General features: G+C 48.9%; 3 protein-coding genes across 3 annotated transcripts in view; all 3 read right to left on the bottom strand.

Moving 5' to 3' along the window:
• Window positions 1-16816: 16816 nt before the first annotated feature.
• Window positions 16817-23410, bottom strand: LOC134935870 (beta-1,3-galactosyltransferase 5-like). The gene is made up of 3 exons (XM_063930704.1): window positions 23167-23410; window positions 22378-23044; window positions 16817-18435 (listed from the first exon to the last, which is right to left on the bottom strand). Exons 2-3 carry the CDS (start codon window positions 22997-22999, stop codon window positions 17999-18001), a joined length of 1059 nt encoding a protein of 352 aa, XP_063786774.1. The 5' UTR covers window positions 23000-23044; window positions 23167-23410; the 3' UTR covers window positions 16817-17998.
• Window positions 23411-42791: 19381 nt separating this feature from the next.
• LOC134935869 (beta-1,3-galactosyltransferase 5-like) lies at window positions 42792-50013 on the bottom strand. Its single transcript, XM_063930703.1, has 3 exons — window positions 49785-50013; window positions 48996-49662; window positions 42792-44863 (listed from the first exon to the last, which is right to left on the bottom strand). The coding sequence occupies exons 2-3, from the start codon at window positions 49615-49617 to the stop codon at window positions 44427-44429; spliced, it is 1059 nt and encodes a 352-aa protein (XP_063786773.1). The 5' UTR covers window positions 49618-49662; window positions 49785-50013; the 3' UTR covers window positions 42792-44426.
• A 19423-nt stretch (window positions 50014-69436) lies between these two features.
• Window positions 69437-72089, bottom strand: part of LOC134935868 (beta-1,3-galactosyltransferase 5-like) — a 6721-nt gene continuing 4068 nt past the window's right edge. The window contains exon 3 of the mRNA XM_063930702.1: window positions 69437-71508. Within this exon, the coding sequence (XP_063786772.1) occupies window positions 71072-71508 (437 nt within the window). The 3' untranslated portion in view covers window positions 69437-71071. The remainder of the gene's footprint in view (window positions 71509-72089) is intronic.

The raw sequence follows: 72089 nt of genomic DNA, 5'->3' as shown, positions 1-72089 counted from the left end.
GCAGGAACCTGTGGGTGAGCATTATTGTGTTACCTGTGTTTTCGTGTGTACATTGCCCCTTTCCCCCACCTCCCCTTGGGCGTTTTCATTCAGGGTCACGCTCGGTGCTTCGCACTATCACGGCGCACCCAGTCTGAGGCCACGAGAGCCAATGATGACCCTCCACTGAGCCCTACGGAGGTCACCCCTGCGTAGTGTCCCACATTCTTGCCAAGTCACCCCAGGATGTCCGTTCCCGTGTCTGGGCGTGTTCCAGTACCGTCGGAGTTGCCTCGATGGACTGAAGGTGGAGGACGGGAGGCATGAGGTGCGTAGCTCGGTAAGTGTGAGACTTATTTCCGCAGGGCCCCACCCCCGAGTCTCTTACACAAGTTTCTTTTAAAGCAGTGTCATTGACTCTAAAGCATCCACTACTGCACGGATGGGGAACCTTCGGCCCTCCAGCTGTTGTTGAACTGCACACACCAGCATGCCTTGCTACAGTTTTGCTGTTTAGCCATTCAAAAACTGTTGCAAGGCATACTGGGATGTGTAGTTCAACAACAGCTGGAGGGACGACGGTTCCCCATCCCTGCACTGCTGGATGTTACAAAGGAATGTACTTACAAATAGAGTTCTGCTACAAGTAACAGCTGATTGAACAGTGTAATTCCACAGGAGACTCTCTAATACTTAGCTAGGAGATACTGGGGGTCATTCCGAGTTGATCGCACGTAGCAACTTTTTGCTGCTCGTGCGATCAACTAGACGCCGCCTATGGGGGAGTGTATTTTAGCATAGCAGGGCTGCGATCGCTTGTGCAGCCCTGCTATGCTAAAAAGGTTTCCAGCAGAACAAGACTAGGCCTGGACATACTTACCCTGTGCGTCGGATCCAGCGATGAAGGTCCCGACTGTGACGTCAGACATCCGCCCTCCAAACGCCTGCGTTTTTCTTACCACGCCCGGGAAACGGTGAATAGAATCCCTGATCCTCCTTCCCGCTGTCAATCTTCTTGGTTCCTGGCGTCAGCTGTCGCTGGGCAGCAACGCGCGTGCGCAATGCCGGCGCGGCGCAGCCGCAGTTCTGACCCGTTCGCACCGCAGCGAAGAACCACTGCGTGCAAACGGGTCAGAATGACCCCCACAGTCAACTGTCCTAAACAGAATATATATATATATATATTCATGATTTAGGAAATATCTATGCTATGCCCCGCACCCCTGGTGGCGGTGGGTGTGGGGTTCATGGCATGCTAATATTATTATTTACAGGCGGCCTACAGGTCCCAGCAAGCCTGCCCAAGCATGCCAGCACTTGGAGAACCACAAGTGCCAGCATGCCCGGACATTAAGGGCCCGCTGGCACCTGTAGTCCGCCTGTAAAGAAAATAATAAAATAAACACACAACACATTTTTAAAAAAATGTTTTATTCAACAGCGTCTTCACCTGGGAGGCGGTGGCCCTTGGGCAGCTCTTTTCCATGGCCGCCGCCTCCCAGAACTTCTGAAGTCTTCACCGGCGTCTTCTCTCTTCACCTGGGTGGGCGGCGACCTTTGGGCGGCTGTTTTCCATAGCCGCTGCCTCCCAGGACTTCCCGGCGTCTTCTCTCTTCAGGAGCTCTTGCACGCTCCCTCCCCGCCGGCGGACTGACAGCCACTTCCTTGCGCTGGCTTATATAAGCCAGCGCTGAGGGGCGGGGCAATGATGCGGTGAGCTGTGATTGGCTCGCGGCGGCCATCTTAGATATAAAAAATGACGCTAACGACGCCATTTTTTAAATTGGAGCCGCTCCGCTCCGCTGCCGGCCTCTGCAAAAATGACAGGCAGGAACTGGATCCTCTTGGTACCAGGCCTGCCATCATGCCAGCCATCCCCGCCGGGTCCCGCCGCCAAAAACACCCGCACCTCCGCCACATCCCCGCCGCCCACCCAGTGATGACAGCAGATCCATCACCGGACAGCTGTATCCAGTGACAGATCCGCTGTCCAATCACATCGGGGTGATAGACAGGGGCGTGCTTTCACGTGCAGCGAAAGGACGCCCCTGTCACCGAGGCACTCAAACTAGTGCCGCTTCTCATCTGATTTCCTATGGGTTGGCTCCGCCCCCGCCCACCCCCTGCTCATGGCTTGGCTCCGCCCCCGCCCACCCCATGCTCCAGCAGCTTTCCTATTGGGTTCGGAGGCCAAACCTATTTTTACACTAAAAATGGTTATTATAATTCAAAGCAGATACATAGGACACAGAATCTGTGTCATATGTATCTTCTTTGTATTATTCTAATCATTAATGACAGGGGAGGCACTGCCTCCTACCTCCCCTGCCTCCCCTGACTGCACGTCCCTGCCCTATACCTTATATGCAGGGCCGTAACTACGTGTGTGCCAAGTGGGCTTGGCACACAGCGCAGTTGCCCTGAGCGCGCACGGCCAGCGGCATGTAATGAGTCAAATTGACTCATTACATGCTGCCTCTGAAGTCTGCACCGTGCGCCGCCGCCGCGCTGTGGAGGAGAGCTACAGCGCCGGGCAGCGGAGAAGGAGGAGGAGGGAGGGGGACTGGAGCCGCAGCAGCGCTATTTCATTGGTAGTAAGCGCCGCTGCAGCAGCCCCTCTCCTTCCGTATTGGCTGCCCGGCGCTGCTGTGGATGCTGGGATGCGGTTCCTCCATCCCAGCATCCACAGCAGCGCCAGGCAGCCAATACGGAAGGAGAGGGGGATGCTGCAGCGGCGCTTACTACCAATGAAATAGCGCTGCTGCGGCTCCAGTCCCCCTCCCTCCTCCTCCTTCTCCACTGCCTGCACCGAGGGAGCTGCACGAGGAGCCTGTCAGCGGGGAGATGGTAAGTATCTCTCTCTCTCTCTCTCTCTCTCTCTCTCTCTCTCAGGGGGACACCGTCTGCCATAATGTGTAAAAAGGGGGCCTGGCTGCCGTAATGTGTAAAAAGGGGGACTGGCTGCCGTAATGTGTAAAAAGGGGGACTGGCTGCCGCAATGTGTAAAAAGGGGTCCTGGCTGCTGCAATGTGTATAAAGGAGTCCTGGCTGCCGTAATGTGTAAAAAGGGGTCCTGGCTGCCGTAATGTGTAAAAAGGGGTCCTGGCTGCCGTAATGTGTAAAAAGGGGGACTGGCTGCCGTAATGTGTAAAAAGGGGTCCTGGCTGCCGTAATGTGTAAAAAGGGGGACTGGCTGCCGTAATGTGTAAAAAGGGGGACTGGCTGCCGCAATGTGTAAAAAGGGGTCCTGGCTGCTGCAATGTGTATAAAGGAGTCCTGGCTGCCGTAATGTGTAAAAAGGGGTCCTGGCTGCCGTAATGTGTAAAAAGGGGTCCTGGCTGCCGTAATGTGTAAAAAGGGGGACTGGCTGCCGTAATGTGTAAAAAGGGGTCCTGGCTGCCGTAATGTGTAAAAAGGGGGACTGGCTGCCGCAATGTGTAAAAAGGGGTCCTGGCTGCCGCAATGTGTAAAAAGGGGTCCTGGCTGCCGCAATGTGTAAAAAGGGGTCCTGGCTGACGCAATGTGTAAAAAGGGGGACTGGCTGCCGCAATGTGTAAAAAGGGGGACTGGCTGCCGTAATGTGTAAAAAAAGGAACTGGCTGCCGTAATGTGTAAAAAGGGGGCCTGGCTGCCGCAATGTGTAAAAAGGGGGCCTGGCTGCCGCAATGTGTAAAAAGGGGGACTGGGTGCCGCAATGTGTAAAAAGGGGGACGCTGTCTGCTGTAATGTATAAAAGGGGCTCTACCTGGTGTAGTGGCGCTACTGTGCAGCGTAATATGAATAATGGAGACTACTGTGCACCGTAGTATGAATTGCTATTATTTTGTGGCCATGCCCCTTCCCCATGAAGCCACGCCCCTATATATTTTCCATGCGCCCACGGCGCGCACTACCCCTATCTTACATGGGGGGGGGGCGCCAATGTCATTTCTTGCACACAGCGCTAAAATGCCTAGTTCTGGCACTGCTTATATGCATTCCAGAAAGTCTAAAGCTACCAGCATTATATATTTAAATGTATGTCATATTGTTTGAGGATTACATTTATGCATATGAATAAAGTTGCATTATTTAAGGGAAGGTGTATGTATTGTTCATCACTTACCGGCTTGATAGAAGGAGGTCATCTACTGTATGTAAGAAAAAGGTTAGAGGAATTTTCCCACTCACCCCTGCAACACAAAAGACCAACATTATAGGGTCTCCCAAGCTCACCCTATCTTATAGTACATACTTTAGGATAAAAGCATGGGGGGAGGCACTAAAAGTATACTGTGGTAACCTCATATTATTAAAAGACAGAGGGTTACAAAATTACAACGATGTAACATGTGCAGAGAGAGTTAGATTTGGGTGGCTTATCTTGTTTCTGTGCAGGGTAAATACTGGCTGCTTTATTTTTACACTGCAATTTAGATTTCAGTTTTTTTTAAACACCCTACCTAAATCTAACTCTCTCTGCCCTAACTCTGTCTGCACATGTTACATTTGCCCCACCTGCAGTGCACATGGTTTTGTCCATTAGAGGAAAATGTTTTGCAATCAACCTTGAATTAGGCACAAAAGCCTTTGTTGGTAATTGCAGCATCAAGACGCCTCCTGTATGGAGAAACTGGTCACACGCATTGCTCAGGTGTGATCTTGGCGGGTGTGGTATGGTATGCCGGCGGCCGGGCTCCCAGCGACCAGCATACCAGCGCCGGAAGCCCAAAAGCCGGCATACCGACAGCATGGCGAGCGCAAATGAGCCCCTTGCGGGCCTGCAGCCTAACCCTAATCCCCCACCCTGCAGCCTAACCCCCCTGCCTGCAGCCTAACCCTAATCCCCCTGCCTGCAGCCTAACCATATCTGCCCTCCCGCAGCCTAGCCCTAATCCCCCTGCCTGCAGCCTAGCCCCAACCCCCCTGCCTACAGCCTAGCCCCAACCCCCCTGTCTGCACCCCAACCCTAACCCCCCTGCCTGCAGCCTAGCCTATCCCTATCCTCCCTCTTGCAGCCTAACCCCCTGCCTGCAGCCTAACCCTATCCTCCCTCCTGCAGCCTAGCCCTAACCCCCTTGACTGCAGCCTAGCCCTAACTCCCCTGCCTGCAGACTAACCCTATCCTCCTTCCCGCAGCCTAACCCTATCCTCCCTCCCGCAGCCTAGCCCTAACCCCCCTGCCTGCAGCCTAACCCTAACACACTGCCTGCAGCCTAACCCTAACCCACCCTGCCTGCAGCCTAGCCCCAACCCCCCTGTCTGCAGCCTAGCCCCAACCCCCCTGTCTGCAGCCTAGCCCCAACCCCCCTGTCTGCAGCCTAGCCCTAACCCCCCTGCCTGCAGCCTATCCCTATCCTCCCTGCCTGCAGCCTAACCCTAACCCCCATGCCTGCAGCCTAGCCCTAACCTCCCTGCCTGCAGCCTAACCCTATCCTCCCTGCCTGCAGCCTAACCCTAACCCCCCTGCCTGCAGCCTACCCTTAACCCCCCTGCCTGCAGCTTAACCCTAACTCCCCTGCCTGCAGCCTAACCCTATCCCCCCTGCCTGCAGCCTAACCGTTAACCCCCCTGCCTGCAGCCTAACCCTAACCCCCGGCCTGCAGCACAACACTATCCTCCCTCCCACAGCCTAACCCTATCCTCCCTCCCGCAGCCTAACCCTAACCTCCCTACCTGCAGCCTAAACTAACCCCCCTGCCTGCAACTTAACCCTAAACCCCCTGCCTGCCACCTACCCCTAACCCCCTGCCTGCAGCTTAACCCTAAACCCCCTGCCTGCAGCCTACCTCTAACCCCCCTGCCTGCATCTTAACCCCTAACTCCCCTGCCTGCAGCCTAACCCTATCCCCTCTGCCTGCAGCCTAACCCTATCCTCCTTGCCTGCAGCCTAACCGTAATCCCCCTGCCTGCAGCCTAACCATATCCGCCCTCCCGCAGCCTAGCCCTAATCCCCCTGCCTGCAGCCTAGCCCCAACCCCTCTGCCTGCAGCATAGCCCCACCCCCCTGTCTAAAGCCTAACCCTAACCTCTCTCCCACAGCCTAACCCGAACCTCCTGCCTGCAGCCTAACCCTATCCTTCCTGCCTGCGGCCTAACCCCCCTGCCTGCAGACTAAACGTAACCCCCCACCTGCAGCCTAACTCTATCCTCCCTCCCGCAGCCTATCCCTATCCTCCCTGCAGCCTAACACTAACCCCCGTGCCTGCAGCCTTACCCTATCTTCCCTCCTGCAGCCTAACCCTATCCTCCCTGCCTGCAGCCTAACCCTAACCTCCCTGACTGCAGCCTAGCCCTAACTCCCCTGCCTGCATCCTAACCCTAATCTCCCTCCCGCAGCCTAGCCCTAACCCCCCTGCCTGCAGCCTAACCCTAACCCCCGGCCTGCAGCCTAACACTATCCTCCCTCCCACAGCCTAACCCTATCCTCCCTCCCGCGGCCTAACCCTAACCTCCCTACCTGCAGCCTAACCCTAACCCCCCTGCCTGCAGCTTAACCCTAACTCCCCTGATTGCAGCCTAACCCTATCCCCCCTGCCTGCAGCCTAACCCTATCCTCCCTGCCTGCAGCCTGACCCTAACCCCCCTGCCTGCAGCCTAACCCTATCCTTCCTCCTGCAGCCTAACCCTATCATCCCTCCCGCAGCCTAGCCCTAAACCCCCTGCCTGCAGCCTAACCCTAACCCCCTGCCTGCAGTTTAATCCTAACCTCCCTGCCTGCAGCCTAACCCTATCCTCCCTGCCTGCAGCCTAACCCTAATCCCCTGCCTGCAGCCTAACCCTATCCTCCCTCCCACAGCCTAGCCCTAAACCCCCTGCCTGCAGCCTAACCCTATCCTCCCTCCTGCAGCCTAACCCTAACCTACCTCCTGCAGCCTAGCCCTAACCCCACTGCCTGCAGGCTAACCCTATCCTCCCTCACACAGCCTAACCCTAATCGCCCTCCCGCAGCCTAGCCCTAACCCCCCTGCCTGCAGCCTAACCCTAACCCCGGCCTGCAGCATAACACTATCTTCCCTCCCACAGCCTAACCCTAACCTCCCTCCCGCAGCCTAACCCTAACCTCCCTACCTGCAGCCTAACCCTAACCCCCCTGCCTGCAATTTAACCCTAAACCCCCTGCCTGCAGCCTACCCCTAACCCCCCCTGCCTGCAGCTTAACCCTAACTCCCCTGCCTGCAGCCTAACCCTATCCCCCCTGCCTGCAGCCTAACCCTAATCCCCCTGCCTCCAGCCTAACCGTAATCCCCCTGCCTGCAGCCTAACCATATCCACCTTCCCGCAGCCTAGCCCTAATCCCCCTGCCGGCAGCCTAGCCCCAACCCCTCTGCCTGCAGCATAGCCCCACCCCCCCTGTCTGAAGCCTAACCCTAACCTCTCTCCCACAGTCCTACCCTATCCTCCCTCCCGCAGCCTAACCCGAACCTCCTGCCTGCAGCCTAACCCTATCCTTCCTGCCTGCGGCCTAACCCCCCTGCCTGCAGACTAAACATAACCCCCCACCTGCAGCCTAACTCTATCCTCCCTCCCGCAGCCTATCCCTATCCTCCCTGCCTGCAGCCTAACACTAACCCCCGTGCCTGCAGCCTTACCTTATATTCCCTCCTGCAGCCTAGCCCTAACCCCCCTACCTGCAGCCTAACCCTATCCTCCCTGCCTGCAGCCTAACCCTAACCCCCCTGCCTGCAGCCTAGCCCTAACTCCCCTGCCTGCAGCCTAACCCTATCCTCCTTCCCGCAGCCTAACCCTATCCTCCCTCCTGCAGCCTAACCCTAACCTACCTCCTGCAGCCTAGCCCTAACCCCCCTGCCTGCAGCCTAACCCTAACCCCCGACCTGCAGCCTAACACTATCCTCTCTCCCACAGCCTAACCCTATCCTCCCTCCCGCAGCCTTACCCTAACCTCCCTACCTGCAGCCTAACCCTAACCCCCCTGCCTGCAACTTAACCCTAAACCCCCTGCCTGCAGCCTACCCCTAACCCCCCTGCCTGCAGCTTAACCCTAACTCCCCTGATTGCAGCCTAACCCTATCCCCCCTGCCTGCAGCCTAACCCTATCCTCCCTGCCTGCAGCCTAACCCTAACCCCCCTGCCTGCAGCCTAACCCTATCCTCCCTCCTGCAGCCTAACCCTATCCACCCTCCCGCAGCCTAGCCCTAAACCCCCTGCCTGCAGCCTAACCCTAACCCCCCTGCCTGCAGTTTAATTCTAACTTCCCTGCCTGCAGCCTAACCCTATCCTCCCTGCCTGCAGCCTAACCCTAATCCCCTGCCTGCAGCCTAACCTCCCTCCCGCAGCCTAGCCCAAAAACCCCTGCCTGCAGCCTAACCCTATCCTCCCCCCTGCAGCCTAACCCTAACCCCCCTGCCTGCAGCCTAACCCTAACCTCCCTCCCGCATCCTAGCCCTTATCCCCTTGCCTGCAGCCTAAACCTAACCTCCCTCCCGCAGCCTAGCCCTTATCCCCTTGCCTGCAGCCTAACCCTATCCTCCCTCCCGCAGCCTTACCCTAACACCCCTGCCTGCATCCTAAGCCTTACCCTCCTGCAGCCTAACCCTATCCTCCCTCCTGCAGCCTAGCCCTAACCCCCCTGCCTGCAGCCTAACCCTATCCTCCCTCCCACAGCCTAACCCTAATCTCCCTCCCGCAGCCTAGCCCTAACCCCCCTACCTGCAGCCTAACCCCCCTGCCGGCAACTTAACCCTAAACCCCCTGCTTGCAGCCTACCCCTAACCCCCCTGCGTGCAGCTTAACCCTAACTCCCCTGCCTGCAGCCTAACCCTATCCCCCCTGCCTGCAGCCTAACCCTATCCTCCCTGCCTGCAGCCTAACCCTAACCCCCCTGCCTGCAGCCTAACCCTAACCTCCCTCCCGCAGCCTAGCCCTAAACCCCCTGCCTGCAGTCTAACCCTAACCCCCCTGCCTGCAGTTTAATCCTAACCTCCCTGCCTGCAGCCTAACCCTATCCTCCCTGCCTGCAGCCTAATCCTAACCCCCTGCCTGCAGCCTAACCCTAACCTCCCTCCCGCAGCCTAGCCCTAAACCCCCTGCCTGCAGCCTAACCCTATCCTCCCTCCCACAGCCTAACCCTAACCTCCCTCCCGCAGCCTAGCCCTAAACCCCCTGCCTGCAGCCTAACCCTATCCTCCCTCCTGCAGCCTAACCCTAACCCCCCTGCCTGCAGCTTAACCCTAACCTCCCTCCCGCAGCCTAGCCCTTATCCCCTTGCCTGCAGCCTTACCCTAACCTCCCTCCCGCAGCCTAGCCCTTATCCCCTTGCCTGCAGCCTAACCCTATCCTCCCTCCCGCAGCCTTACCCTAACACCCCTGCCTGCAGCCTAAGCCTTACCCTCCTGCAGCCTAACCCTAACCCCCTGCCTGCAGCCTAACCCTATCCTACCTCCCACAGCCTAACGCTAACCCCCCTGCCTGCAGCCTAACCCTATCCTCCCTCCTGCAGCCTAACCCTATCCTCCCTCCCGCAGCCTAGCCCTAAACCCCCTGCCTGCAGCCTAACCCTAACCCCCCTGCCTGCAGTTTAATCCTAACCTCCCTGCCTGCAGCCTAACCCTAATCTCCCTCCCGCAGCCTAGCCCTAAACCCCCTATCTGCAGCCTAACCCTATTCTCCCTCCTGCAGCCTAGCCCTAAACCCCCTGCCTGCAGCCTAACCCTAACCCCCCTGTCTGCAGTTTAATCCTAACCTCCCTGCCTGCAGCCTAACCCTATCCTCCCTGCCTGCAGCCTAACACTAACCCCCTGCCTGCAGCCTAACCCCCCTCCCGCAGCCTAGCCCTAAACTCCCTGCCTGCAGCCTAACCCTATCCTCCCTCCTGCAGCCTAACCCTCCTGCCTGCAGCTTAACCCTAACCTCCCTCCCGCAGCCTAGCCCTTATCCCCTTGCCTGCAGCCTTACCCTAACCTCCCTCCCGCAGCCTAGCCCTTATCCCCTTGCCTGCAGCCTAACCCTATCCTCCCACCCGCAGCCTTACCCTAACACCCCTGCCTGCAGCCTAAGCCTTACCCTCCTGCAGCCTAACCCTAACCCCCTGCCTGCAGCCTAACCCTATCCTACCTCCCACAGCCTAACTCTAACCCCCCTGCCTGCAGCCTAACCCTATCCTCCCTGCCTGCAGCCTAACCCTATCCTCTCTCCCACAGTCTAACCCTATCCTTCCTCCTGCAGCCTAACCCTAACCCCCCTGCCTGCAGCCTAACCCTATTCTCCCTGCCTGCAGCCTAACCCCCCCCCCCCCGCCTGCAGCCTAACTCTATCCTCCCTCCCGCAGCCTAACCCTATCCTCCCTGCCTGTAGCCTAACCCTAACCCCCCTGCCTGCAGCCTAACCCTAACCCCCTGCCTGCAGCCTAACCCTAACCCCCTGCCTGCAGCCTAACCCAAACCTCCCTCCCGTCTGTTTATTTCTTCTTCTTCTTCTTCTTCTTCTTCTTCTTCTATGGTTTAATGTTGTCTAATTTTGTATTTTTCATGCAGTTTCCAGTTGGTTTTGATTTTAGTAAATCTCTGATTTGCAAAATCGATGGGATATCACATAAAAACACAAAATCACCCTTAAGTAAATATACTGCCATCACCCCAAACCTTTTCTTCCCCAACACTCCTGCAAACCTTTTAACCTCATCCACATCTCTTCTTTTCCATGTCTCCCCTACTCATGAAACCTCTGCAATGCCAGATCACCCAGGACATTTTCATCTATAACTCCCTCAACCTCCTTGCTATCTTGGAAACCTGGCTATCTCCTACTGACACTACCTCTTCAGCTGCTCTATTCTATGGAGGCCTATCCTTCTCCCACACACCCATGCATGACAACCATCATGGTGGCAGCGTTGTGTCTCACCTACTCCTTAATTGTACCTTCCGCATCTCTCTAATGTTCCTTCTTTATGATATACTTAACCCGCTCTTCCATCCTCATCACCTTTGCATTATTATTATCATTATTACTACTACTTATTGTCACTTAGGTCCTGCCACCCACAAATGGATCCTCTGGCTTCTCCTCTTTCTCTCATTTGACCTCTGCTACTACATCTTGGAGGACATTAACATCCTGATCTAATATCTCTCCAACCCAGCTACCATCAATCATCTCTCCCACTCCTTCTCATTTTGCATTTACAAATGGACCTCCTCCCCCTCACAACAATGGTCACTCCCCTGTCCTGATTTTCTCTTTTCTCTGTACTGCTTCTACTCCCCCTCCCTCTTTTAAACCACCAACTACTATCCTTCAACATTACCTTTCTCCTCACTCCACCTTCCTACCCCAAGGCTACTCTTAATAGGCTGAATCTAATGCCCTTGACACCACCAGTTTCTCTGACTCTCTAAACTTCCTTTTCTCTCCCATTACTGCTGTCATTTTTCCTGAACAAACTACAGTATATCCTTCTATTACCATGTCCACACTATTGCAATTGACTCTGCTACCCAAGCTGTTACCATAAATCTTCTACAGTCTCCTCTCCGACCCTGGCACTCGTCTTTGATCCATTATCTCAAAATACTCTTCTTCTTTAACCTGACAATAATTCTCATTCTATAGATCTGCTCTTTCATTTGCTAAACAATCCTTCTTCAAATCCCTCATCTCCTCCCATGCCTAAACTGTTCAGCACCTGTTTGCTATTTCAGCTCTCTCTTCTCCCTTCCCCCTACCATCCTCTCTCAATGGGATTTCTTTTTCCACCCACTTCACCTCCAAAATACAATCCATCCCTCATAACATCTCATCATTTCAGGCTCCACCTTCCCCTCTTATCTGGGCTATTAACAGTGGTCTCGATCACCTTATCCCCAGGGCTAAAGTCTTTTCATTCCTCTACTCTCCAATTACCCCATGACCCCACTAAATCCAAGATCTTTTTATCCCTCCCCACTTTAGCTTGCTCCCACATCAGCCACCTGGTAAACTTTTTTCTCTCCTCTGGCACCTTCCCTTCCTCCTCCAAGCCTCCAAGCCCTAAACTCCATTGAGCTTCATGACTCAGTTTCCTCCTGGTACATCTCTTATTTGTCTATCTGTTACATTTCTGTCTACACCCACCTCATCTAATCCTCTACAACCAACTCCTCCTCTACTCCACTTTATCTTACTGTCAGTTCCCCAATGGTTCTATCCTTAGCACACATCTCTTATTACTCTACTCATTTTCTGTCTGCAAGCTTAACAGTTATGTTGGACTTTGCTACCACCGCTATTCTGACAAAACCCAAGTTTTGGTCTCTTCCCTGGATAATTCTTTCTCTGCAATAAACTACAGGGGGCTAAATGACTGGGGGCATTACTACAGGCAACATTACTACTGGGGGCAATACTACACAGGGCCATTACCATTAAGGGCATTACTAATGGGGGCACTACTAATGAGGGCATTGTAAAGGGGGCACTTCATAAGGGGCATCACTCCTGGAGACATAAGGGGCACTACTACTGGGGGCATTGCATAAGGGGCACCACTACTATGGGGTCTATATAAGGGACACTACCAGTACAGTGACATTGCATAAGGAGCACTACTACTGTGGGCATTATGTGTATTAGGGGCGCTACTGTTGTGGGCATTGTGCATTACGGGGTGCTACTACTGTGGGCATTATGTGTATTAGGGGTGCCACTACTGTGGGCATTATGTGTATTAGGGGTGCTACTGATGTGGGCATTGTGTATTACGGGGTGCTACTACTGTGGGCATTATGTGTATTAGGGGTGCTACTACTGTGGGCATTATTACTATTGTGTGACCACGCCCCTTTCGATTTGAGACCATGCCCCTTTGCCACGCACAATACTTTTATTGCATGGGCGCCGGGGGGAGGGGGGTGAGTTCCACCACCTCTCTAGGACCACTTTAAGCACTGGTGCCCTGTATTGTTCTAATGTGTGCTGTATGTACGGCGCTGCCAACCACATGTGGCGCCTTACAAATAAAATGTAATAATAATAATAATAATAATAATAAATAGTGTCAGTGAGTAAGGAAGGAAACAGAAGGTCTCTGTGGAGAGAGGAAGCATCGGAATAAGGATACAAGAGTAACACAGTTAGATATGACCCAACGTACAACCCCGCAGTTCCTCTATTCCTGTTACAGTAACACTGCGGTTTCTCTCTATACCTCTATGATAGACATGTGTATGTTGCATATGGAGTGTATAGGACAAGAGAGAAGTGCACACAGCTCTCTGAGTTTGGGCCAGGATGGGCTGGAGCAGCGTCGGACAAGGGCATGAAGGGCCCACCGGGGGGGATGCAGTGATAGGAGCCATACTTAGGGGTGTGGCCAGCCTACAAAGGGGGTGTGGCCAGCCTCCACAGAGGCATGAAATACACAATGGTCTAGTGCAGTGTAATACAACATATCTACCATGTATAATACAAGTGCACAGTCTGGAACCTGATCCCTAGAGGAAGGAGTGGGCCCTCAGTCAGTGGGGCCTACCGGTGGTTTCCCTGGTACCCCTGTGGGCCAGTCCGACCCTGCGCTGGAGGAAGCTTATGTCTCAGCTCTTACACCTGTCAGACACAGAGAGGAGGGGGTATCACTGGTCACCAATGTGTTAGCCCTCGTCTGGAAACCTCCTAAATTTGTGCAAGGGTCTGTGTATTTCCCTGTGGCTTCTGGAGCACATTGGCCCTGTGGGCGGTGGGGCAGTTGCACAGACGCATGGGATGACTTTGGTGAGGGGGATCCTACAGAAATACGGAGCGGGGACATCAGTGCTCCTAGGTTACTGTACAGAGCGGAACCGAGATTTCACCTCACAGAGTGACGTTCCTGTAATAATGACAAGGGGCGGAGAGGTCACAGTCCTGTGGAGTCACTTGCTGTGCGGCCGGGCTTTGGGCTCACATGTGATGGGCATATCTATAATGAGTGCAGGCTGTGTGGTTCACATGGGCCCCTGGATGTAGGTGGGCCCACACTGCACACTCTGCACGCACTTTTTTCAATACTCCGGAGTCCCGCATCGGCAGCTGCAGCGCTGCAGAAACCACCGGGAAAATGGTGGTGCGGCCATATTTCCATCGTTTTGTGGATGGAATGGTGCGGCAGCCATTTTCCCAGAGACATGTGCATGCGCACAAGACTCTGGGACAGCGCTACGGTCTCCTAGTGACCCTAGTGCCCAGAGTCTATTGCCGGCTCCTCTCTTGATGAGCCCCTGAACCCAACACTCATACACCCTGACACTCTCATACCCCAAAACACACACATGCAATGTTCTAGAGGAATGTTACAGCGCTCTTGTAATGTGGTAGGATAATGCCGGCCTTACGTTCCTACGGATTCATCTTGCACTGTCTGGGCCCTCAGTGATGGAGAGGAAAGGACGCTGATCAACCCCAGCTCAGTGACCACCAATCTCCTAGGGATAAACGTTTTATTTTCCTGGATTTCTCCTCCAGAGGATGAGCGGCTGCACCTTTGTTAGCTGCAGCATCTAATCCCCACACACATCAATTTTGCAGGACAAGAAATTCTACATTCAGCGACAGAAACCTTACGCACCAATCCTACTTATCTCTATCTCATATTCTGTGTAGCAAGTCATATGTGACATAATAGATACATGTTGGAATATTGAAAAGAGACTGTTTGATGGTGGGCTGTAGCCATGTCCCTGTACCCCCAAAAATATAAAAATACAATAAGCAGTGCTACTCCCTGCACGGGCAGCGGCAGATCCAGGAATGGGCGCGGGGCGATACAGACTTCTTTACCCCTCACACTGGCGCTCGTACGTCAGGGCCCTTGCCACTTGCCTTTCTGCCTAGGGCGTGTGGCTTCCTCAGTTAGGGGACAGGGAGCCGGCATGGGGGCTCCTTATTTTTATTACTGCGGCTCATTCTGCTTGCCTTCCCAACGAGGGGCAGGGCTGGGACTCAACCAAGAGAAGCTCCCCCCTCCATGCTCCTTGCAGGTGGGGCTTTCACTGTGTAGCGATGGGGCCCAAAAGTGCCCAATGCCCCCAGCAATCCATATAAGACCAAAGCAACAATGATCGAATTGTAATAGAACTTCAGATAACCAATTGAGTGATTATAAATCAACGTACACTTTATTATAAGTTCAACAAACAACTAACAACAGTAATACTCAACTCTTGTCTCAGTTATCAGACAGCAGCGGTGATTTCTCCTCTTTACACAACATGTCATTCTTCTCATATCGAAGGAGCCCCGTAATTCTCATCACACGCTCGGATCAGGCCAAGATATACCACAGGCACCATTTTGTAGTTTAGGTCCTGTTAGAAGCTAAAGCTCTCTTGTCTACATTGTCTTATATACCATAAGCTGGGTGTTACTGCCGGATATTAACCCATATAAAGATGTACCAGTCACTGACTAGTACAAGAGATTATGGGGTCTACTTACTAAGCCTTGGACAGAGATAAAGTACCAGCCAATCAGCTCCTAACTGTCATTTTTCAAATGCAACATGTGACATGGCAGTTGGAAGCTGATTGGCTGGTACTCTATCTCCGTCCACTTTATCTCCACCCAAAGCTTAGTAAATAGACTCCTAAAGCCTCTTTGTCTAGAATTGACCCATAATGCTTTGCTTCTCCAGTGGTCAGTATATTGGAATGTAGCACACACCCTGACACACATACAACCCAACACACAGACACCCGTACAAACCCTAACACAGTGATACAAAACAACACAGACATGAACACCAACACAAACACACACCTCAACATTCAGGCAGACACAGCAATGCCTACAGACCCAGATGAAATGACACAACCCAGACCCTGACAAATAAAAATGTCCTCACTATAAAACAATTTGGTATCCAGGTACCCGTTAACCGAAATATCCAGAAAACTGGAATAGTTCAGCCCTGTAGCGACGTCAAGACGTGGCCAGCATCATGCCGTCACTGGAGTCTGCGGCCAATCACAGACAGGTAGGGGAGTGGCTTTGCAGCCATTCCCTCACCGTCACTACTCCCGGGACCCGCCACCGAAACCCCAGATATTCTGTTAACCGGAAAAATCCCGTATTGAGAATGCTCCTGCTCCCGAGCATTCTGGGTATGGGATACTTGACCTGTACTTATAATTTGTAGTTATTACTTGACTTATTATATACTGCCTCTAGTCCCGCCCCTGTTCATGAACATATAGAAACAGTCGTGACATTATACACGCATGGCCCCCGTATTACAGCCTCGATGTGGACAGGTAACAGCGGCTCCAGGGGTACAGTCGGCATGGCAGTGCTACTTCCTACAAGGTGCGCAGTATATATACAGTAGATCAAGAAAATGACATAATGAAAACAAAAAACACACATAAGCAAATAAACCAAATGTAATGGCATACGTAATGTAAACATAAAACACATCCAATTAAATAAAAAATGTTCTCCTCAGAGCTGGCCAGCGATAGAGAGGGCAATAATACACATTAATGGTCCAGGATGTCTCTAGGTGGCAATAATACACATGTGTGGTCCAGGATGCCTCTAGGTGGCAAAAATACACATTAATGGTCCAGGATACCTCTAGATGGCAATAATACACATTAATAGTCCAGGATACCTCTAGGTGGCAATAAAGGGGGTAATTCCAAGTTGATCGCAGCAGGATTTTTGATAGCAATTGGGCAAAACCATGTGCACTGCAGGGGAGGCAGATATAACATGTGCAGAAAGAGATAGATTTGGGTGTGGTGAGTTCAATCTGCAATCTAAATTGCAGTTTAAAAATAAAGCAGCCAGTATTTACCCTACACAGAAATAAAATAACCCACCCAAATCTAACTCTCTCTGCAAATGTTATATCTGCCTCCCCTGCAGTGCACATGGTTTTGCCCAACTGCTAAAAATTTTCCTGCTGCGATCAACTTGGAATTACCCCCAATACACATGTGTGGTGCAGGGTGCCTCTAGGTGGCAATAATACACATTAATGGTCTAGGATACCTTGAGGTGGCAATAATACACATTAATGATCCAGGATGTCTCTAGGTGGCAATAATACACATGAAAGGTCCAGGATGCCTCTAGGTGGCAATAATACACATGAAAGGTCCAGGATGCCTCTAGGTGGCAATAATACACGTGAATGGTCCAGGATGCCTCTAGGTGGCAATAATACACGTGAATGGTCCAGGATGCCTCTAGGTGGCAATAATACACATGAAAGGTCCAGGATGCCTCTAGGTGGCAATAATACACGTGAATGGTCCAGGATGCCTCTAGGTGGCAATAATATACATTAATGGTCCAGGATTCCTCTAGGTGGCAATAATACACATGAAAGGTCTAGGATGCCTCTAGGTGGCAATAATACACGTTAATGGTCCAGGATGCCTCTAGGTGGCAATAATACACGTTAATGGTCCAGGATGCCTCTAGATGAGAATAATATATATGAAATGTCCAGGATGCCTTTAAGTGCCAATAATACACGTGTGGTCCAGAATGCGTCTAGGTGCCAATAATACACATGAATGGTCCAGAATGCATCTAGGTAGCAACAATACACATGAATGGTCCAGGATGCCTCTAGGTGGCAATGATATACATAAATGGTCCATGATGCCTCTAGGTGGCCATAATACACATGAATGGTCCAGGATACCTCTAGGTGGCCATAATACACATGAATGGTCCAGGATACCTCTAGGTGGCAATAATATACATGAATGGTCCAGGATGCCTCTAGGTGGCAATAATACACATTAATGGTCCAGGATACCTCTAGGTGGCAATAATATATATGAAATGTCTGGGATGGCTCAAGGTGGCAATAATACACATGAATGGTCCAGGATACCTCTAGGTGGCAATAATATACATGAATGGTCCAGGATGCCTCTAGGTGGCAATAATACACATGACTGGTCCAGGAGACCTCTAGGTGGCATTAATAATACATATGAAATGTCCAGGATGCCTCTAGATGACAATAATACATATTAATGGTCCAGGATGCCTCTAGATGACAATAATACACATGAAGGGAAAGCGCTTGTTGCACCTCCAATATTTACCTCTAGCACTTCGCACGCTGGACCTCCTTCCAGCATTTTACTAATTGTTCTTGTTCCAGCCCATGAACAACCAAAGCTTGACAGTACTGGCAGGCATCAAACTTTAGTCCATACACGTGAAAGCGAGCATCATGTTTGTAGGTCAGATTGGCTGCCAGAGCCAAGAAACCAAAATATACATCGTCCAATGGAAAAACGGGGATCTTCTGGGACATCTCATAGAGCAGCTTTGCTGAGAGCCCGGGGAAGATGAAGCCTCCACCCGACAGGAAGGTGGGATAGGTGTCGGATGGGAAGAGCGACTCAGAAACCTGATACTTGGAGAAGCGCATTACAGGTGAATGAGGCCTCAGGTATCCATATAGCACCTGTGGGCTGATGGTATGTTCTTTTATGTATCGGACCAATGCATGAGGATTGACGTACTCATCATCATCACCTGGAAATACAGGAGGAATATGTCAGTACAGGAATGTTTCACTATATGGTGTCAGTGCTTTCGCACCTGGTGAGTAGCTCCCTGCCTATGCAGCCTAGCTTCGAAAAGGCAGGCGGCAACACACACGTTTTTGGCCGCAGCAGCTGCATGTGATGTCACACAGCCACCACGCCCCCCGAAAATGGTTCAGACGCACCTGTGTTGTGCGGGCCGCGCCCCGAAAATGCTGCCGTGTGCGCAGGTGCTGCGCGTGTGCACACAGCACATGGCTTCAACCTGCGTCCAGGTCTGATTCGTCCGACACTACCAAATTGTTGTCTTTCAGTCTAATTTAACATGTTGTTTGCCGTTGGTAGCGCACACACTGCACGCTATGTTCCTAGTCGCTAGCGCCATTGTCGAAATTGAGTTGCATATACAAATGACAGAGGACGTCGCTAACCACCCGCGTTAGCGTGCATCGCTAGCGACATAGGGCCTAATTCAGACCTGATCGCACCTCTGCGAATTTGCAGAGGTCTGCGATCTGACAGTGTCTTTTGAAGACCAATAGAAGAGGATCCAATCCATGGTTGGTGAGGATGAAATTTCTTTTTGATTTTTTAATAAAGGATTTCAGCCTTCGGACTGCACATACTGTCATTATTGTAAAATTGTCTTTACTGTGCGACCACAGCTGTCAGTGGTCCTCAATGTCTGGGCATGCTGGTACTTGTTCTTCCACAAGTACTAACATACCAAGGCAGGCTTGCTGGGACCTGCAGTCCTACTGTAAAGAAGAATATTGTTCTCTATTTGTACACTATTATCTCAGCAGTCAGCACCCACCTCCACCTGGGGTGCGGGAATATCCTTGGCCTTTTTATACCGGGAATGGGGGTTCCTCAGGATGAGGGACACTTTTTTTAGGGGGTTTCCAACTTTCTGGGGAATTCCAGGCTTGGATGACTAGTTTGTGACTGTTTTTTATGGTATGGCAGGGGTACCCCATAACTGTTTTTTATGGTATGGCAGGGGTACCCCATAATGTACTGTATGTCCCCCTGCTATGCTGGTTCAGCCTTGTGTTGGCTATTGGAAAATCATGCTGAACTGTGCAGTCCTTTGGGCAAACCCGTCACTCACAGACAGGTCTGTTTACTTCTCCTTCTCCTCCTCCTCCTCCTCCTTCTCCTCCTCCTCCTCCTCCTCCTCCTCCCTCAAGCAGTTTCCAGTTGGTTTTGATTTTAGTAAATCTCTGATTTTCAAAATTGATGGGATATCACAGAAAAACACAAAATCACCCTTAAGTAAATATACTGCCATCACCCCAAACCTTTTCTTCCCCAACACTCCTGCAAACCTTTTAACCTCATCCACATCTCTTCTTTTCCATGTCTCCCCTACTCATGAAACCTCTGCAATGCCAGATCACCCAGGACGTTTTCATCTATAACTCCCTCAACCTCCTTGCTATCTTGGAAACCTGGCTATCTCCTACTGACACTACCTCTTCAGCTGCTCTATCCTATGGAGGCCTATCCTTCTCCCACACACCCAGACATGACAACCATCATGGTGGCAGCGTGGTGTCTCACCTACTCCTTAATTGTACCTTCCGCATCTCTCTAATGTTCCTTCTTTATGATATACTTAACCCGCTCTTCCATCCTCATCACCTTTGCATTATTATTATCATTATTACTACTACTTATTGTCCCTTAGGTCCTGCCACCCACAAATGGATCCTCTGGCTTCTCCCCTTTCTTTCATTTGACCTCTGCTACTACATCTTGGAGGACATTAACATCCTGATCTAATATCTCTCCAACCCAGCTACCATCAATCATCTCTCCCACTCCTTCTCATTTTGCATTTACAAATGGACCTCCTCCCCCTCACAACAATGGTCACTCCCCTGTCCTGATTTTCTCTTTTCTCTGTACTGCTTCTACTCCCCCTCCCTCTTTTAAACCACCAACTACTATCCTTCAACATTACCTTTCCCCTCACACCACCTTCCCACCCCAAGGCTACTCTTAATAGGCTGAATCTAATGCCCTTGACACCACCAGTTTCTCTGACTCTCTAAACTTCCTTTTCTCTCCCATTACTGCTGTCATTTTTCCTGAACAAACTATATCCTTCTATTACCATGTCCACACTATTGCAATTGACTCTGCTACCCAAACTGTTACCATAAATCTTCTACAGTCTCCTCTCCGACCCTGGCACTCGCCTTTGATCCATTATCTCAAAATACTCTTCTTCTTTAACCTCACAATAATTCTCATTCTATAGATCTGCTCTTTCATTTGCTAAACAATCCTTCTTCAAATCCCTCATCTCCTCCCATGCCTAAACTGTTCAGCACCTGTTTGCTATTTCAGCTCTCTCTTCTCCCTTCCCCCTACCATCCTCTCTCAATGGGATTTCTTTTTCCACCCACTTCACCTCCAAAATAGAATCCATCCATCACAACATCTCATCATTTCAGGCTCCACCTTACCCTCCTATCTGGGCTACCAACAGTGGTCTCGATCACCTTATCTCCAGGGCTAAAGTCTTTTCATTCCTCTACTCTCCAACTACCCCATGACCCCACTAAATCCAAGATCTTTTTATCCCTCCCCACTTTAGCTTGCTCCCACATCAGCCACCTGGTAAACTTTTTTCTCTCCTCTGGCACCTTCCCTTCATCCTACAAGCCTCCAAACCCTAAACTCCATTGAGCTTCATGTCTCAGTTTCCTCCTGGTACATCTCTTATTTGTCTATCTGTTACATTTCTGTCTACCCCCACCTCCTCTAATCCTCTACAACCAACTCCTCCTCTACTCCACTTTATCTTACTGTCAGTTCCCCAATGGTTCTATCCTTAGCACACATCTCTTATTACACTACTAATTTTCTGTCTGCAAGCTTAACAGTTACGTTGGACTTTGCTACCACCGCTATTCTGACAAAACCCAAGTTTACGTCTCTTCCCTGGATAATTCTCTCTCTGCACTCTTCCATGTAATTTCCATCTCATCCATCTCATTGTGGATGGGGGGACACTTTCTGAAACTCAATATTTCTAAAAATTAACTTACTATATTGTCTTATCCCCTGCTAAGGGCCCCTCTACTCCCTCTCTGTTGATAATGCCTCATTGCACACTGTACTGTAATTATGTATGTATTTGATTTACTGTCTGTATTAGTCTTAACTTTGCATTATGTTACTGGTATGTTAATTTTTAACCAGACTATTACTCCCCATAAGATGGGGAGAATATGTAAACATACTGTACACCAGCTAAGGGCCCCTCTACTCCCTTTCTGTTGATAATGCCTCATTTCTAAAAATTAATTTACTATATTGTCTTATCCCCAGCTAAGGGCCCCTCTACTCCCTCTCTGTTGATAATGCCTCATTGCACACTGTACTGTAATTATGTATGTATTTGATTTACTGTCTGTATTAGTCTTAACTTTGCATTATGTTACTGGTATGTTAATTTTTAACCAGACTATTACTCCCCATAAGATGGGGAGAATATGTAAACATACTGTACACCAGCTAAGGGCCCCTCTACTCCCTCTCTGTTGATAATGCCTCTTTGCACACTGTACTGTAATTATGTATGTATATGAATTTATTTACTGTCTGTATTAGTCTGTAGTTATGTTGTCAGTTGTTTTATCCTTTTAAACGATACTATGAAACCACTGTGGTGCATTATAAATAAAAGAGAAGAAGAAAAGGAAAAAGAAGAAAAAGAAGAAAACGAAAAAGAAGAAAAAGAAAAAGAAAAAACAGAAGAAAGAAAAAGAAGAGAAAGAAAAATAAAACGAAAAGGAAAAAGTAAAAGAAGAAAAAGAAAAAAAGAAGCGGAAGAAGAGGAAGAAGAATTATTATTATTATTATTATTATTGAGTCTTAGATATGACATGGTGGACCAATATATTTACATACTGACCTTTGTATACGAAAGACACCTCCGGGATGTTGTGGTGCAGCCATTCAAGGAAACAACGTTCCTTCAGAGATAGGTTGTGATGCCCCTCAGCAGAATCCCACTGCAGAATGTCACCAAATTCCCGGCTCTCTGTGGTCACCATTTCCATGTGCCCAAGCACATCTATCCGGCCCAACAGAAATATTGGCCTCACGCTGTAACCATCTATTTCCCATTTGCGAGCCCAAGTTTTTCTGAGGGCTTGTCTCCTGACTCCGGCCTGCGGGTGGGATTTGATTGCCAGAATGACAAGGTTCCTTGTTGCCTGGGTCTCTCTCTTTGGGTCATGAATGACTGAGCAGCGATAACTCTGTAGATAAGGAAACTCCACCAGGAATCGGGAGAGGTTCAAATGATAAGTGTGAACTCCATCATTAAGGGTCACGGACTCCCTCATAGGATGCAGGGTGAGGGGTGCAGCATTTTTGGTAGTGGTGAAATTGATGAACTTTAGCCAGAAATTCGATGAGTGATGTAATGATTTCCTTCTCGTCTTCTCAGTATACAAAAACATTGTTCTGATAAGCAGCATCAGGGTGAAAACCAGTAAAACGCTGTACAAGGCACGAACCTGGATCTTCATAGTAACCTTTCAACACAAACGGTGGAGATGGGTCTAAAAGAGAATCTGTAGAACACAAGACAATTCATATATACAACAATCCAATCATTCTCTCCATTGTTTCAATCACTACCCTGTTTTTTTTTTTTTAAGTAACCTTTCATAGCATTTCCCCTGAACATACCTACCTCCAGACTCTTGCTGCATTCCTGCATCCCAGCTTTCCAGTGACCCAATTCATCCGCTGTTATTTGGAGGACACAGACTGCAGCCCCATGATCCATCGGATAGGGGGGTCTCAGGAGTGGGTGCATGTGATGTCCAGGAGCCTGGAAGAGAAGGTTCTTAGCCTGCAAAAGGAAAAAAAAAACGAAGTATCTTGGGGGCAGGTGGGGAAGCAGGTGCCCAATACTATTGTGACTAGGGCCGTCTGATCCCTAAATCTGTTCCTGTTGTCAGCTTACAGTATCTGGAAGCCACCCTGTGACCATACCTCCAAACATGACCCTCTCCAGGAGGGACAGAATGCTCTGCTCCTGGACTTCCTTCTCAGTCTATGATTGCCATCACCTGTGCTGAAACACATAGGCGTGTGCAGAACATCTTATTAGGGGGTGCACCGTCGGAGTGGTGTTTAGCACCACCTACTGGGCATCTCTAGCACCGCATATTGGGCGTGTCTAGCATTGCCTATTGGCACTCAAAGCAATATAAACATATGCCCCATAGTGTCAGATACACATATGTCCCCAGCAGGGCCCCTTAATCAATATCCCCAGCGGTGCCATATACACATATGCCCCCAGCGGTACTAGATACACATATGCCCACAGCGGTGCCAGATCCACAAATGCCCCCAGTGGTGCCAGATACTCAAATACCCCCAGCGGTGGCAGATACACAAATGCCCCCCCTCGCGGTGCCAGATACACAAATGCCCCCAACGGTGCCAGATACACATGCCCCCAGTGGTGCCAGATACATATGCCCCTAGTGGTATCAGATCGACAAATGCCCCCAGCAGTGCCAGATACACATATGCCCCCAGCGTTGCCAGATACACATATGCCCCCAGCGTTGCCAGATACACATATGCCCCCAGCGTTGCCAGATACATATACCCCCAGTGGTGCCAAATACATATGCCACCAGTGGTGCCAGATACATATGCCCCCAGTTGTGCCAGATACACATGTCCCTAGTGGTGTCAGATACATATGCCCCCAGTGGTGCCAGATACACATGCCCCTAGCGGTGCCAGATACACAAATGCCCCCAGTGGTGCCAGATACATATGCCGCTAGCAGTGCCAGATACACATGCCCCTAGCAGTGCCAGTTACATATATGCCCCAATTTGTGCTCACCCGATTCCCGTCTCTGACGCTGAGGGGAGGAAGGCGCACCGCGCATCTCTCCTCACTTCACAGAGTCCCTGTCTCCGGCGGCCAATTGAAATATAGCGCCGGCTTATGAGCCAATCAAAGCTCATGGGCCGGCAGCCAATCAAGAGCCGGTCCACGAGCTCTGATTTGCTGACAGCCAGAGACATTTTAAATGACTGCCGGAGACAGGGAAACAGTGAGGGGCAGGAGAGACACGCGCAGCGCTCTCCTCCTTTCAGCGTCAAGAGACGGGAATCTGCGGCAGCAGGAGTTTGTGAGGGGGGGGGTTGCCGGACATTAGGGGGTGCCTGTGCGCCCCAGGCACCCCCCGTGCGCACACCTATGCTGAAACACCTTTCTTATCCATTAATCTGTTCAAAACAGGTGCCGGCAATAATAAATTAAGAGAAAAGTCCAGGAGCAGAGCATTGTGTCCTCCTGGAGAGGATCATGTTGGAAAGTATGCTGTGACATAGACATAGCCATGAAAATGGATGGTATCTACTCCAATTCTGTACATGAACTTGTCCTTGGGCTCTACCTGTATTATTATATCTCTCAGTCTGACCCTCTGCTGGAGGTTCCTCAGCTCCTCTGGCAGAAGATAAACAGTAAATAGATCCACATCAGATGGTGGAAAGTCAAAAGTTTGAACAGGTCAAAAGTTTGACAGGGTCAAAAGGCCAACATGGAAATTGTCATCACATGGTTTTCCATGATTGTTCATGACTTTTAGGATTGGGGTTAGGCACTTGGGGGAGAGTTAGTTTTAGACTGCCAGAAGGGACAGTAAGGTTTGGGCTGTGGAAGGGGATGGTTTAGGTTAGACACTAGTGAGGAGGGTTATGGTTAGGCACTAGGGGGAGGGTTACGCACTAGGGAGATGTTTTAGGCTAGACACTAGTGGGAAGGGTTAGCGTTAGGCACTAGGGGGATGGTTAGGGTTAGGCACTAGGGGGGAGGGTTAGGGTTAAATAATAAGGGAAGGGTTAGGCACTAGGGGGGGTTGAGGATAGGTACCAGGGGGAGGGTTATGGTTAGGAACTAGGAGGAGAGTTAGGCATTAAGGTTAGGGTTAGGCACTAATAGGGAGTGGTATGGTTAGGCACTAGGGGTTTTTAGGGTTAGGCACTAGGGGGGTTATGGTTAGGCACTAGGAGGAGGGTTAGGGTCAGGCAATTAGGGAAGGGTTAGGGTTAGGCATTAAGGGGAGGGTTAGGGTTAAGCACTAGGGGGAGGGTTAGGCATTAAGGGGACTGATAGGCACCGGGGGTGGGTTATGGTTAGGCACTAGGGGGGGTTAGGACCTCGGGGGAGGGGTAGGCACTAGGGGGGTGGGGTATGGTTAGGCACTGGGGGTTAGGTAATAGGGGGAGAGTTAGGGTTAGGCACTAGGGGGGAGGGTTATGGTTAGGCACTGGGGTTAGGTAATAGGGGGAGGGTTATGGTTAGGCACTGGGTGGGTTAGGGTTAGGAACTAGGGGGAGGATAGGCACTGGGGGGGAGGGTTATGGTTAGGCACTAGGGGGGTGGGGTATGGTTAGGCACTGGGGGTTAGGTAATAGGGGGAGGGTTATGGTTAGGCACTAGGGGGGGTTAGGGTTAGGAACTAGGGGGAGGGGTATTCACTGGGAGTTGGGTAATAGGGGGAGGGTTATGGTTAGCCACTGGGGGGGTTAGGGTTAGGAACTAGGGGGAGGGGTATGCACTGGGGGGGAGGGTTATGGTTAGGCCCTAGGGGGACGGTTAGGCAATAAGAGGAGGGTTTGGAATAAAGGGGAGGGTTAGGCACCGGTGGGGGGAGGGGGGGGGGGAGGTGAGTTAGGTTTAAATTAGAGATGTACGGGTTCAGATTTACCCGGATCTCACAATGGCATCTTATTGGCTCTCAGATGTCCGGTGTTTTGGACAGCCAATAAAAAAAATCTGGATAAATCCAAACTTGCGCTAATTTTGACATTAAAGGTCCATACACACTTAACGATAAAATGAGCGACGTCGCTCATTTTCCCCCTCCTTGAGTGACGTCGCTCATTTTATCGTCAAGTGTGTATGCCGCCAGCGACGACCGATGCGCGGCCCCGCGGGTCGGCAACGATCGTCGCTGTCGGTAGGGCATGCATGAAGGATATGGACTGTCATCCACGACCTTCATGCAGGGCTGGCGGGGGCGTGACGTCACTGAGCGATATGAGCTGTCATATCGCTCAGTGCGTACAGGCGGCCGCCGACCGGCCGGCCCGGGAGGGGGAAACGTTAGACGATGTCGCTCACAGAGCGACATCGTCTAATGTGTATGGGCCTTAAGAACTGAGTAAAACCGAACACGCACATCTCTAGTTTAAATAACACAAAAGAAAAGTGTCAACCTTTTCTGGGTCGACCATTTGCATGTTGACCTTTTGACCCATCGATCTAAATTCATTCTGACTATTTAACACTCCACCCTTTGACCCTGTCGGACTTTTATCTCTGCCGACCATCTGGTGTCTGTCACACAGTGAGGGTCAGTGTAGCATAGTGCTGTGACTATAGCAGAGTCGTAAGTAGACATTTTGGTGCCCTGGGCCAGAAAAAGCATTGGAACCCCCCCTTCATATTTTTCAAACCGGGACAGAAGGCGAGCCACCATTCAAACCCATGACCTTACACATTGCAGCCAGACCACTTACTCATGTAGCTATTTGCTCCTGTAAGGAAATATATATGAGAATTTTGAAATGTGTACATTAAAAAAAGGAGAGTGTGACTGAAGGTGCTTAGGGATGGGGAAGATGGCGACTGCCAGGTGATCTCAGGGATAAAAAAAAAAAAAAAGGAGGAAGTTGCAAGTGAAGTTGATTAAAACAGAAAATTGACAGGTACTGCAGAACAGCGCTCCCTGCCTTGTGGCGCCCTGTGCGGAGCACATGCCGCACCACCCTAGTTACGGTCCTGGATAACAGTATGTGGTTGAAATTCTGAAGGGTTCACAGGACAGGGTAGAATATTGGGGTGCTGGGGAGAAGGGGCAGCTGTGGCGCAATAACTGCGCATGTGTATGCACCGCAATGCGCAGGCGCGTTGCACGGGTACAAAGCGGATCGTTGCTGGGCGATGGATTTAACGAAGAATCCATTCGCGCAGCCAATCGCAAGAAGATTGACAGGAAGTGGGCGTTTGTGGGTGGCAACTGACCATTTTCTGGGAGTGGTTGGAAAAACGCAGGCGTGTCCAGGCGTCTGCAGGGCGGATGTCTGACGTCAGTTCCGGGGCCCGGACAGGCTGAAGTGATCGCAGCGGCTGAGTAAGTTCTGGGCTACTCAGAAACTGCACAATACTTTTTTGTACCGCTCGGCTGCACATGCGATCGCACACTTGCAAAGCAAAAATACACTCCCCTATGGGCGGCGACTATCTGATCGCAGCGCTGCAAAAAAAACCTAGCGAGCGATCAGGTCTGAATTAGGCCCAATATTCAACCCAGGTCCGTACAAACACATGCCAAATGAATGCAAATGATACGTTTACCAACCAAAGTGACAAAAACACGTTAATAGGTGTGTTAGGGAATTATAGTGGCACAGAGCGCAGCTGTGGCTGTGAAGGGTTAATTCCAGCTCTTCACGTTCCTTGCCACAAACCGTCTCATTACAGGGTCATAGCGGCTAACATAAAAGGAAAAGCAGAAATAGTTTTGCAATGAGCTGTGGGAGGAAGGCCGGGTGGGGTCTTATTTCCTTCCTTTATTGTACAGGGTGGTTCATAAGTGTGGAAACGAGTCAGGAAATATGAATCCAGCGTCTGCACACCTGAGACTCGAGAATGAATAAAGATACGTTAAAACGAAAAACACTGTTACTTTTTTGGTGAAATTCTGCATCTGCTTGATGTGTCACATGACTACCTGCCCAATTACAAAAACAGAGTTGCCTCCAAGATGGCCGACATGCCCTAAAAAGTTTTCCCCCACTCCCATCTCATATGTGTAGACGCTGGATTGATACTTCCTTGCTCATTTCTTTGTGATATGGGTGTTTCCACACTTATGGCTCACCCTGTATATATTTTCTTAAAATTAGAAGATCTTGGCCCTCATTCCGAGTTGTTCGCTCGTTGCCCATTTTCGCTATGCTGCGATTTGCTGGTAAATGCGCATGTGCATGCTACGCAGCGCGCATGCGCTAAGTTATTTAACTAAAAACTTAGCAGTTTTGCTGGTGTTCGTACAACGCTTTTCAGTCGCACTGCTGATCGGTAAATGATTGACAGGAAAGGGGCGTTTCTGGGAGGTAACTGAGCGTTTTCCAGGAGTGTGCTAAAAAACGCAGGCGTGTCAGGCAAAAACGCAGGAGTGTCTGGAGAAACGGGGGAGTGGCTGGCCGAACGCAGGGCGTGTTTGTGACGTCAAGCCAGGAACTAAACGGACTGAGGTGATCGCAATCTGTGAGTAGGTCTGGAGCTACTCAGAAACTGCAGGGAATTATTTAGTAGCAATTCTGCTAATCTTTCGTTCGCTATTCTGCTAAGCTAAGATACACTCCCAGAGGGCGGCGGCCTAGCGTGTGCAATGCTGCTAAAAGCAGCTAGCGAGCGAACAACTCGGAATGAGGGCACTTGTTCTGATAAAACATTGCCGGGCGCACCGCTTGTGTAGCAATCAGCAGCTGGTGTCCAGCATTTTGTTTTTGCGCGTCGGATCTGACTCATAGGAGGATGGGAACGCGGCTGCGCTGTCCTCGGGGCATCACGATGGCACCAGCTGCAGAGATCTCGCTAGAAGCCGGCAGTAAAGCTGCAGTGAGGCAGCGCTTGTGTGTGAAGTCCAGCCTGCCTCCAGGGGATCCGTGCACCGGCCACGAGAAAACGCGTCTGACTGACAATCAGCACAGCGGAGTGGGGAGTGCACCTGTCTATTCCTGCAATGCTTACCCTGCTTACCGCATTACGCCGACCCTGTCTCTCTCATCCACACTCATTAAGGTCTCCCACTCCCTGTTAGATGATTGTATTCGGGCTTCACCCACTCTGAGCAATGACACTCTTGCACAATAAGACTTTCCTCTAGTCTCTAAACCTCCAAGCAATCACCTCTTTTACACTCCCATCTATACTATTCTACCCAATTATCTAACCCTGATCTATTCTGTACAATAACCCCCAGCATCCTATTATCCCCAGTTTTCCCCACATACCTCTATCCTTTCTTGCTCAACCACCTCCTATATTATTTTCTACCATATTTACTCCTCTATTCTGGCTGAATGGACACAGCATAGTCACTTGTGTATGGACACAGCATAGTCACTTGTGGATGGACACAGCACAGTCACTTGTGGTTACACAGCATAGTCACTTGTGGATGGACACAGCACAGTCACTTGTGGATGGACACAGCAAAGTCACTTGTGGATGGACACAGCAAAGTCACTTGTGGATGGACACAGCAAAGTCACTTGTGGATGGACACAGCAAAGTCACTTGTGGATGGACACAGCAAAGTCACTTGTGGATGGACACAGCACAGTCACTTGTGGTTACACAGCACAGTCACTTGTGGATGGACACAGCACAGTCACTTGTGGATGGACACAGCAAAGTCACTTGTGGATGGACACAGCAGTCACTTGTGGATGGACACAGCAAAGTCACTTGTGGATGGACACAGCAGTCACTTGTGGATGGACACAACAAAGTCACTTGTGGATGGACACAGCATAGTCACTTGTGGATGGACACAGCACAGTCACTTGTGGATGGACACAGCAAAGTCACTTGTGGATGGACACAGCATAGTCACTTGTGGTTACACAGCATAGTCACTTGTGGATAGACACAGCACAGCCGCTTGATGGACACATCACAGTCACTTGTATATGGACACAGCACAGTCACTTGTGTATGGACACAGCACAGTCACTTGTGTATGGACACAGCACAGCCGCTTGATGGACACAGCACAGTCACTTGTGTATAGACACAGCACAGTCACTTGTATATGGACACAGCACAGTCACTTGTGTGACACAGCACAGTCACTTGTGTATGGACACAGCACAGTCACTTGTGTATGGACACAGCACAGTCACTTGTGTATGGACACAGCACAGTCAATTGTGGATGGACACAGCACAGTCACTTGTGGATGGACACAGCACAGTCACTTGTGTATGGACACAACACAGTCACTTGTGGATGGACACAGCACAGTCACTTGTGGATGGACACAGCACAGTCACTTGTGTATGGACACAACACAGTCACTTGTGTATGGACACAGCACAGTCACTTGTGTATGGACACAGCATAGTCACTTGTGGATGGACACAGCACAGTCACTTGTGTATGGACACAGCAGTCACTTGTGGATGGACACAGCACAGTCACTTGTGGATGGACACAGCACAATCACTTGTGGATGGACACAGCACAGTCACTTGTGTATGGACACAGCACAGCCACTTGTGGATGGACACAGCAGAGTCACTTGTGTATAGACACAGCACAGTCACTTGTGTATGGACACAGCACAGTCACTTGTGTATGGACACAGCAGTCACTTGTGGATGGACACAGCACAGTCACTTGTGTATGGACACAGCACAGTCACCTGTGGATGGACACAGCACAGTCACTTGTGTGACACAGCACAGTCACTTGTGGATGGACACAGCACAGTCACTTGTGTATGGACACAGCACAGTCACTTGTGTATGGACACAGCACAGTCACTTGTGGATGGACACAGCACAGTCACTTGTGGATGGACACAGCACAATCACTTGTGGATGGACACAGCACAGTCACTTGTGTATGGACACAGCACAGCCACTTGTGGATGGACACAGCAGAGTCACTTGTGTATAGACACAGCACAGTCACTTGTGTATGGACACAGCACAGTCACTTGTGTATGGACACAGCAGTCACTTGTGGATGGACACAGCACAGTCACTTGTGGATGGACACAGCACAGTCACTTGTGTATGGACACAGCACAGTCACTTGTGGATGGACACAGCACAGTCACTTGTGTGACACAGCACAGTCACTTGTGGATGGACACAGCACAGTCACTTGTGTATGGACACAGCACAGTCACTTGTGTATGGACACAGCACAGTCACTTGTGGATGGACACAGCACAGTCACTTGTGGATGGACACAGCACAGTCACTTGTGGATGGACACAGCACAGTCACTTGTGTGACACAGCATAGTCACTTGTGTGACACAGCATAGTCACTTGTGTATGGACACAGCACAGTCACTTGTGGATGGACACAGCACAGTCACTTGTGTGACACAGCACAGTCACTTGTGGATGGACACAGCACAATCACTTGTGTATGGACACAGCACAGCCACGTGTGGATGGACACAGCACAGTCACTTGTGGATGGACACAGCACAGTCACGTGTGTATGGACACAGCACAGTTACTTGTGTGACACAGCACAGCCACGTGTGGATGGACACAGCACAGTCACTTGTGTGACACAGCACAGTCACTTGTGTATGGACACAGCACAGTCACTTGTGTATGGACACAGCACAGTCACTTGTGGATGGACACAGCACAGTCACTTGTGGATGGACACAGCACAGTTACTTGTGTGACACAGCACAGCCACGTGTGGATGGACACAGCACAGTCACTTGTGGATGGACACAGCACAGTCACTTGTGGATGGACACAGCACAGTCACTTGTGTATGGACACAGCATAGTCACTTGTGGATGGACACAGCACAGTCACTTGTGTATGGACACAGCAGTCACTTGTGGATGGACACAGCACAGTCACTTGTGGATGGACACAGCACAATCACTTGTGGATGGACACAGCACAGTCACTTGTGTATGGACACAGCACAGCCACTTGTGGATGGACACAGCAGAGTCACTTGTGTATAGACACAGCACAGTCACTTGTGTATGGACACAGCACAGTCACTTGTGTATGGACACAGCAGTCACTTGTGGATGGACACAGCACAGTCACTTGTGGATGGACACAGCACAGTCACTTGTGTATGGACACAGCACAGTCACTTGTGGATGGACACAGCACAGTCACTTGTGTGACACAGCACAGTCACTTGTGGATGGACACAGCACAGTCACTTGTGTATGGACACAGCACAGTCACTTGTGTATGGACACAGCACAGTCACTTGTGGATGGACACAGCACAGTCACTTGTGGATGGACACAGCACAGTCACTTGTGGATGGACACAGCACAGTCACTTGTGGATGGACACAGCACAGTCACTTGTGGATGGACACAGCACAGTCACTTGTGTGACACAGCATAGTCACTTGTGTGACACAGCATAGTCACTTGTGTATGGACACAGCACAGTCACTTGTGGATGGACACAGCACAGTCACTTGTGTGACACAGCACAGTCACTTGTGGATGGACACAGCACAATCACTTGTGTATGGACACAGCACAGCCACGTGTGGATGGACACAGCACAGTCACTTGTGGATGGACACAGCACAGTCACGTGTGTATGGACACAGCACAGTTACTTGTGTGACACAGCACAGCCACGTGTGGATGGACACAGCACAGTCACTTGTGTGACACAGCACAGTCACTTGTGGATGGACACAGCACAGTCACTTGTGGATGGACACAGCACAGTCACTTGTGTATGGACACAGCACAGTCACTTGTGGATGGACACAGCACAGTCACTTGTGTATGGACACAGCACAGTCACTTGTGGATGGACACAGCACAGTCACTTGTGGATGGACACAGCACAGTTACTTGTGTGACACAGCACAGCCACGTGTGGACGGACACAGCACAGTCACTTGTGGATGGACACAGCACAGTCACTTGTGGATGGACACAGCACAGTCACTTGTGTATGGACATATGAGATGAGACATGAGACGGAACAATGCAGAAGAACTGAAGGCCGCTATTGTAGCATCCATGTCTTCCATAACACCTCAGCAGTGCCACCGGCTGATAGAATCCACGCCACACCGCATTGAGGCAGTAATTCATGCAAAAGGGCCCAAACCAAGTACTGAGTACATATCCGTGATTATACTTTTCAGAGGGCCGACATTTCCGTATTTATACTCCTTTTTTTAATGAGTTTATGTAATATTCTAATTTTCTGAGATTTGGGATTTTCTTAAGCTGTAAACCACAATCATCAAAATGATAACAGATAAAGGCTTGAAATATCTCACTTTGCATGTAATGACTCTATATAATATATGTTTCACCTTTTAGTTGAATTACTGAAATAAATGAACTTTTGCACGATATTCTAATTTTCTGCGTTTCACCTGTATACAGAGGTTAGTCAGGAAGCTACTGTACAAAGCGGCTAATTCACACCTGATCGCTAGGCTGCGTCTTCGTACAGCGGACGATCAGGTCTAAACTGCGCATGTGTATGCACCCCAATGCGCAGGCGCGTTGCACGGGTACAAAGCGGATCGCCGCTCAGCGATGGGTTTTTGCAAGGAATCCATTCGTGTTTGTGGGTGGCAACTGACTGTTTTCTGGGTGTATTTGGAAAAACGCAGGCGTTCTCAAGCGTTTGCAGGGCGGGTGTCTGACATCAATTCCAGTCCTGGACAGGCTGGTGTGATCGCAGCGGCTGAGTAAGTCCTGGTCTACTCAGAGACTGCACAAAATCTTTTTGTACAACTCTGCTACACATGCGTTCGCACACTTGCACAGCTAAAATACACTCCCCGTGGAGCGGCCGACGACTGTGGCTATACACCGCAAGCTGTATCTTTAGCCGGAACAAAGCTGGATATGTGGTCTCAGTCTGCTCGAGCCAGAACAAACCAAATGTGGTAGGACAGCCCCCGGCTGAGATCACCTATACTATACCTATCATACTATTGGAGGAGACTCTGTTTAAAAAGCAGAATGTGGACCACAGGGACATACCTTCTGATGAAACCGTTCTAATGCTATAACGGAGAAACATGTTAAGGAAATTGGCACTGGTGCTGAGAGTAAACGGATTGTTTTGGACTGTTGGCCTCCACTTGCTTCAGATATCTAGCTACACACGGGCGCATCACAGCCGTATGACAGGTGATCTCAGCCGGGGGCTGTCCTACCACATTTGGTTTGTTCTGGCTCGAGCAGACTGAGACCACATATCCAGCTTTGTTCCTGCTAAAGATACAGCTTGCGGTGTATAGCCACAGTCGTCGGCCGCTCCATTCAATAAGAAGCATCACGTACCAGCCTGCGGTGAGGTGAGGTGAAAACATTGCACTGACCTTACCGGTCACTGTAATGTGTATAAACCCCATACCACGCCAGCAGTATTAAAGTGAAGTACAGTAGAGCGGCAAATGGTTAATACCGGGTCCTGGTGAGTGCACACATCAGGATATTTTGGATCTAATGACTGCAGCTTTTGTATCCATTTAAACATCTGGACTCTCAATTATAGCAAACTTGCTATAGTCAGTGTATATATCGGGATCCCGTCTGAAGATCGACAGTGTCTAGGTAGACAATGTTTAGGTCGACCACTATATGTCGTCAGTCACTAGGTCGACATGGATGGAAGGTTGACAGGGTTTCTAGGTCGACATGTGCTAGGTCGACAGGTCTAAAGGTCGACATGAGTTTTTCACATTTTTTTCTTTTTTTAATTTTTTTCATACTTAACGATCCATGTGGACTACGATTGGAACGGTAAAGTGTGCCGAGCGAAGCGGTAGCTGAGCGAAGGCACCATGCCCGAAGCATGGCGAGCGAAGCGAGCCATGCGAGGGGACGCGGTGCACTAATTTGGGATCCCGGTCATCCTACGAAGAAAACGACACCCAAAAAAAAAAATCCTCATGTCGACCTTTGGACCTGTCGACCTAGCACATGTTGACCTAGAAACCCTGTCGACCTTCCATCCATGTCGACCTATAGTGGTCGACCTAAACATTGTCGATCTAGACACTGTCGATTTGATGAACCACACCCGTATATATCCTTATACACAAAGAATTCCTAGGATATAAAAATAACTGGATATCAAGTAATTCTGGCCAAACTAGCCTATTAAGATACATAATATATGGCTATGGACTGCCTATACATTTATGAACTTTAAGAATAATTTGGAGCCATACAGTTTATCAGTATCAATCGAGGTGTCTTTCAGCTTTTTTAAAGTGCCATACATGCATAATTTATGTATATAAATGTGATTATTTTTATCTATATTTACTTTTTAATATATCTAATAAATGTGATTGGAATTTAAGCGCTCTCTTTTAAGTACCTTACATTACTAATGGGGGCACTACTAATGAGGGCATTGTAAAGGGGGCACTTCAAAAGGGGCATCACTCCTGGGGACATAAGGGGCACTACTACTGGGGGCATTGTATAAGGGGCACCACTACTGTGGGGTCTATATAAGGGGCGCTACCAGTACAGTGACATTGCATAAGGAGCACTACTACTGTGGGCATTATGTGTATTAGGGGTGCTACTACTGTGGGCATTATGTGTATTAGGGGTGCTACTACTGTGGGCATTATTACTATTGTGTGACCACGCCCCTTTCGATTTGAGACCATGCCCCTTTGCCGCGCACAATACTTTTATTGCATGGGCGCCGGGGGGAGGAGGGGTGAGTTCCACCACCTCTCTAGGACCACTTTAAGCACTGGTGCCCTGTATTGTTCTAATGTGTGCTGTATGTACGGCGCTGCCAACCACATGTGGCGCCTTACAAATAAAATTAAATAATAATAATAAATAGTGTCAGTGAGTAAGGAAGGAAACAGAAGGTCTCTGTGGAGAGAGGAAGCATCGGAATAAGGATACAAGAGTAACACAGTTAGATATGACCCAACGTACAAACCCGCAGTTCCTCTATTCCTGTTACAGTAACACTGCGGTTTCTCTCTATACCTCTATGATACACGTGTGTATGTTGCATATGGAGTGTATAGGACAAGAGGTAAGTGCACACAGCTCTCTGAGTTTGGGCCAGGATGGGCTGGAGCAGCGTCGGACAAGGGCATGAAGGGCCCACCGGGGGGATGCAGTGATAGGGGCCCATACTTAGGGGTGTGGCCAGCCTACAAAGGGGGTGTGGCCAGCCTCCACAGAGGCATGAAATACACAATGGTCTAGTGCAGTGTAATACAACACATCTACCATGTATAATACAAGTGCACAGTCTGGAACCTGATCCCTAGAGGAAGGATTGGACTCTCAGGCAGTGGGGCCTACCGGTGGTTTCCCTGGTACCCCTGTGGGCCAGTCCGACCCTGCGCTGGAGGAAGCTTATGTCTCAGCTCTTACACCTGTCATACACAGAGAGGAGGGGGTATCACTGGTCACCAATGTGTTAGCCCTCGTCTGGAAACCTCCTAAATTTGTGCAAGGGTCTGTGTATTTCTCTGTGGCTTCTGGAGCACATTGGCCCTGTGGGCGGTGGGGCAGTTGCGCAGACGCATGGGATGACTTTGGTGAGGGGGATCCTACAGAAATACGGAGCGGGGACATCAGTGCTCCTAGGTTACTGTACAGAGCGGAACCGAGATTTCACCTCACAGAGTGACGTTCCTGTAATAATGACAAGGGGCGGAGACAGAGCCGGATTAAGGCAGGGGCATAGGGGGCAAGTACCCCCGGGCCCTCATCTCTAATGGGGCCCCCCAGCCGGAGCTGTTTTCATTTTCTTAAATGGCCGCCAGGAGGGGTTACAACAAAGTCAGGAATGTCTCACGAGTCAGCTGTGCAGTGCTCTCCCACACGCATGCAGTTGAGAGAAAAGCTGCTGCTGCGGGACTCTGGGAGCAGGCACAGAGGCAGGACGCGCTCTGACCAATGAGCATTCAGCAGCGCTGTCCTCTACTGCGTCTGTCACAGCTCCACGTGATAGAGGAAGGGGAAGAAACAACAGAGCGTGTGCATTTCCTCTCCCACCCTCCGCAGTCGGTTGGTTCTATATCGGAGGGGCTGAAGGGACCTTGTGACGTTTTGAGGGGAGGAGCAACGTCACCAGGGGGAGGAGCTACGGGTGAACAGGGTACCCGAAAAGTACGCTCGCCACGCTTCGGGCACGGTGGCTCGCTCCGCTCCGCTTCGCTCACCACCTAATTACTAAAGGTAATAGTTGGTGGCGTGGATAGTAGAGGAACTATCCCGCTGGCCTAGCTCCTCCCCCTTGCGCCGTAACTCCTCCCCCTTACGGAAAAGGTCCCTTAGCCCACTTGATTCTAGCATCTACCCTCCGCAGTCCCCATCCAGTCTGCTCCGCACAGGCACATAATGACTGAGTAAACATCCGAGCAGGGAGAAGCTGTAGATGCCGGCCTGATCAGTGGTATAGGAGATAAGGTACACAGCAGTAAAAGCCTGTCTGACAGCACACAAAGCTCAGTATAGTGCACACTGCAGAGCAAAGGGAGAAGGAGATGGGCATATTGGGTGAGGGAGAGTATGGGAAGGTGGGAGGTAAGAGGGCTACTGCTTGGATGACAGAAATATACAGCCACTGCACAGGAGGGGAGGTAGAGAGACTGGAAGGAGGATCCTTCTTGGTCTTAAAGAGCTAACACAGATAAAGGTAGATTCCTCAGTCACAGCCAGCAGCATGTCCCACAATTAGCCCCAGCAAGAGCTGCACTATTATTATTATTATTATTATTAAGCTGTATTTATAGGGCGTCACATGTCTGCAGCACTGATCAACTAGGTTTTCGACCATTGAAAGAGGCTTGAAGAAGTGGGGGTGGAGCCCTGGGGCAGAGAGTCCACGGAGGAGTTGGCAAGAGTATTTGATGATGAAACAGGAGGAATCACACTCCTTTACACAGAGGGGTTAGATGTATTTTAAGGCAACAGGGGAGAAAGCAGTAACTGTACACTTTAAGGTGGTCTTTCCGAGTTGATCGCTCGCTAGCAGTTTTTAGCAGCCGTGCAAACGCTATGCCGCCGCCCTCTGGGAGTGTATTTTAGCTTAGCAGAAGTGCGAACGAAAGGATCGCAGAGCGGCAGCAAAATAATTTTGAGCAGTTTCAGAGTAGCTTCAGACCTGCGATCACTTCAGACTGTTCAGTTCCTGTTCACAAACACACCCTGCGTTCGCCCAGCTACGCCTGCGTTTTTCCTGGCACGCCTGCGTTTTCTCGATCACTCACTGAAAAAGGTCAGTTGACACCCAGAAACGCCCCTTTCCTGTCAATCACTCTGCGACCAGCAGTGAGACTGAAAAGCTTCACTAGACCCTGTGTGAAACTACATCTTTCGATGTAATATTACTTTCCGCGTGCGCATTGCGCCACATGCGCAGAAGTGCCTTTTTTTGCCTCATCGCTGCACAGCGAACGAATGCAGCTAGCGAACAACTCTGAATGACCCCCTAAGTGCGACAGTTACCAATCCTCCCCCATGTATTACTATGGTGGTGTTTTATAAGAGAACTGACATTATATGCGCTGCTAAATACAAGATAGCACAGCGATGTCCCCACCACTGCCGCCAGTATATGAACGGCGAGTTGGACTGACCGTTCAAACACCTGCAGCTATCGATTACGACAGCTGCAGGTGTCGTTTTGACTATACACCACAGCCAGGGACAGCTATAGTGGCTGCCAACTCCGGACTGCATGGAAGATCTTGCTTGGCTTGCAGGATCTCACACACGCCTAGTAGAGCTAGTGAGGAGGAGATACACAGTGCATCAGCACTAGGCCGATGCACTGTGGGCTTTGGCAGGGATCACTGAAGTGGGGAGTTTCCACTCCCCCATTCTGGCAGACAAAATGGTAATACATCTCGTCAGTACTGCTTCTGCTTCACTTTATAAAGAAGCAAAGAAAGAAGCGCTATAGCAGCACAATATGTGCCACATAATACTTCCATCCCAGAGTAACATAGAAACATAGAAATTGACAACCGATAACCACTTGGCCCATCTAGTCTGCCCTTTTTTATCTCTCTTTATTTTTTTATTTAGTATATTGTGCACCAGAGGTAGAAGCCATAGAGAGCTATGTACACATTCTCTGCACCCACTCACCCAACACCCCACCATGAAGTAGCAAATAACTCTCATGCTATTACCATCTCTGTGCCTAATTTATTTTTATCTTGAATCTCTATTTGTGGTTTCTCCATATCCACCTCCTGAAATGTTATTTCAAAACCCTATACTGATCTTAAGTTCATACACACTAGGCGATATTTTCAACGATATCGCTCATTTTGATCCTTCTGAGCGATATCATTTGTAATATCGCCCAGTGTGTATGCACTATATCGTTAACAATGCGCGCTCCCATGGGTCGTTAACGAGGTGTTCTGTCACCCATTCATGCAGGTCAATCTGACAAAGGACGTCACTGAATGCTATCATTAGCGATATCGCTCAGTGTGTATGCACTAGATCGATTGCCCAGGAGTTCAAGGGCAAACACCGACGATATCGCTCATGGAGCGTATCATCTAGTGTGTACCCGGCTTTAGCCTATGTTGACATACCCTATTTACTATAAAACTGTTATGTAATATTATCAGCTCCATCGGATCATTCCCACCCTCACTGCCCAAAAAGAGTTAGGGCCAGATGTACTAAGCCTTGAAAAGTGATAAAGTGGACAGACATAAAGTACCAGCCAATCAGCTCTTAGCTGCCATGTTACAAGCTGGGTTTGAAAAATGACAATTAGGAGTAGTTTATCATTCTCCACTTTATCACTTTTTAAAGGCTTAGTACATCTGCCCTTACTGCCCTTTTGCACCCTGGTATCCAAAGCTCTTTGAACCAAATACTGGGAGAACTGGAAAGCCTCACTTTCAGCTAGCGGCTGCCTCATGGAGGTGTGGGGGCACACAGCAGGCACAGCCAATCGGGTATTGCTGATAAGAGGGCCCAAAGTTTTAAGAGCCCCGGGCCCCCCAAAGGCTTAATCCGGCCCTGGGCGGAGAGGTCACAGTCCTGTGGAGTCACTTGCTGCGCGGCCGGGCTTTGGGCTCACATGTGACGGGCATATCTATAATGAGTGCAGGCTGTGTGGTTCACATGGGCCCCTGGATGTAGGTGGGCCCACACTGCACACCCTGCACGCACTTTTTTCAATACTCCGGAGTCCCGCATCGGCAGCTGCAGCGCTGCAGAAACCACCGGGAAAATGGTGGTGCGGCCATATTTCCATCGCTTTGTGCATGGAATGGTGCGGCAGCCATTTTCCAAGAGACCTGCGCATGCGCACTAGACTCCGGGACAGCGCTACGGTCTCCTAGTGACCCTAGTGCCCAGAGTCTATTGATGCGCCCCTGAACCCAACACTCATACACCCTGACACACACATACCCCAAAACACACACATGCAATGTTCTGGAGGAATGTTACAGCGCTCTTGTAATGTGGTAGGATAATGCCGGCCTTACGTTCCTACGGATTCATCTTGCACTGTCTGGGCCCTCAGTGATGGATAGGAAAAGACGCTGATCAACCCCAGCTCAGTGACCACCAATCTCCTAGGGATAAACGTTTTATTTTCCTGGATTCCTCCTCCAGAGGATGAGCGGCTGCACCTTTGTTAGCTGCAGCATCTAATCCCCACACACACATCAATTTTGCAGGACAAGAAATTCTACATTCAGCGACAGAAACCTTACGCACCAATCCTACTTATCTCTATCTCATATTCTGTGTAGCAAGTCATATGTGACATAATAGAAACATGTTGGAATATTGAAAAGAGACTGTTTGATGGTGGGCTGTAGCCATGTCCCTGTACCCCCAAAAATATAAAAATACAATAAGCAGTGCTACTCCCTGCACGGGCAGCAGCAGATCTAGGAAAGGGGGCGGGGCGATATGGACTTCTTTACCCCTCACACTGGCGCTCGTACGTCAGGGCCCTTGCCACTTGCCTTTCTGCCTAGGGCGTGTGGCTTCCTCAGTTAGGGGACAGGGAGCTGGCATGGGGGCTCCTTATTTTTATTACTGCGGCTCATTCTGCTCGCCTTCCCAACGAGGGGTAGAGCTAGGACTCAACCAAGAGAAGCTCCCCCCTCCATGCTCCTTGCAGGTGGGGCTTTCACTGTGTAGCGATGGGGCCCAAAAGTGCCCAATGCCCCCAGCAATCCATATAAGACCAGAGCAACAATGATCGAATTGTAATAGAACTTCAGATAACCAATTGAGTGATTATAAATCAACGTGCACTTTATTATAAGTTCAACAAACAACTAACAACAGTAATACTCAACTCTTGTCTCAGTTATCAGACAGCAGCGGTGATTCCTCCTCTTTACACAACATGTCATTCTTCTCATATCGAAGGAGCCCCGTAATTCTCATCACACGCTCGGATCAGGCCAAGATATACCACAGGCACCATTTTGTAGTTTAGGTCCTGTTAGAAGCTAAAGCTCTCTTGTCTACATTGTCTTATATACCATAAGCTGGGTGTTACTGCCGGATATTAACCCATATAAAGATGTACCAGTCACTGACTAGTACAAGAGATTATGGGGTCTACTTACTAAGCCTTGGACAGAGATAAAGTACCAGCCAATCAGCTCCTAACTGTCATTTTTCAAATGAACATGTGACATGGCAGTTGGAAGCTGATTGGCTGGTACTCTATCTCCGTCCACTTTATCTCCACCCAAAGCTTAGTAAATAGACTCCTAAAGCCTCTTTGTCTAGAATTGACCCATAATGCTTTGCTTCTCCAGTGGTCAGTATATTGGAATGTAGCACACACCCTGACACACATACAACCCAACACACAGACACCCGTACAAACCCTAACACAGTGATACAAAACAACACAGACATGAACACCAACACAAACACACACCTCAACATTCAGGCAGACACAGCAATGCCCACAGACCCAGATGAAATGACACAACCCAGACCCTGACAAATAAAAATGTCCTCACTATAAAACAATTTGGTATCCAGGTACCCGTTAACCGAAATATCCAGAAAACTGGAATAGTTCAGCCCTGTAGCGACGTCAAGACGTGGCCAGCATCATGCCGTCACTGGAGTCTGCGGCCAATCACAGACAGGTGGGGGAGTGGCTTTGCAGCCATTCCCTCACCGTCACTACTCCCGGGACCCGCCACCGAAACCCCAGATATTCTGTTAACCGGAAAAATCCCGTATTGAGAATGCTCCTGCTCCCGAGCATTCTGGGTATGGGATACTTGACCTGTACTTATAATTTGTAGTTATTACTTGACTTATTATATACTGCCTCTAGTCCCGCCCCTGTTCATGAACATATAGAAACAGTCGTGACATTATACACGCATGGCCCCCGTATTACAGCCTCGATGTGGACAGGTAACAGCGGCTCCAGGGGTACAGTCGGCATGGCAGTGCTACTTCCTACAAGGTGCGCAGTATATATACAGTAGATCAAGAAAATGACAGAATGAAAACAAAAAACACACATAAGCAAATAAACCAAATGTAATGGCATACGTAATGTAAACATAAAACACATCCAATTAAATAAAAAATGTTCTCCTCAGAGCTGGCCAGCGATAGAGAGGGCAATAATACACATTAATGGTCCAGGATGTCTCTAGGTGGCAATAATACACATCTGTGGTCCAGGATGCCTCTAGGTGGCAAAAATACACATTAATGGTCCAGGATACCTCTAGATGGCAATAATACACATTAATAGTCCAGGATACCTCTAGGTGGCAATAATACACATGTGTGGTGCAGGGTGCCTCTAGGTGGCAATAATACACATTAATGGTCCAGGATACCTCTAGGTGGCAATAATACACATTAATGGTCCAGGGTGCCTCTAGGTGGCAAAAATACACATTAATGGTCCAGGATACCTCTAGATGGCAATAATACACATTAATAGTCCAGGATACCTCTAGGTGGCAATAATACACATGTGTGGTGCAGGGTGCCTCTAGGTGGCAATAATACACATTAATGGTCCAGGAAACCTCTAGGTGGCAATAATACACATTAATGGTCCAGGGTGCCTCTAGGTGGCAAAAATACACATTAATGGTCCAGGATACCTCTAGATGGCAATAATACACATTAATAGTCCAGGATACCTCTAGGTGGCAATAATACACATGTGTGGTCCAGGGTGCCTCTAGGTGGCAATAATACACATTAATGGTCCAGGATACCTCTAGGTGGCAATAATACACATTAATGGTCTAGGATACCTTGAGGTGGCAATAATACACATTAATGATCCAGGATGTCTATAGGTGGCAATAATACACATGAAAGGTCCAGGATGCCTCTAGGTGGCAATAATACACATGAAAGGTCCAGGATGCCTCTAGGTGGCAATAATACACGTGAATGGTCCAGGATGCCTCTAGGTGGCAATAATATACATTAATGGTCCAGGATTCCTCTAGGTGGCAATAATACACATGAAAGGTCCAGGATGCCTCTAGGTGGCAATAATACACGTTAATGGTCCAGGATGCCTCTAGGTGGCAATAATACACGTTAATGGTCCAGGATGCCTCTAGATGAGAATAATATATATGAAATGTCCAGGATGCCTTTAAGTGCCAATAATACACGTGTGGTCCAGAATGCGTCTAGGTGCCAATAATACACATGAATGGTCCAGAATGCATCTAGGTAGCAACAATACACATGAATGGTCCAGGATGCCTCTAGGTGGCAATGATATACATAAATGGTCCATGATGCCTCTAGGTGGCCATAATACACATGAATGGTCCAGGATACCTCTAGGTGGCCATAATACACATGAATGGTCCAGGATACCTCTAGGTGGCAATAATATACATGAATGGTCCAGGATGCCTCTAGGTGGCAATAATACACATTAATGGTCCAGGATACCTCTAGGTGGCAATAATATACATTAATGGTCCAGGATGCCTCTAGGTGGCAATAATACACATGACTGGTCCAGGAGACCTCTAGGTGGCATTAATAATACATATGAAATGTCCAGGATGCCTCTAGATGACAATAATACATATTAATGGTCCAGGATGCCTCTAGATGACAATAATACACATGAAGGGAAAGCGTTTGTTGCACCTCCAATATTTACCTCTAGCACTTTGCATGCTGGACCTCCTTCCAGCATTTTACTAATTGTTCTTGTTCCAGCCCATGAACAACCAAAGCTTGACGGTACTGGCAGGCATCAAACTTTAGTCCATACACGTGAAAGCGAGCATCATGTTTGTAGGTCAGATTGGCTGCCAGAGCCAAGAAACCAAAATATACATCGTCCAATGGAAAAACGGGGATCTTCTGAGACATCTCATAGAGCAGCTTTGCTGAGAGCCCGGGGAAGATGAAGCCTCCACCCGACAGGAAGGTGGGATAGGTGTCGGATGGGAAGAGCGACTCAGAAACCTGATACTTGGAGAAGCGCATTACAGGTGAATGAGGCCTCAGGTATCCATATAGCACCTGTGGGCTGATGGTATGTTCTTTTATGTATCGGACCAATGCATGAGGATTGACGTACTCATCATCATCACCTGGAAATACAGGAGGAATATGTCAGTACAGGAATGTTTCACTATATGGTGTCAGTGCTTTCGCACCTGGTGAGTAGCTCCCTGCCTATGCAGCCTAGCTTCGAAAAGGCAGGCGGCAACACACATGTTTTTGGCCGCAGCAGCTGCATGTGATGTCACACAGCCACCACGCCCCCCGAAAATGGTTCAGACGCACCTGTGTTGTCTGGGCCGCGCCCCGAAAATGCTGCCGTGTGCGCTGGTGCTGCGCGTGTGCACACAGCATATGGCTTCAACCTGCGTCCTGGTCTGATTCGTCCGACACTACCAAATTGTTGGCTTTCAGTCTAATTTAACATGTTGTTTGCCGTTGGTAGCGCACACACTGCACGCTATGGTCCTAGTCGTTAGCGCCATTGTCGAAATTGAGTTGCATGTACAAATGACAGAGGACGTTGCTAACCACCCGCGTTAGCGTGCATCGCTAGCGACATAGGGCCTAATTCAGACCTGATCACACCTCTGCGAATTTGCAGAGGTCTGCAATCTGATAGTGTCTTTTGAAGACCAAGTAGAAGAGTACCCAATCCATGGTTGGTGAGGATGAAATTTATTTTTGATTTTTTAATAAAGGATTTCACCCTTCGGACTGCACATACTGTCATTATTGTAAATTTGTCTTTACCGTGCGACCACAGCTGTCAGTGGTCCTTAATGTCTGGGCATGCTGGTACTTGTTCTTCCACAAGTACTAACATGCCAAGGCAGGCTTGCTGGGACCTGTAGTCCTACTGTAAAGAAGAATATTGTTCTCTATTTGTACACTATTATCTCAGCAGTCAGCACCCACCTCCACCTGGGGTGCTGGAATATCCTTGGGCTTTCATACCAGGAATGGGGGTTCCTCAGGATGAGGGACACTTTTTTTAGGGGGTTTCCAACTTTCTAGGGAATTCCAGGCTTGGATGACTAGTTTGTGACTATTTTTTATGGTATGGCAGGGGTACCCCATAACTGTTTTTTATGGTATGGCAGGAGTACCCCATAATGTATGTCCCCTGCTATGCTGGTTCAGCCTGGTGTTGGCTATTGGAAAATCATGCTGAACTGTGCAGTCCTTTGGGCAAACCCGTCACTCACAGACAGGTCTGTTTATTTCTTCTTCTTCTTCTATGGTTTAATGTTGTCTAATTTTGTATTTTTCATGCAGCTTCCAGTTGGTTTTGATTTTAGTAAATCTCTGATTTGCAAAATCGATGGGATATCACAGAAAAACAAAAAATCACCCTTAAGTAAATATACTGCCATCACCCCAAACCTTTTCTTCCCCAACGCTCCTGCAAACCTTTTAACCTCATCCACAGCTCATCTTTTCCATGTCTCCCCTACTCATGAAACCTCTGCAATGCCAGATCACCCAGGACATTTTCATCTATAACTCCCTCAACCTCCTTGCTATCTTGGAAACCTGGCTATCTCCTACTGACACTACCTCTTCAGCTGCTCTATCCTATGGAGGCCTATCCTTCTCCCACACACCCAGACATGACAACCATCATGGTGGCAGCATTGGGTCTCTCCTACTCCTTAATTGCACCTTCCGCATCACTCTAATGTTCTTTCTTTATGATATACTTAACCCGCTCTTCCATCCTCATCACCTTTGCGTTATTATTATTATCATTATTATTATTATCATTATTATTACTACTTATCGTCCCTTAGGTCCTGCCACCCACAAATGGATCCTCTGGCTTCTCCCCTTTCTTTCATTTGACCTCTGCTACTACATCTTGGAGGACATTAGCATCCTGATCTAATATCTCTCCAACCCAGCTACCATCAATCATCTCTCCCACTCCTTCTCATTTTGCATTTACAAATGGACCTCCTCCCCCTCACAACAATGGTCACTCCCCTGTCCTGATTTTTTCTTTTCTCTGTACTGCTTCTACTCCCCCTCCCTCTTTTAAACCACCAACTACTATCCTTCAACATTACCTTTCCCCTCACTCCACCTTCCCACCCCAAGGCTACTCTTAATAGGCTGAATCTAATGCCCTTGACACCACCAGTTTCTCTGACTCTCTAAACTTCCTTTTCTCTCCCATTACTGCTGTCATTTTTCCTGAACAAACTATATCCTTCTATTACCATGTCCACACTATTGCAATTGACTCTGCTACCCAAACTGTTACCATAAATCTTCTACAGTCTCCTCTCCGACCCTGGCACTCGCCTTTGATCCATTATCTCAAAATACTCTTCTTCTTTAACCTCACAATAATTCTCATTCTATAGATCTGCTCTTTCATTTGCTAAACAATCCTTCTTCAAATCCCTCATCTCCTCCCATGCCTAAACTGTTCAGCACCTGTTTGCTATTTCAGCTCTCTCTTCTCCCTTCCCCCTACCATCCTCTCTCAATGGGATTTCTTTTTCCACCCACTTCACCTCCAAAATAGAATCCATCCATCACAACATCTCATCATTTCAGGCTCCACCTTACCCTCCTATCTGGGCTACCAACAGTGGTCTCGATCACCTTATCTCCAGGGCTAAAGTCTTTTTATTCCTCTACTCTCCAACTACCCCATGACCCCACTAAATCCAAGATCTTTTTATCCCTCCCCACTTTAGCTTGCTCCCACATCAGCCACCTGGTAAACTTGTATCTCTCCTCTGGCACCTTCCCTTCCTCCTACAAGCCTCCAAACCCTAAACTTCATTGAGCTTCATGACTCAGTTTCCTCCTGGTACACAGAGCCGGCCCTAACCAATATGATGCCCTAGGCAAGATTTTGGCTGGTGCCCCCTAGCACCGCCGCTAGTTCTGCAGGAGATGACTGGCATGAGTCAGTTGGCAGCTCTGCTAACATTGGTCGCCTTTTGCTTATGAAAATGCATCTTATTTGCATTACTATGTGGCTAGGACGCACAAGTAGCTTCTGCTGATTAAAATGATATGCAGTATACCTATATTCTGTGTGCGACTGCGGCTGTATCTGCATATGAAATGCTACATTACAGTGATTTCCAGGAGTACACTGCAACGTAGCATTTCATATGCAGATACAGACGCAGTCACACAGAATATAGGCATGCTGCATATCATTTTAATCAGCAGAAGCTGCTGGTGCCCCTAAGCATACCAAATGCCCTAGGCATTTGCCTAGTTTGCCTATGCCTAAGGCCGGCTCTGCTGGTACATCTCTTATTTGTCTATCTGTTACATTTCTGTCTACCCCCACCTCCTCTAATCCTCTACAACCAACTCCTCCTCTACTCCACTTTATCTTACTGTCAGTTCCCCAATGGTTCTATCCTTAGCCCACTTCTCTTATTACACTACTAATTTTCTGTCTGCAAGCTTAACAGTTACGTTGGACTTTGCTACCACCGCTATTCTGACAAAACCCAAGTTTACGTCTCTTCCCTGGATAATTCTCTCTCTGCACGCTTCCATGTAATTTCCATCTCATCCATCTCATTGTGGATGGGGGGACACTTTCTGAAACTCAATATTTCTAAAAATTAACTTACTATATTGTCTTATCCCCAGCTAAGGGCCCCTCTACTCCCTCTCTGTTGATAATGCCTCATTGCACACTGTACTGTAATTATGTATGTATTTGAATTTATTTACTGTCTGTATTAGTCTTAACTTTGCATTATGTTACTGTTATGTTAATTTTTAACCAGACTATTACTCCCCATAAGATGGGGAGAATATGTAAACATACTGTACACCAGCTAAGGGCCCCTCTACTCCCTCTCTGTTGATAATGCCTCTTTGCACACTGTACTGTAATTATGTATGTATATGAATTTATTTACTGTCTGTATTAGTCTGTAGTTATGTTGTCAGTTGTTTTATCCTTTTAAACGATACTATGAAACCACTGTGGTGCATTATAAATAAAAGAGAAGAAGAAAAGGAAAAAGAAGAAAAAGAAGAAAACGAAAAAGAAAAAAAAGAAAAAGAAAAAAAAGAAGAAAGAAAAAGAAGAGAAAGAAAAATAAAACGAAAAGGAAAAAGTAAAAGAAGAAAAAGAAAAAAAGAAGCGGAAGAAGAGGAAGAAGAATTATTATTATTATTATTATTATTGAGTCTTAAATATGACATGGTGGACCAATATATTTACATACTGACCTTTGTATACGAAAGACACCTCCGGGATGTTGTGGTGCAGCCATTCAAGGAAACAACGTTCCTTCAGAGATAGGTTGTGATGCCCCTCAGCAGAATCCCACTGCAGAATGTCACCAAATTCCCGGCTCTCTGTGGTCACCATTTCCATGTGCCCAAGCACATCTATCCGGCCCAACAGAAATATTGGCCTCACGCTGTAACCATCTATTTCCCATTTGCGAGCCCAAGTTTTTCTGAGGGCTTGTCTCCTGACTCCGGCCTGCGGGTGGGATTTGATTGCCAGAATGACAAGGTTCCTTGTTGCCTGGGTCTCTCTCTTTGGGTCATGAATGACTGAGCAGCGATAACTCTGTAGATAAGGAAACTCCACCAGGAATCGGGAGAGGTTCAAATGATAAGTGTGAACTCCATCATTAAGGGTCACGGACTCCCTCATAGGATGCAGGGTGAGGGGTGCAGCATTTTTGGTAGTGGTGAAATTGATGAACTTTAGCCAGAAATTCGATGAGTGATGTAATGATTTCCTTCTCGTCTTCTCAGTATACAAAAACATTGTTCTGATAAGCAGCATCAGGGTGAAAACCAGTAAAACGCTGTACAAGGCACGAACCTGGATCTTCATAGTAACCTTTCAACACAAACGGTGGAGATGGGTCTAAAAGAGAATCTGTAGAACACAAGACAATTCATATATACAACAATCCAATCATTCTCTCCATTGTTTCAATCACTACCCTGTTTTTTTTTTTTTAAGTAACCTTTCATAGCATTTCCCCTGAACATACCTACCTCCAGACTCTTGCTGCATTCCTGCATCCCAGCTTTCCAGTGACCCAATTCATCCGCTGTTATTTGGAGGACACAGACTGCAGCCCCATGATCCATCGGATAGGGGGGTCTCAGGAGTGGGTGCATGTGATGTCCAGGAGCCTGGAAGAGAAGGTTCTTAGCCTGCAAAAGGAAAAAAAAAACGAAGTATCTTGGGGGCAGGTGGGGAAGCAGGTGCCCAATACTATTGTGACTAGGGCCGTCTGATCCCTAAATCTGTTCCTGTTGTCAGCTTACAGTATCTGGAAGCCACCCTGTGACCATACCTCCAAACATGACCCTCTCCAGGAGGGACAGAATGCTCTGCTCCTGGACTTCCTTCTCAGTCTATGATTGCCATCACCTGTGCTGAAACACATAGGCGTGTGCAGAACATCTTATTAGGGGGTGCACCGTCGGAGTGGTGTTTAGCACCACCTACTGGGCATCTCTAGCACCGCATATTGGGCGTGTCTAGCATTGCCTATTGGCACTCAAAGCAATATAAACATATGCCCCATAGTGTCAGATACACATATGTCCCCAGCAGGGCCCCTTAATCAATATCCCCAGCGGTGCCATATACACATATGCCCCCAGCGGTACTAGATACACATATGCCCACAGCGGTGCCAGATCCACAAATGCCCCCAGTGGTGCCAGATACTCAAATACCCCCAGCGGTGGCAGATACACAAATGCCCCCCCTCGCGGTGCCAGATACACAAATGCCCCCAACGGTGCCAGATACACATGCCCCCAGTGGTGCCAGATACATATGCCCCTAGTGGTATCAGATCGACAAATGCCCCCAGCAGTGCCAGATACACATATGCCCCCAGCGTTGCCAGATACACATATGCCCCCAGCGTTGCCAGATACACATATGCCCCCAGCGTTGCCAGATACATATACCCCCAGTGGTGCCAAATACATATGCCACCAGTGGTGCCAGATACATATGCCCCCAGTTGTGCCAGATACACATGTCCCTAGTGGTGTCAGATACATATGCCCCCAGTGGTGCCAGATACACATGCCCCTAGCGGTGCCAGATACACAAATGCCCCCAGTGGTGCCAGATACATATGCCGCTAGCAGTGCCAGATACACATGCCCCTAGCAGTGCCAGTTACATATATGCCCCAATTTGTGCTCACCCGATTCCCGTCTCTGACGCTGAGGGGAGGAAGGCGCACCGCGCATCTCTCCTCACTTCACAGAGTCCCTGTCTCCGGCGGCCAATTGAAATATAGCGCCGGCTTATGAGCCAATCAAAGCTCATGGGCCGGCAGCCAATCAAGAGCCGGTCCACGAGCTCTGATTTGCTGACAGCCAGAGACATTTTAAATGACTGCCGGAGACAGGGAAACAGTGAGGGGCAGGAGAGACACGCGCAGCGCTCTCCTCCTTTCAGCGTCAAGAGACGGGAATCTGCGGCAGCAGGAGTTTGTGAGGGGGGGGGTTGCCGGACATTAGGGGGTGCCTGTGCGCCCCAGGCACCCCCCGTGCGCACACCTATGCTGAAACACCTTTCTTATCCATTAATCTGTTCAAAACAGGTGCCGGCAATAATAAATTAAGAGAAAAGTCCAGGAGCAGAGCATTGTGTCCTCCTGGAGAGGATCATGTTGGAAAGTATGCTGTGACATAGACATAGCCATGAAAATGGATGGTATCTACTCCAATTCTGTACATGAACTTGTCCTTGGGCTCTACCTGTATTATTATATCTCTCAGTCTGACCCTCTGCTGGAGGTTCCTCAGCTCCTCTGGCAGAAGATAAACAGTAAATAGATCCACATCAGATGGTGGAAAGTCAAAAGTTTGAACAGGTCAAAAGTTTGACAGGGTCAAAAGGCCAACATGGAAATTGTCATCACATGGTTTTCCATGATTGTTCATGACTTTTAGGATTGGGGTTAGGCACTTGGGGGAGAGTTAGTTTTAGACTGCCAGAAGGGACAGTAAGGTTTGGGCTGTGGAAGGGGATGGTTTAGGTTAGACACTAGTGAGGAGGGTTATGGTTAGGCACTAGGGGGAGGGTTACGCACTAGGGAGATGTTTTAGGCTAGACACTAGTGGGAAGGGTTAGCGTTAGGCACTAGGGGGATGGTTAGGGTTAGGCACTAGGGGGGAGGGTTAGGGTTAAATAATAAGGGAAGGGTTAGGCACTAGGGGGGGTTGAGGATAGGTACCAGGGGGAGGGTTATGGTTAGGAACTAGGAGGAGAGTTAGGCATTAAGGTTAGGGTTAGGCACTAATAGGGAGTGGTATGGTTAGGCACTAGGGGTTTTTAGGGTTAGGCACTAGGGGGGTTATGGTTAGGCACTAGGAGGAGGGTTAGGGTCAGGCAATTAGGGAAGGGTTAGGGTTAGGCATTAAGGGGAGGGTTAGGGTTAAGCACTAGGGGGAGGGTTAGGCATTAAGGGGACTGATAGGCACCGGGGGTGGGTTATGGTTAGGCACTAGGGGGGGTTAGGACCTCGGGGGAGGGGTAGGCACTAGGGGGGTGGGGTATGGTTAGGCACTGGGGGTTAGGTAATAGGGGGAGAGTTAGGGTTAGGCACTAGGGGGGAGGGTTATGGTTAGGCACTGGGGTTAGGTAATAGGGGGAGGGTTATGGTTAGGCACTGGGTGGGTTAGGGTTAGGAACTAGGGGGAGGATAGGCACTGGGGGGGAGGGTTATGGTTAGGCACTAGGGGGGTGGGGTATGGTTAGGCACTGGGGGTTAGGTAATAGGGGGAGGGTTATGGTTAGGCACTAGGGGGGGTTAGGGTTAGGAACTAGGGGGAGGGGTATTCACTGGGAGTTGGGTAATAGGGGGAGGGTTATGGTTAGCCACTGGGGGGGTTAGGGTTAGGAACTAGGGGGAGGGGTATGCACTGGGGGGGAGGGTTATGGTTAGGCCCTAGGGGGACGGTTAGGCAATAAGAGGAGGGTTTGGAATAAAGGGGAGGGTTAGGCACCGGTGGGGGGAGGGGGGGGGGGGGAGGTGAGTTAGGTTTAAATTAGAGATGTACGGGTTCAGATTTACCCGGATCTCACAATGGCATCTTATTGGCTCTCAGATGTCCGGTGTTTTGGACAGCCAATAAAAAAAATCTGGATAAATCCAAACTTGCGTTAATTTTGACATTAAAGGTCCATACACACTTAACGATAAAATGAGCGACGTCGCTCATTTTCCCCCTCCTTGAGTGACGTCGCTCATTTTATCGTCAAGTGTGTATGCCGCCAGCGACGACCGATGCGCGGCCCCGCGGGTCGGCAACGATCGTCGCTGTCGGTAGGGCATGCATGAAGGATATGGACTGTCATCCACGACCTTCATGCAGGGCTGGCGGGGGCGTGACGTCACTGAGCGATATGAGCTGTCATATCGCTCAGTGCGTACAGGCGGCCGCCGACCGGCCGGCCCGGGAGGGGGAAACGTTAGACGATGTCGCTCACAGAGCGACATCGTCTAATGTGTATGGGCCTTAAGAACTGAGTAAAACCGAACACGCACATCTCTAGTTTAAATAACACAAAAGAAAAGTGTCAACCTTTTCTGGGTCGACCATTTGCATGTTGACCTTTTGACCCATCGATCTAAATTCATTCTGACTATTTAACACTCCACCCTTTGACCCTGTCGGACTTTTATCTCTGCCGACCATCTGGTGTCTGTCACACAGTGAGGGTCAGTGTAGCATAGTGCTGTGACTATAGCAGAGTCGTAAGTAGACATTTTGGTGCCCTGGGCCAGAAAAAGCATTGGAACCCCCCCTTCATATTTTTCAAACCGGGACAGAAGGCGAGCCACCATTCAAACCCATGACCTTACACATTGCAGCCAGACCACTTACTCATGTAGCTATTTGCTCCTGTAAGGAAATATATATGAGAATTTTGAAATGTGTACATTAAAAAAAGGAGAGTGTGACTGAAGGTGCTTAGGGATGGGGAAGATGGCGACTGCCAGGTGATCTCAGGGATAAAAAAAAAAAAAAAGGAGGAAGTTGCAAGTGAAGTTGATTAAAACAGAAAATTGACAGGTACTGCAGAACAGCGCTCCCTGCCTTGTGGCGCCCTGTGCGGAGCACATGCCGCACCACCCTAGTTACGGTCCTGGATAACAGTATGTGGTTGAAATTCTGAAGGGTTCACAGGACAGGGTAGAATATTGGGGTGCTGGGGAGAAGGGGCAGCTGTGGCGCAATAACTGCGCATGTGTATGCACCGCAATGCGCAGGCGCGTTGCACGGGTACAAAGCGGATCGTTGCTGGGCGATGGATTTAACGAAGAATCCATTCGCGCAGCCAATCGCAAGAAGATTGACAGGAAGTGGGCGTTTGTGGGTGGCAACTGACCATTTTCTGGGAGTGGTTGGAAAAACGCAGGCGTGTCCAGGCGTCTGCAGGGCGGATGTCTGACGTCAGTTCCGGGGCCCGGACAGGCTGAAGTGATCGCAGCGGCTGAGTAAGTTCTGGGCTACTCAGAAACTGCACAATACTTTTTTGTACCGCTCGGCTGCACATGCGATCGCACACTTGCAAAGCAAAAATACACTCCCCTATGGGCGGCGACTATCTGATCGCAGCGCTGCAAAAAAAACCTAGCGAGCGATCAGGTCTGAATTAGGCCCAATATTCAACCCAGGTCCGTACAAACACATGCCAAATGAATGCAAATGATACGTTTACCAACCAAAGTGACAAAAACACGTTAATAGGTGTGTTAGGGAATTATAGTGGCACAGAGCGCAGCTGTGGCTGTGAAGGGTTAATTCCAGCTCTTCACGTTCCTTGCCACAAACCGTCTCATTACAGGGTCATAGCGGCTAACATAAAAGGAAAAGCAGAAATAGTTTTGCAATGAGCTGTGGGAGGAAGGCCGGGTGGGGTCTTATTTCCTTCCTTTATTGTACAGGGTGGTTCATAAGTGTGGAAACGAGTCAGGAAATATGAATCCAGCGTCTGCACACCTGAGACTCGAGAATGAATAAAGATACGTTAAAACGAAAAACACTGTTACTTTTTTGGTGAAATTCTGCATCTGCTTGATGTGTCACATGACTACTTGCCCAATTACAAAAACAGAGTTGCCTCCAAGATGGCCGACATGCCCTAAAAAGTTTTCCCCCACTCCCATCTCATATGTGTAGACGCTGGATTGATACTTCCTTGCTCATTTCTTTGTGATATGGGTGTTTCCACACTTATGGCTCACCCTGTATATATTTTCTTAAAATTAGAAGATCTTGGCCCTCATTCCGAGTTGTTCGCTCGTTGCCCATTTTCGCTATGCTGCGATTTGCTGGTAAATGCGCATGTGCATGCTACGCAGCGCGCATGCGCTAAGTTATTTAACTAAAAACTTAGCAGTTTTGCTGGTGTTCGTACAACGCTTTTCAGTCGCACTGCTGATCGGTAAATGATTGACAGGAAAGGGGCGTTTCTGGGAGGTAACTGAGCGTTTTCCAGGAGTGTGCTAAAAAACGCAGGCGTGTCAGGCAAAAACGCAGGAGTGTCTGGAGAAACGGGGGAGTGGCTGGCCGAACGCAGGGCGTGTTTGTGACGTCAAGCCAGGAACTAAACGGACTGAGGTGATCGCAATCTGTGAGTAGGTCTGGAGCTACTCAGAAACTGCAGGGAATTATTTAGTAGCAATTCTGCTAATCTTTCGTTCGCTATTCTGCTAAGCTAAGATACACTCCCAGAGGGCGGCGGCCTAGCGTGTGCAATGCTGCTAAAAGCAGCTAGCGAGCGAACAACTCGGAATGAGGGCACTTGTTCTGATAAAACATTGCCGGGCGCACCGCTTGTGTAGCAATCAGCAGCTGGTGTCCAGCATTTTGTTTTTGCGCGTCGGATCTGACTCATAGGAGGGTGGGAACGCGGCTGCGCTGTCCTCGGGGCATCACGATGGCACCAGCTGCAGAGATCTCGCTAGAAGCCGGCAGTAAAGCTGCAGTGAGGCAGCGCTTGTGTGTGAAGTCCAGCCTGCCTCCAGGGGATCCGTGCACCGGCCACGAGAAAACGCGTCTGACTGACAATCAGCACAGCGGAGTGGGGAGTGCACCTGTCTATTCCTGCAATGCTTACCCTGCTTACCGCATCACGCCGACCCTGTCTCTCTCATCCACACTCATTAAGGTCTCCCACTCCCTGTTAGATGATTGTATTCGGGCTTCACCCACTCTGAGCAATGACACTCTTGCACAATAAGACTTTCCTCTAGTCTCTAAACCTCCAAGCAATCACCTCTTTTACACTCCCATCTATACTATTCTACCCAATTATCTAACCCTGATCTATTCTGTACAATAACCCCCAGCATCCTATTATCCCCAGTTTTCCCCACATACCTCTATCCTTTCTTGCTCAACCACCTCCTATATTATTTTCTACCATATTTACTCCTCTATTCTGGCTGAATGGACACAGCATAGTCACTTGTGTATGGACACAGCATAGTCACTTGTGGATGGACACAGCACAGTCACTTGTGGTTACACAGCATAGTCACTTGTGGATGGACACAGCACAGTCACTTGTGGATGGACACAGCAAAGTCACTTGTGGATGGACACAGCAAAGTCACTTGTGGATGGACACAGCAAAGTCACTTGTGGATGGACACAGCAAAGTCACTTGTGGATGGACACAGCAAAGTCACTTGTGGATGGACACAGCACAGTCACTTGTGGTTACACAGCACAGTCACTTGTGGATGGACACAGCACAGTCACTTGTGGATGGACACAGCAAAGTCACTTGTGGATGGACACAGCAGTCACTTGTGGATGGACACAGCAAAGTCACTTGTGGATGGACACAGCAGTCACTTGTGGATGGACACAGCAAAGTCACTTGTGGATGGACACAGCATAGTCACTTGTGGATGGACACAGCACAGTCACTTGTGGATGGACACAGCAAAGTCACTTGTGGATGGACACAGCATAGTCACTTGTGGTTACACAGCATAGTCACTTGTGGATAGACACAGCACAGCCGCTTGATGGACACATCACAGTCACTTGTATATGGACACAGCACAGTCACTTGTGTATGGACACAGCACAGTCACTTGTGTATGGACACAGCACAGCCGCTTGATGGACACAGCACAGTCACTTGTGTATAGACACAGCACAGTCACTTGTATATGGACACAGCACAGTCACTTGTGTGACACAGCACAGTCACTTGTGTATGGACACAGCACAGTCACTTGTGTATGGACACAGCACAGTCACTTGTGTATGGACACAGCACAGTCAATTGTGGATGGACACAGCACAGTCACTTGTGGATGGACACAGCACAGTCACTTGTGTATGGACACAACACAGTCACTTGTGGATGGACACAGCACAGTCACTTGTGGATGGACACAGCACAGTCACTTGTGTATGGACACAACACAGTCACTTGTGTATGGACACAGCACAGTCACTTGTGTATGGACACAGCATAGTCACTTGTGGATGGACACAGCACAGTCACTTGTGTATGGACACAGCAGTCACTTGTGGATGGACACAGCACAGTCACTTGTGGATGGACACAGCACAATCACTTGTGGATGGACACAGCACAGTCACTTGTGTATGGACACAGCACAGCCACTTGTGGATGGACACAGCAGAGTCACTTGTGTATAGACACAGCACAGTCACTTGTGTATGGACACAGCACAGTCACTTGTGTATGGACACAGCAGTCACTTGTGGATGGACACAGCACAGTCACTTGTGTATGGACACAGCACAGTCACCTGTGGATGGACACAGCACAGTCACTTGTGTGACACAGCACAGTCACTTGTGGATGGACACAGCACAGTCACTTGTGTATGGACACAGCACAGTCACTTGTGTATGGACACAGCACAGTCACTTGTGGATGGACACAGCACAGTCACTTGTGGATGGACACAGCACAATCACTTGTGGATGGACACAGCACAGTCACTTGTGTATGGACACAGCACAGCCACTTGTGGATGGACACAGCAGAGTCACTTGTGTATAGACACAGCACAGTCACTTGTGTATGGACACAGCACAGTCACTTGTGTATGGACACAGCAGTCACTTGTGGATGGACACAGCACAGTCACTTGTGGATGGACACAGCACAGTCACTTGTGTATGGACACAGCACAGTCACTTGTGGATGGACACAGCACAGTCACTTGTGTGACACAGCACAGTCACTTGTGGATGGACACAGCACAGTCACTTGTGTATGGACACAGCACAGTCACTTGTGTATGGACACAGCACAGTCACTTGTGGATGGACACAGCACAGTCACTTGTGGATGGACACAGCACAGTCACTTGTGGATGGACACAGCACAGTCACTTGTGTGACACAGCATAGTCACTTGTGTGACACAGCATAGTCACTTGTGTATGGACACAGCACAGTCACTTGTGGATGGACACAGCACAGTCACTTGTGTGACACAGCACAGTCACTTGTGGATGGACACAGCACAATCACTTGTGTATGGACACAGCACAGCCACGTGTGGATGGACACAGCACATTCACTTGTGGATGGACACAGCACAGTCACGTGTGTATGGACACAGCACAGTTACTTGTGTGACACAGCACAGCCACGTGTGGATGGACACAGCACAGTCACTTGTGTGACACAGCACAGTCACTTGTGGATGGACACAGCACAGTCACTTGTGTATGGACACAGCACAGTCACTTGTGTATGGACACAGCACAGTCACTTGTGGATGGACACAGCACAGTCACTTGTGGATGGACACAGCACAGTTACTTGTGTGACACAGCACAGCCACGTGTGGATGGACACAGCACAGTCACTTGTGGATGGACACAGCACAGTCACTTGTGGATGGACACAGCACAGTCACTTGTGTATGGACACAGCATAGTCACTTGTGGATGGACACAGCACAGTCACTTGTGTATGGACACAGCAGTCACTTGTGGATGGACACAGCACAGTCACTTGTGGATGGACACAGCACAATCACTTGTGGATGGACACAGCACAGTCACTTGTGTATGGACACAGCACAGCCACTTGTGGATGGACACAGCAGAGTCACTTGTGTATAGACACAGCACAGTCACTTGTGTATGGACACAGCACAGTCACTTGTGTATGGACACAGCAGTCACTTGTGGATGGACACAGCACAGTCACTTGTGGATGGACACAGCACAGTCACTTGTGTATGGACACAGCACAGTCACTTGTGGATGGACACAGCACAGTCACTTGTGTGACACAGCACAGTCACTTGTGGATGGACACAGCACAGTCACTTGTGTATGGACACAGCACAGTCACTTGTGTATGGACACAGCACAGTCACTTGTGGATGGACACAGCACAGTCACTTGTGGATGGACACAGCACAGTCACTTGTGGATGGACACAGCACAGTCACTTGTGGATGGACACAGCACAGTCACTTGTGGATGGACACAGCACAGTCACTTGTGTGACACAGCATAGTCACTTGTGTGACACAGCATAGTCACTTGTGTATGGACACAGCACAGTCACTTGTGGATGGACACAGCACAGTCACTTGTGTGACACAGCACAGTCACTTGTGGATGGACACAGCACAATCACTTGTGTATGGACACAGCACAGCCACGTGTGGATGGACACAGCACAGTCACTTGTGGATGGACACAGCACAGTCACGTGTGTATGGACACAGCACAGTTACTTGTGTGACACAGCACAGCCACGTGTGGATGGACACAGCACAGTCACTTGTGTGACACAGCACAGTCACTTGTGGATGGACACAGCACAGTCACTTGTGGATGGACACAGCACAGTCACTTGTGTATGGACACAGCACAGTCACTTGTGGATGGACACAGCACAGTCACTTGTGTATGGACACAGCACAGTCACTTGTGGATGGACACAGCACAGTCACTTGTGGATGGACACAGCACAGTTACTTGTGTGACACAGCACAGCCACGTGTGGACGGACACAGCACAGTCACTTGTGGATGGACACAGCACAGTCACTTGTGGATGGACACAGCACAGTCACTTGTGTATGGACATATGAGATGAGACATGAGACGGAACAATGCAGAAGAACTGAAGGCCGCTATTGTAGCATCCATGTCTTCCATAACACCTCAGCAGTGCCACCGGCTGATAGAATCCACGCCACACCGCATTGAGGCAGTAATTCATGCAAAAGGGCCCAAACCAAGTACTGAGTACATATCCGTGATTATACTTTTCAGAGGGCCGACATTTCCGTATTTATACTCCTTTTTTTAATGAGTTTATGTAATATTCTAATTTTCTGAGATTTGGGATTTTCTTAAGCTGTAAACCACAATCATCAAAATGATAACAGATAAAGGCTTGAAATATCTCACTTTGCATGTAATGACTCTATATAATATATGTTTCACCTTTTAGTTGAATTACTGAAATAAATGAACTTTTGCACGATATTCTAATTTTCTGCGTTTCACCTGTATACAGAGGTTAGTCAGGAAGCTACTGTACAAAGCGGCTAATTCACACCTGATCGCTAGGCTGCGTCTTCGTACAGCGGACGATCAGGTCTAAACTGCGCATGTGTATGCACCCCAATGCGCAGGCGCGTTGCACGGGTACAAAGCGGATCGCCGCTCAGCGATGGGTTTTTGCAAGGAATCCATTCGTGTTTGTGGGTGGCAACTGACTGTTTTCTGGGTGTATTTGGAAAAACGCAGGCGTTCTCAAGCGTTTGCAGGGCGGGTGTCTGACATCAATTCCAGTCCTGGACAGGCTGGTGTGATCGCAGCGGCTGAGTAAGTCCTGGTCTACTCAGAGACTGCACAAAATCTTTTTGTACAACTCTGCTACACATGCGTTCGCACACTTGCACAGCTAAAATACACTCCCCGTGGAGCGGCCGACGACTGTGGCTATACACCGCAAGCTGTATCTTTAGCCGGAACAAAGCTGGATATGTGGTCTCAGTCTGCTCGAGCCAGAACAAACCAAATGTGGTAGGACAGCCCCCGGCTGAGATCACCTATACTATACCTATCATACTATTGGAGGAGACTCTGTTTAAAAAGCAGAATGTGGACCACAGGGACATACCTTCTGATGAAACCGTTCTAATGCTATAACGGAGAAACATGTTAAGGAAATTGGCACTGGTGCTGAGAGTAAACGGATTGTTTTGGACTGTTGGCCTCCACTTGCTTCAGATATCTAGCTACACACGGGCGCATCACAGCCGTATGACAGGTGATCTCAGCCGGGGGCTGTCCTACCACATTTGGTTTGTTCTGGCTCGAGCAGACTGAGACCACATATCCAGCTTTGTTCCTGCTAAAGATACAGCTTGCGGTGTATAGCCACAGTCGTCGGCCGCTCCATTCAATAAGAAGCATCACGTACCAGCCTGCGGTGAGGTGAGGTGAAAACATTGCACTGACCTTACCGGTCACTGTAATGTGTATAAACCCCATACCACGCCAGCAGTATTAAAGTGAAGTACAGTAGAGCGGCAAATGGTTAATACCGGGTCCTGGTGAGTGCACACATCAGGATATTTTGGATCTAATGACTGCAGCTTTTGTATCCATTTAAACATCTGGACTCTCAATTATAGCAAACTTGCTATAGTCAGTGTATATATCGGGATCCCGTCTGAAGATCGACAGTGTCTAGGTAGACAATGTTTAGGTCGACCACTATATGTCGTCAGTCACTAGGTCGACATGGATGGAAGGTTGACAGGGTTTCTAGGTCGACATGTGCTAGGTCGACAGGTCTAAAGGTCGTCATGAGTTTTTCACATTTTTTTCTTTTTTAAATTTTTTTCATACTTAACGATCCATGTGGACTACGATTGGAACGGTAAAGTGTGCCGAGCGAAGCGGTAGCTGAGCGAAGGCACCATGCCCGAAGCATGGCGAGCGAAGCGAGCCATGCGAGGGGACGCGGTGCACTAATTTGGGATCCCGGTCATCCTACGAAGAAAACGACACCCAAAAAAAAAATTCCTCATGTCGACCTTTGGACCTGTCGACCTAGCACATGTTGACCTAGAAACCCTGTCGACCTTCCATCCATGTCGACCTATAGTGGTCGACCTAAACATTGTCGATCTAGACACTGTCGATTTGATGAACCACACCCGTATATATCCTTATACACAAAGAATTCCTAGGATATAAAAATAACTGGATATCAAGTAATTCTGGCCAAACTAGCCTATTAAGATACATAATATATGGCTATGGACTGCCTATACATTTATGAACTTTAAGAATAATTTGGAGCCATACAGTTTATCAGTATCAATCGAGGTGTCTTTCAGCTTTTTTAAAGTGCCATACATGCATAATTTATGTATATAAATGTGATTATTTTTATCTATATTTACTTTTTAATATATCTAATAAATGTGATTGGAATTTAAGCGCTCTCTTTTAAGTACCTTACATTACTAATGGGGGCACTACTAATGAGGGCATTGTAAAGGGGGCACTTCAAAAGGGGCATCACTCCTGGGGACATAAGGGGCACTACTACTGGGGGCATTGTATAAGGGGCACCACTACTGTGGGGTCTATATAAGGGGCGCTACCAGTACAGTGACATTGCATAAGGAGCACTACTACTGTGGGCATTATGTGTATTAGGGGTGCTACTACTGTGGGCATTATGTGTATTAGGGGTGCTACTACTGTGGGCATTATTACTATTGTGTGACCACGCCCCTTTCGATTTGAGACCATGCCCCTTTGCCGCGCACAATACTTTTATTGCATGGGCGCCGGGGGGAGGAGGGGTGAGTTCCACCACCTCTCTAGGACCACTTTAAGCACTGGTGCCCTGTATTGTTCTAATGTGTGCTGTATGTACGGCGCTGCCAACCACATGTGGCGCCTTACAAATAAAATTAAATAATAATAATAAATAGTGTCAGTGAGTAAGGAAGGAAACAGAAGGTCTCTGTGGAGAGAGGAAGCATCGGAATAAGGATACAAGAGTAACACAGTTAGATATGACCCAACGTACAAACCCGCAGTTCCTCTATTCCTGTTACAGTAACACTGCGGTTTCTCTCTATACCTCTATGATACACGTGTGTATGTTGCATATGGAGTGTATAGGACAAGAGGTAAGTGCACACAGCTCTCTGAGTTTGGGCCAGGATGGGCTGGAGCAGCGTCGGACAAGGGCATGAAGGGCCCACCGGGGGGATGCAGTGATAGGGGCCCATACTTAGGGGTGTGGCCAGCCTACAAAGGGGGTGTGGCCAGCCTCCACAGAGGCATGAAATACACAATGGTCTAGTGCAGTGTAATACAACACATCTACCATGTATAATACAAGTGCACAGTCTGGAACCTGATCCCTAGAGGAAGGATTGGACTCTCAGGCAGTGGGGCCTACCGGTGGTTTCCCTGGTACCCCTGTGGGCCAGTCCGACCCTGCGCTGGAGGAAGCTTATGTCTCAGCTCTTACACCTGTCATACACAGAGAGGAGGGGGTATCACTGGTCACCAATGTGTTAGCCCTCGTCTGGAAACCTCCTAAATTTGTGCAAGGGTCTGTGTATTTCTCTGTGGCTTCTGGAGCACATTGGCCCTGTGGGCGGTGGGGCAGTTGCGCAGACGCATGGGATGACTTTGGTGAGGGGGATCCTACAGAAATACGGAGCGGGGACATCAGTGCTCCTAGGTTACTGTACAGAGCGGAACCGAGATTTCACCTCACAGAGTGACGTTCCTGTAATAATGACAAGGGGCGGAGACAGAGCCGGATTAAGGCAGGGGCATAGGGGGCAAGTACCCCCGGGCCCTCATCTCTAATGGGGCCCCCCAGCCGGAGCTGTTTTCATTTTCTTAAATGGCCGCCAGGAGGGGTTACAACAAAGTCAGGAATGTCTCACGAGTCAGCTGTGCAGTGCTCTCCCACACGCATGCAGTTGAGAGAAAAGCTGCTGCTGCGGGACTCTGGGAGCAGGCACAGAGGCAGGACGCGCTCTGACCAATGAGCATTCAGCAGCGCTGTCCTCTACTGCGTCTGTCACAGCTCCACGTGATAGAGGAAGGGGAAGAAACAACAGAGCGTGTGCATTTCCTCTCCCACCCTCCGCAGTCGGTTGGTTCTATATCGGAGGGGCTGAAGGGACCTTGTGACGTTTTGAGGGGAGGAGCAACGTCACCAGGGGGAGGAGCTACGGGCGAACAGGGTACCCGAAAAGTACGCTCGCCACGCTTCGGGCACGGTGGCTCGCTCCGCTCCGCTTCGCTCACCACCTAATTACTAAAGGTAATAGTTGGTGGCGTGGATAGTAGAGGAACTATCCCGCTGGCCTAGCTCCTCCCCCTTGCGCCGTAACTCCTCCCCCTTACGGAAAAGGTCCCTTAGCCCACTTGATTCTAGCATCTACCCTCCGCAGTCCCCATCCAGTCTGCTCCGCACAGGCACATAATGACTGAGTAAACATCCGAGCAGGGAGAAGCTGTAGATGCCGGCCTGATCAGTGGTATAGGAGATAAGGTACACAGCAGTAAAAGCCTGTCTGACAGCACACAAAGCTCAGTATAGTGCACACTGCAGAGCAAAGGGAGAAGGAGATGGGCATATTGGGTGAGGGAGAGTATGGGAAGGTGGGAGGTAAGAGGGCTACTGCTTGGATGACAGAAATATACAGCCACTGCACAGGAGGGGAGGTAGAGAGACTGGAAGGAGGATCCTTCTTGGTCTTAAAGAGCTAACACAGATAAAGGTAGATTCCTCAGTCACAGCCAGCAGCATGTCCCACAATTAGCCCCAGCAAGAGCTGCACTATTATTATTATTATTATTATTAAGCTGTATTTATAGGGCGTCACATGTCTGCAGCACTGATCAACTAGGTTTTCGACCATTGAAAGAGGCTTGAAGAAGTGGGGGTGGAGCCCTGGGGCAGAGAGTCCACGGAGGAGTTGGCAAGAGTATTTGATGATGAAACAGGAGGAATCACACTCCTTTACACAGAGGGGTTAGATGTATTTTAAGGCAACAGGGGAGAAAGCAGTAACTGTACACTTTAAGGTGGTCTTTCCGAGTTGATCGCTCGCTAGCAGTTTTTAGCAGCCGTGCAAACGCTATGCCGCCGCCCTCTGGGAGTGTATTTTAGCTTAGCAGAAGTGCGAACGAAAGGATCGCAGAGCGGCAGCAAAATAATTTTGAGCAGTTTCAGAGTAGCTTCAGACCTGCGATCACTTCAGACTGTTCAGTTCCTGTTCACAAACACACCCTGCGTTCGCCCAGCTACGCCTGCGTTTTTCCTGGCACGCCTGCGTTTTCTCGATCACTCACTGAAAAAGGTCAGTTGACACCCAGAAACGCCCCTTTCCTGTCAATCACTCTGCGACCAGCAGTGAGACTGAAAAGCTTCACTAGACCCTGTGTGAAACTACATCTTTCGATGTAATATTACTTTCCGCGTGCGCATTGCGCCACATGCGCAGAAGTGCCTTTTTTTGCCTCATCGCTGCACAGCGAACGAATGCAGCTAGCGAACAACTCTGAATGACCCCCTAAGTGCGACAGTTACCAATCCTCCCCCATGTATTACTATGGTGGTGTTTTATAAGAGAACTGACATTATATGCGCTGCTAAATACAAGATAGCACAGCGATGTCCCCACCACTGCCGCCAGTATATGAACGGCGAGTTGGACTGACCGTTCAAACACCTGCAGCTATCGATTACGACAGCTGCAGGTGTCGTTTTGACTATACACCACAGCCAGGGACAGCTATAGTGGCTGCCAACTCCGGACTGCATGGAAGATCTTGCTTGGCTTGCAGGATCTCACACACGCCTAGTAGAGCTAGTGAGGAGGAGATACACAGTGCATCAGCACTAGGCCGATGCACTGTGGGCTTTGGCAGGGATCACTGAAGTGGGGAGTTTCCACTCCCCCATTCTGGCAGACAAAATGGTAATACATCTCGTCAGTACTGCTTCTGCTTCACTTTATAAAGAAGCAAAGAAAGAAGCGCTATAGCAGCACAATATGTGCCACATAATACTTCCATCCCAGAGTAACATAGAAACATAGAAATTGACAACCGATAACCACTTGGCCCATCTAGTCTGCCCTTTTTTATCTCTCTTTATTTTTTTATTTAGTATATTGTGCACCAGAGGTAGAAGCCATAGAGAGCTATGTACACATTCTCTGCACCCACTCACCCAACACCCCACCATGAAGTAGCAAATAACTCTCATGCTATTACCATCTCTGTGCCTAATTTATTTTTATCTTGAATCTCTATTTGTGGTTTCTCCATATCCACCTCCTGAAATGTTATTTCAAAACCCTATACTGATCTTAAGTTCATACACACTAGGCGATATTTTCAACGATATCGCTCATTTTGATCCTTCTGAGCGATATCATTTGTAATATCGCCCAGTGTGTATGCACTATATCGTTAACAATGCGCGCTCCCATGGGTCGTTAACGAGGTGTTCTGTCACCCATTCATGCAGGTCAATCTGACAAAGGACGTCACTGAATGCTATCATTAGCGATATCGCTCAGTGTGTATGCACTAGATCGATTGCCCAGGAGTTCAAGGGCAAACACCGACGATATCGCTCATGGAGCGTATCATCTAGTGTGTACCCGGCTTTAGCCTATGTTGACATACCCTATTTACTATAAAACTGTTATGTAATATTATCAGCTCCATCGGATCATTCCCACCCTCACTGCCCAAAAAGAGTTAGGGCCAGATGTACTAAGCCTTGAAAAGTGATAAAGTGGACAGACATAAAGTACCAGCCAATCAGCTCTTAGCTGCCATGTTACAAGCTGGGTTTGAAAAATGACAATTAGGAGTAGTTTATCATTCTCCACTTTATCACTTTTTAAAGGCTTAGTACATCTGCCCTTACTGCCCTTTTGCACCCTGGTATCCAAAGCTCTTTGAACCAAATACTGGGAGAACTGGAAAGCCTCACTTTCAGCTAGCGGCTGCCTCATGGAGGTGTGGGGGCACACAGCAGGCACAGCCAATCGGGTATTGCTGATAAGAGGGCCCAAAGTTTTAAGAGCCCCGGGCCCCCCAAAGGCTTAATCCGGCCCTGGGCGGAGAGGTCACAGTCCTGTGGAGTCACTTGCTGCGCGGCCGGGCTTTGGGCTCACATGTGACGGGCATATCTATAATGAGTGCAGGCTGTGTGGTTCACATGGGCCCCTGGATGTAGGTGGGCCCACACTGCACACCCTGCACGCACTTTTTTCAATACTCCGGAGTCCCGCATCGGCAGCTGCAGCGCTGCAGAAACCACCGGGAAAATGGTGGTGCGGCCATATTTCCATCGCTTTGTGCATGGAATGGTGCGGCAGCCATTTTCCAAGAGACCTGCGCATGCGCACTAGACTCCGGGACAGCGCTACGGTCTCCTAGTGACCCTAGTGCCCAGAGTCTATTGATGCGCCCCTGAACCCAACACTCATACACCCTGACACACACATACCCCAAAACACACACATGCAATGTTCTGGAGGAATGTTACAGCGCTCTTGTAATGTGGTAGGATAATGCCGGCCTTACGTTCCTACGGATTCATCTTGCACTGTCTGGGCCCTCAGTGATGGATAGGAAAAGACGCTGATCAACCCCAGCTCAGTGACCACCAATCTCCTAGGGATAAACGTTTTATTTTCCTGGATTCCTCCTCCAGAGGATGAGCGGCTGCACCTTTGTTAGCTGCAGCATCTAATCCCCACACACACATCAATTTTGCAGGACAAGAAATTCTACATTCAGCGACAGAAACCTTACGCACCAATCCTACTTATCTCTATCTCATATTCTGTGTAGCAAGTCATATGTGACATAATAGAAACATGTTGGAATATTGAAAAGAGACTGTTTGATGGTGGGCTGTAGCCATGTCCCTGTACCCCCAAAAATATAAAAATACAATAAGCAGTGCTACTCCCTGCACGGGCAGCAGCAGATCTAGGAAAGGGGGCGGGGCGATATGGACTTCTTTACCCCTCACACTGGCGCTCGTACGTCAGGGCCCTTGCCACTTGCCTTTCTGCCTAGGGCGTGTGGCTTCCTCAGTTAGGGGACAGGGAGCTGGCATGGGGGCTCCTTATTTTTATTACTGCAGCTCATTCTGCTCGCCTTCCCAACGAGGGGTAGAGCTAGGACTCAACCAAGAGAAGCTCCCCCCTCCATGCTCCTTGCAGGTGGGGCTTTCACTGTGTAGCGATGGGGCCCAAAAGTGCCCAATGCCCCCAGCAATCCATATAAGACCAGAGCAACAATGATCGAATTGTAATAGAACTTCAGATAACCAATTGAGTGATTATAAATCAACGTGCACTTTATTATAAGTTCAACAAACAACTAACAACAGTAATACTCAACTCTTGTCTCAGTTATCAGACAGCAGCGGTGATTCCTCCTCTTTACACAACATGTCATTCTTCTCATATCGAAGGAGCCCCGTAATTCTCATCACACGCTCGGATCAGGCCAAGATATACCACAGGCACCATTTTGTAGTTTAGGTCCTGTTAGAAGCTAAAGCTCTCTTGTCTACATTGTCTTATATACCATAAGCTGGGTGTTACTGCCGGATATTAACCCATATAAAGATGTACCAGTCACTGACTAGTACAAGAGATTATGGGGTCTACTTACTAAGCCTTGGACAGAGATAAAGTACCAGCCAATCAGCTCCTAACTGTCATTTTTCAAATGAACATGTGACATGGCAGTTGGAAGCTGATTGGCTGGTACTCTATCTCCGTCCACTTTATCTCCACCCAAAGCTTAGTAAATAGACTCCTAAAGCCTCTTTGTCTAGAATTGACCCATAATGCTTTGCTTCTCCAGTGGTCAGTATATTGGAATGTAGCACACACCCTGACACACATACAACCCAACACACAGACACCCGTACAAACCCTAACACAGTGATACAAAACAACACAGACATGAACACCAACACAAACACACACCTCAACATTCAGGCAGACACAGCAATGCCCACAGACCCAGATGAAATGACACAACCCAGACCCTGACAAATAAAAATGTCCTCACTATAAAACAATTTGGTATCCAGGTACCCGTTAACCGAAATATCCAGAAAACTGGAATAGTTCAGCCCTGTAGCGACGTCAAGACGTGGCCAGCATCATGCCGTCACTGGAGTCTGCGGCCAATCACAGACAGGTGGGGGAGTGGCTTTGCAGCCATTCCCTCACCGTCACTACTCCCGGGACCCGCCACCGAAACCCCAGATATTCTGTTAACCGGAAAAATCCCGTATTGAGAATGCTCCTGCTCCCGAGCATTCTGGGTATGGGATACTTGACCTGTACTTATAATTTGTAGTTATTACTTGACTTATTATATACTGCCTCTAGTCCCGCCCCTGTTCATGAACATATAGAAACAGTCGTGACATTATACACGCATGGCCCCCGTATTACAGCCTCGATGTGGACAGGTAACAGCGGCTCCAGGGGTACAGTCGGCATGGCAGTGCTACTTCCTACAAGGTGCGCAGTATATATACAGTAGATCAAGAAAATGACAGAATGAAAACAAAAAACACACATAAGCAAATAAACCAAATGTAATGGCATACGTAATGTAAACATAAAACACATCCAATTAAATAAAAAATGTTCTCCTCAGAGCTGGCCAGCGATAGAGAGGGCAATAATACACATTAATGGTCCAGGATGTCTCTAGGTGGCAATAATACACATCTGTGGTCCAGGATGCCTCTAGGTGGCAAAAATACACATTAATGGTCCAGGATACCTCTAGATGGCAATAATACACATTAATAGTCCAGGATACCTCTAGGTGGCAATAATACACATGTGTGGTGCAGGGTGCCTCTAGGTGGCAATAATACACATTAATGGTCCAGGATACCTCTAGGTGGCAATAATACACATTAATGGTCCAGGGTGCCTCTAGGTGGCAAAAATACACATTAATGGTCCAGGATACCTCTAGATGGCAATAATACACATTAATAGTCCAGGATACCTCTAGGTGGCAATAATACACATGTGTGGTGCAGGGTGCCTCTAGGTGGCAATAATACACATTAATGGTCCAGGAAACCTCTAGGTGGCAATAATACACATTAATGGTCCAGGGTGCCTCTAGGTGGCAAAAATACACATTAATGGTCCAGGATACCTCTAGATGGCAATAATACACATTAATAGTCCAGGATACCTCTAGGTGGCAATAATACACATGTGTGGTCCAGGGTGCCTCTAGGTGGCAATAATACACATTAATGGTCCAGGATACCTCTAGGTGGCAATAATACACATTAATGGTCTAGGATACCTTGAGGTGGCAATAATACACATTAATGATCCAGGATGTCTATAGGTGGCAATAATACACATGAAAGGTCCAGGATGCCTCTAGGTGGCAATAATACACATGAAAGGTCCAGGATGCCTCTAGGTGGCAATAATACACGTGAATGGTCCAGGATGCCTCTAGGTGGCAATAATATACATTAATGGTCCAGGATTCCTCTAGGTGGCAATAATACACATGAAAGGTCCAGGATGCCTCTAGGTGGCAATAATACACGTTAATGGTCCAGGATGCCTCTAGGTGGCAATAATACACGTTAATGGTCCAGGATGCCTCTAGATGAGAATAATATATATGAAATGTCCAGGATGCCTTTAAGTGCCAATAATACACGTGTGGTCCAGAATGCGTCTAGGTGCCAATAATACACATGAATGGTCCAGAATGCATCTAGGTAGCAACAATACACATGAATGGTCCAGGATGCCTCTAGGTGGCAATGATATACATAAATGGTCCATGATGCCTCTAGGTGGCCATAATACACATGAATGGTCCAGGATACCTCTAGGTGGCCATAATACACATGAATGGTCCAGGATACCTCTAGGTGGCAATAATATACATGAATGGTCCAGGATGCCTCTAGGTGGCAATAATACACATTAATGGTCCAGGATACCTCTAGGTGGCAATAATATACATTAATGGTCCAGGATGCCTCTAGGTGGCAATAATACACATGACTGGTCCAGGAGACCTCTAGGTGGCATTAATAATACATATGAAATGTCCAGGATGCCTCTAGATGACAATAATACATATTAATGGTCCAGGATGCCTCTAGATGACAATAATACACATGAAGGGAAAGCGTTTGTTGCACCTCCAATATTTACCTCTAGCACTTTGCATGCTGGACCTCCTTCCAGCATTTTACTAATTGTTCTTGTTCCAGCCCATGAACAACCAAAGCTTGACGGTACTGGCAGGCATCAAACTTTAGTCCATACACGTGAAAGCGAGCATCATGTTTGTAGGTCAGATTGGCTGCCAGAGCCAAGAAACCAAAATATACATCGTCCAATGGAAAAACGGGGATCTTCTGAGACATCTCATAGAGCAGCTTTGCTGAGAGCCCGGGGAAGATGAAGCCTCCACCCGACAGGAAGGTGGGATAGGTGTCGGATGGGAAGAGCGACTCAGAAACCTGATACTTGGAGAAGCGCATTACAGGTGAATGAGGCCTCAGGTATCCATATAGCACCTGTGGGCTGATGGTATGTTCTTTTATGTATCGGACCAATGCATGAGGATTGACGTACTCATCATCATCACCTGGAAATACAGGAGGAATATGTCAGTACAGGAATGTTTCACTATATGGTGTCAGTGCTTTCGCACCTGGTGAGTAGCTCCCTGCCTATGCAGCCTAGCTTCGAAAAGGCAGGCGGCAACACACATGTTTTTGGCCGCAGCAGCTGCATGTGATGTCACACAGCCACCACGCCCCCCGAAAATGGTTCAGACGCACCTGTGTTGTCTGGGCCGCGCCCCGAAAATGCTGCCGTGTGCGCTGGTGCTGCGCGTGTGCACACAGCATATGGCTTCAACCTGCGTCCTGGTCTGATTCGTCCGACACTACCAAATTGTTGGCTTTCAGTCTAATTTAACATGTTGTTTGCCGTTGGTAGCGCACACACTGCACGCTATGGTCCTAGTCGTTAGCGCCATTGTCGAAATTGAGTTGCATGTACAAATGACAGAGGACGTTGCTAACCACCCGCGTTAGCGTGCATCGCTAGCGACATAGGGCCTAATTCAGACCTGATCACACCTCTGCGAATTTGCAGAGGTCTGCAATCTGATAGTGTCTTTTGAAGACCAAGTAGAAGAGTACCCAATCCATGGTTGGTGAG

The sequence above is a fragment of the Pseudophryne corroboree genome, chromosome 6 (genome assembly GCF_028390025.1).
Source record: "Pseudophryne corroboree isolate aPseCor3 chromosome 6, aPseCor3.hap2, whole genome shotgun sequence".
Classification (NCBI taxonomy): domain Eukaryota; kingdom Metazoa; phylum Chordata; class Amphibia; order Anura; family Myobatrachidae; genus Pseudophryne; species Pseudophryne corroboree.
The sequence above is the reverse complement of the archived record's forward strand: the minus strand, read 5'-3'. Positions and strand labels throughout refer to the sequence as shown.

Coding starts and splice junctions, on each gene's coding strand:
- LOC134935869 (XM_063930703.1), bottom strand. CDS start 49,617: ATGAAGATCCAGGTTCGTGCCTTGTACAGCGTTTTACTGGTTTTCACC. Junction 44,864..48,995: donor GGTGTCTTTCGTATACAAAG/GTCAGTATGTAA, acceptor CTGTATTTCCAG/GTGATGATGATGAGTACGTC.
- LOC134935870 (XM_063930704.1), bottom strand. CDS start 22,999: ATGAAGATCCAGGTTCGTGCCTTGTACAGCGTTTTACTGGTTTTCACC. Junction 18,436..22,377: donor GGTGTCTTTCGTATACAAAG/GTCAGTATGTAA, acceptor CTGTATTTCCAG/GTGATGATGATGAGTACGTC.